General features: G+C 33.5%; 2 protein-coding genes and 2 pseudogenes across 2 annotated transcripts; 2 read left to right on the forward strand and 2 right to left on the reverse strand.

Moving 5' to 3' along the window:
* Positions 1-19,326: 19,326 nt before the first annotated feature.
* On the forward strand, positions 19,327-37,211 carry LOC125812266 (uncharacterized; annotated as a pseudogene).
* A 3,727-nt stretch (positions 37,212-40,938) lies between these two features.
* Positions 40,939-42,322, reverse strand: LOC125812267 (protein FAR1-RELATED SEQUENCE 5-like; annotated as a pseudogene).
* A 160-nt stretch (positions 42,323-42,482) lies between these two features.
* Positions 42,483-43,627, reverse strand: LOC125812268 (protein FAR1-RELATED SEQUENCE 5-like). Its single transcript, XM_049491782.1, has 2 exons — positions 42,593-43,627; positions 42,483-42,491 (listed from the first exon to the last, which is right to left on the reverse strand). Exons 1-2 carry the CDS (start codon positions 43,625-43,627, stop codon positions 42,483-42,485), a joined length of 1,044 nt encoding a protein of 347 aa, XP_049347739.1.
* Positions 43,628-45,268: 1,641 nt separating this feature from the next.
* LOC125812160 (F-box/kelch-repeat protein At3g18720-like) lies at positions 45,269-46,632 on the forward strand. Its single transcript, XM_049491650.1, has 2 exons — positions 45,269-45,374; positions 45,467-46,632. The coding sequence occupies exons 1-2, from the start codon at positions 45,269-45,271 to the stop codon at positions 46,630-46,632; spliced, it is 1,272 nt and encodes a 423-aa protein (XP_049347607.1).
* Positions 46,633-72,089: the final 25,457 nt, after the last annotated feature.

Consider the following 72,089-nt stretch of genomic DNA (forward strand, 5'->3'; position numbering starts at 1 on the left):
AAAAGCCCTATCACCATATTAGGATCACGGGTTTTGCCTAGGGTTGATGATTTCGATTGTAATCTGAGTAATTAGGCCTCGTTTATTGATCCTTGCATTAATTTGTTGTTTTTAGACTACGAATAAGAGGAAAGAATCCGAAAGGGACAATTTAAGTGCCTTAGGGGGATTCAAGCTTGGTTTCGAGGTAGGTGATGGTTTGATTTTATGTATCTGTGATGTGTGTTGGTAATTGCTCATTGTAATGCATGTATGTATGTGAATGAAGCATTGTTGATCAAACCTAATGAAATGAGTATGAACAAACAAATGTATGCTATGATTCAACACTCGATTGTATGATTATGAGTATGTACATTATGAGTGTGAATGTGATTATGGTTGTGTTGATTGGATCGGGTGTCACATTTCGACACATATATTGGATCGGGTGTCACGTTCTGGCACATATATATGATCGAGTGTCACGTTCCGGCACACTAATTGGGATTGGGTGTCACGTTTCGGCACACTAGCAGTTTGGATATGAGTTCTGTGAGAGGACAATTGAATTGTCATATTTAATTGTTATTGAACTGTGTATATATTCTGTACATGTCATGTTTACTATGTTGTGACTGCCTATATATGTTTCACTTACTGGAATAGCTGCGTGATCCTCCCAGTACACTCTGGTTGTGTATTGATACTACACTTGCTCGTTCTTTGTTGAGTTCTTTCAGGCTGGCATGGAGTCTTTTGTATTGTTTAGTCCATTTCCTTCGAACTTAGACTATTTAGATATTTCTTATGTTTGGTTGGGGTTGTACCCCTTTTTCTTAGACTTGTTGAATTTAGATGTTTTGGTACAATGACTTTCAGGTTCTAGGGGTTGAATTTCCGCATTAGTTATGTTCGTTATTTTGGTTGAACCCTTGGAGTTTATGGGAAATCTATTTTTATTTTTTATTTAAACCTGCTTCCGTATCTTTTATTTAAGTTGCTTAGTTGTGTTGTAGTAATGGTTCTCCCACCGGAGCGTTAGTGTGGATTTCAATCACGACGGTCTGGGTCATGACAAAGTTGGTATCAGAGCCCTAGGTTCGTTAATCTCATTGTCCCAAAATGAGTCTAGTTTAATCTTGCGAAACCAACAACGTTTTACATATAATAGCAGCAGAACCTATGAAAAGGGGAGTATACACGATCTTCTCTAGAAAAAGTGAAGTTTGGGCGGTATACAAAAAATGTAGTGCTCAACTGAAAGGTAATAATCTAGAAAATTTCGAATATGAGATTGTTGAAATTGTGGATGTTTTTAATAATTATTTAGACATGAAGTTCTTAGAGTGGGCTAAAGGCTTCAAGTCTGTCCACAAGGCTCGAGTTGAAGAAGAAGAAGAGGCTGACAGAGTAGTGAAAACATCTGTATCCTAGCATCTCAAGTTCTCTCATCGAATTCCTACTTTTCGCTAGATAGAAGAGAGAGTTGGCAGTTTGCAAGGTTTCTGGGAGCTGGATCCAGCATGAATACCTCTTTATTTACGGTGTTAAGATTGAACAGATCCCGCAGGAATACGTGAAGAAGCATCAAAGTTTTTTTAGTTCACTAATTACGTGGAAATAATTTCCAATTGAGTACTATTATAACTAATATGCAAATTGCAATTATAGTTCACAAAGGAAAAAATTGCTCTCATCATATGTACTTAACTGATCTTTATGCTCAGAAATAACTATTGAAGCTATCGTAATTCATGCTGTATTTTACCATTTAAAGTGAAAAGAATGTTCCAAATTGGGCAGTTTAAATTATTGTATGAGATAAATGCATTCAATTTCATACAAATTGAAGAATGTTTTTGAAATTTCTCCAATGTGGTTGTCATGTAAAAGATTTAAAACTTGTATGGCACTTAAGTTTCCAACCTTAATTAGAATTTAACCACTTAATTGATTAGATGAAAGATCAATTCCATACATGTGTAGAGTGGTATTATTTTAATAATTAAGAAAATATATTTTGGTTGGAATTCTATTAACAGAGTCTCTATTGGAAAGTCCTTCCTACTGTGGAAACTTAACTAACAAACTAGGAAACTAATAAAACAAACTCCTAAATTGGTGGATACATATCTAACAATCTATGCAGTAAAACACTAAGCCGTAACAACGTGTGTGGAGTGCATTAACAGTAATAATGTTCTAATACACCTCCCTCAAGCTAGATGGGGTGCAACAATACCTAGCTTTGCAAAATGGCAATAGAAGGAGCTCTTGGAAAGCGACTTAGAGAGAGTGTCAGCCAACTGATAGAAACTAGGAATGTGACTGAAGATAAGGCGCTTATTAGTAACCTATTGGTGAACGTAGTGAAAGTTAACAGTTATATGCTTCATGCGGTTGTGAAGATTGTTGTTCTCGCATAAGTAGGTGACACCAAGGTTTTCACAAATTATTGTAGGTGGCGTGGGTATATGAACATGGAGTTCCTTGAGAACATTTGTCACCCGAGTGGTCTCATCAACGACACTAGTAACAACTCGATACTCTGCTTTAGTACACAAGCTAGCAATGGTACATTGTTTTTTTGTTGACCAGCTAACTAGAGTAAGGCCAAGAAAAATAACATAACATGTTGTGGAACTTCTCTCAGTGAGGTCGCCAGCTCAGTCAGCATTAGAAAACACTAAGAGATTAAGACCAGTGCTTGGAGCAATTCGAAGGCTATTGAGATAAGAGGTGTTTAGCAGCCTTCCAGTGAGCTTCAGATGAAGCATGCATAAATAGAGACAATTTGTTCAATAAGTAAGAAACATCAGGCCTGCTAAAAGACAAATATTGCATTTTGTCACGCCCCGAGCCTATTCCCTGGACGTAAGTGGCACTCGAAAATCATTGCTAGTTCCCAAGCGAATCCTTGGTCTGGCTCACTACTCAACGGAATATATTACTCAAACAAAATGGAAACTCATGATACAAAAATAACTTTAAATTTTTTTAACTTAAAGTCAACTCTAATAATCGTCTGAAAATAATTTAACAAGTATTAGTTAAATGCCTTGTGAACTCAAAATCATTACAACAACAAGGAAAAAAAATATAGACTCCTCGACCCTTAAACTATCTATGAAGCCTCTACTATTACAGAAGGATTATCAGGAACAAGACCCACGATATCCTAACAAACTGAAAAAAAAGTAGAACCCTCCGGAAGCAAGGAGGCTCACCAAAGCTAACTGGAACTCTAAACGAAGCATCTGTTGATAACCCTGAATACCTGTATCTGCATCATAAAAAGATGCATGCCAAATGACATAAGTACCATGTAAGGAGAATTCTAAAGCATAAACATAAGCTTGAACTGATAGAAAAGAAACATACTTACCACCTCCCAAACTCACTTAACTCAACTCAAACTCCCCTCAAGGATAAGATACTCAACTCAAGGATAAGATACTCAACTCTAAGGTAAGATACTCAACTCGAAGATACTGGACTCAAGATACTCAACTCAAAGATACTCAACTCTAGATACTCAACTCAAGGTACTTAACTCAAGAAACTCAACTCAAAATACTGAAGGATAAAGCAACAATAAGATATGCAATATATAGAAAGCTTTTAAGACAGTAGATAATAACTCAATTGTATGTAAAAATACAATAATAACTCTTATTTGGGAGATTATCTAACCGACAACCATCACTATGAGCTACGTAATGATATAACGTCTCGCCCACGCTGCCAGAACTGTCCTATACCTTTCCAGAGTTTAAGACATCCTCAACTAAGTGGATCCACTAAGCTAAGCTAAAAAGCAATAAAGAATCATCTAAAAAGTATGAGCCATTACCCATGTTGGCATACATGGTTTATGAGGGTTGTGAGTTATTTGAACTCTCCCCATTTCGGTGATCAATACTAATATCAATAATATAACTCATGCTCATATGTTTTAAAAAATGTTCCTCATCCTCAAACTTTGAGATTATTACTTAAAAGGTTCTCTTAAAAGAGATAGTGCTCAAAACTCCTCATGAACTCTTTTGGAAATTAAAGTTTCCTCTCATTTTAAATGTAAAAACATTTACTCTTGGGAATACTTAGTTCCCTTATATTCATTTTGAAAAATGAAACTTGATTCTGCTCAGCAGTCAAGTCATCATGCCAACTCAACATGAATTAACAACTCATGAGGAAGATTTCAACAAAAAAATGAAGAGATCTCGAAAAGTTATGTTGTATTGGTATAGATTTAAAAGACCATCGACGATATATTTATTATGAGGTAGCACTTAATGCTATAAATGGTGACGAGGATCTTGAATTCAAATCTGTCATATAATATGGACAGATAAATGATTGGCCAAATAAAATGCACTATTCAAGTATACTCTGTTTCACTGAGAAAAGTGATGATTTTGAAAAAGTGATGCTTTTGAACTTATAGTTCATAGATAAAGATATAATGTCAGTGGGGTACAAAGGAATCATTGTGTGAAAGTATAACCGTAAAATATAAAGTATGGTTTGTGCCTCGGGGAATAAAGAGTTTTTGCAAAAGTTCTAACATTATTAAATAGAGATATATTTTCAGTGGTGGATGCAATGAAACTGTTTCAGTCTGGCAGTAGATGAAATACCTAAATATGTATAATTAATGATTATTATGTCTAACTAGATGATGGAGGTTATATGAAAATATTTGAAGGATTTTTAAGAGGTCTTAAAGAAATTCCATTGAGTACCCATTGGTTCTGAGATTGCTTAACACATAGAAATAATCTTTTCGATCTCATAAGAATGATTAGAAAATATCATGTATTAGTGCAATTGATGCACTTAAAGATTGATGGTTATGCAAATGCTAGAAGATTATTTGATCTACATAATGCCAAGAAACTAACAAAGCAAGTTACTCAACACATAAAAAATGTGTGATTTTCTTTGTGAACAAATGACGAGTTTCAATAAAATTGAAATGATCAATCTTTGAGTCATTTTTTTTTGATTATGTAAATGAAAAATATTTATTTGATCCACATAAATCTTGATCGTAAATGAGATATTTGTTTGCATGTGGAAGCACAACAATATCTTGGCATTCAAAGAATCAAACACTAGTAACCACTTCTTCAAAAATCTTGCAGAAATAATATTGATCTATGAAGTAAGTCGAGAGTGTGTTTGGTTGGAATCATGACCTGCCATATTAAGGAAATATGTGATTTTCCTTTGGAAAGGGATATTCCAGCCAACTTATATGAAAATAATGTATAGCACGATTGAAGGGAAGATACAATAAAAGGAGACCGGACCAAAACATATTTCACAGAAATTATTTTTCACACATGATCTTCAACAAAATGGTGAGATAGACGTTCAAAAGACTCATTCAAGCTATAATCTTTCATAATTATTCACTAAGGATTGTCAGCATCAATATTTTAGAAGTTGAGATATAAGATTGTAATGCATTGTCTCATAGATATCAAGTAATGTTTTCGTCAGAAGGAGTAAATACATGTTGCAATCTTTTTTACCTGGCTTAGGTTTTGTCCCAATAGGTTTTCCAGGCAAGGTTTTTAATGAGGCAACAACCAAAGCATATTACAAGATATACGTACTCTTTTTCCTTCACTAGAATTTTTCCCACATGGTTTTTCCTTATAGATTTTAATGAGGCATATTATCAGACATTCAAGAGAGAGTGTTGTAATATATTTATGTGAATGTCCATAACTTCAAGGTTTAATTACATCATAATGTATAGTAACTCCAAACCTCCATAACCTTCCCCCTTGATATTCCTCCATGACTTACATGGTTACTGTCTCCATAACTTTCATGGTTAATGTCATGTTTATAACTAACCTTTTGTATACCTCTATGTAATACTATAAATAGAGGCATTTGAGTTCATATTGGATACACTTGAAGATTTGGTTATCAATTGAATATTTGGAAGAATAAGAAAAGCTTTCTTGTCTTGTCTCCCTATTTCTATTGCTTTCATTTCTATATTTCTTGTCTTATCTTGCTTTAGTTTTATAATTTTTTTTTAAATTTTAGTCCTTGTGATACTTTTTAACCATTTGTTTGATGAGTAGTAGCTAAGAGAGTAAAATTAGAATTTTATTTAATTTAGTTTGATAAGTAGGAGTGTAGAGGGTGTATTTAAATTTAATTTATTAAGCAGGAACCAAGTAAATTTCAAATTTTAATTGTTGTGGTATTTTCTTAATCATTTCATATAGAAAGTAAGTTACATCTAGATTGTTTTTAAAAAATGACATTATTTTTAAATATGGATTATCAATACAAATTTAATATAATACATGACTAATTAAATTATTTAATAATTAATAAATTTTAAAAATTGTGAAATCTTCGTATTCAAAATATTACGAATGACTATTTCAATTAATTAAAAATTGAAGGTTCTTAATAAAATATTATAGGGATTAGTATCACAATTTTTTGATATTTCAGGATCTAAAAACAAATATAGTATATAACAATATAAAGTCAAAATGATTTAAAAAATATTTTTGTCTCTTATAAACACCTATTTTACTATGAATTCAAGAAGTTTGACCAAATTATGAATGTCCAAATTTGAAAGTCAACCCACTTATACAAAGGAAATCTTAGAAGAGATCCAAAATATTCTACTACCATTTATGGAAAACTAATAAGAAGAGATCCAAAATATTCTACTACCATTTATGAAAAATTATTTATTATACATGAGTTCATTCTTACCAAAAAATATGGTAAGTGATCACTATAAATATACTCGTGGTCTCAGTACTCTACATCATATTTTCTTACATTCATAAAGTAGAAGTTATTTCATGAAAAGAAAGATTAACGTCACTAACATAGATAGGATGCTGAAAACTCCCATTAAAAATATTTGAAGATTGTTGAGTTTTTACAACTGAGCGAGATTTTGGAGGCATGAAAGAAGTTGAAGATGTGTCGAAGCAACAAATAGAGCGTGTTATTGCATTTCCATATCAAATCCCTGTAAGTGCATTGACTCCTCTAGGGATGAGTAAAAATTTTCGTCAAGTTTCGATGTTGGACCAAATAGGTTTTATTAAATTTATCATTTTTATGATTTGATTTTACTTTTCAATATGTTTATCCTAATATGAAATGATATAAACTTATGTCATTTATTTAGTGTGTGATAATTTTTCAATATTTGAATGTCAATAAATGAAAAATTAACACATACTAAATAAAAGACATAAGTTTTATTTCATTTCATATAAGGATAAACATACTGAAATGTAAAATTCAACTCATAAATATGATAAATTTAATAAGACCTAGTTGGTTCAACATCGAAACTTGATGAAATTTTTTACTCCTCTTAGAAGGAGTCAATGCATTTTCAAGGATTTGATATGGAAATGCAACACCACGCTCCATTTGTTGCTGCACCACATCTTCAACTTCGTTCAATTTTGCCTTCACGATCTAGCTCAGTTGTTGAATCTTAACATTCTTCAATTTTTTTAACCAGAGTTTTTAGCATCTTTTCTATGTTAGTGACCTTGATTTTTTTTCCATGTCAAAACTTCTACATTGAGAATGTAAGAAAATATGATATAGAATATTGATACCATGAGTATAACTATAGTGATCAATTATCATGTTGTTTGGTAGAGTGAACTCATGCAGAATAAGTAATTTGACATTAATGGTAGTAAAATATTTTGGATCCCTCTTATTTGTTTTCAATTATGAAATTTAGGAATCATAGTCTAATTTTCCTTTTATATATAATATTTATTACATTTCTAGTTTAGATCTTTTGTATAAGTGATTTGACTTTCAAATCTGGACCTTCATAATTTTGGTTTTGAATTCACAGTAAGATAAGTATTTATAAGACTCAAAAATATTTTTAAATCATTTTGACTTTTTGTTGTTACATAGTATATTTGTTTTTAGCTGAAATATCAATAAATTGTGATGTTAATCCTTATAATATTTTATTAAGCACCTTTAATTTTTAAATAATTGAAATACTCATTTGTGATATTTTGCATGTGAAGATTTCACAAATTTTAAAATTTATTAATTATTTAATCATTTCATTATTCAAGTATAATATTAAATTTTGTATTGTTAATTCATAATATTTAAGAGAAATGTAATTTTAAAAGACTGTCTAGATAGAACGAAATTTCTATATAAAATGATTAAGAAAATATCACAAGAATTTAAAATTTGAAATTTATCTGATTCCTACTCATCAAATTAAATTAAATTAAATTTAAAATTCATTCTTATAGATCCTACTCATCAAATTAAATTAAATAAAACTCTAGATTTACTCTCTTGACTCCTACTCATCAAATTTAATGCTTAAGAAAATATTATAAGAACTAAAATTCAAAATTTAGAGCCAGAGCCGCTAAGTGAAGATGAAACCAAATGGCTATCTGAGGAATTTCTAGCTTCTTGTGCTAGGTTCAGACTAGGAAACTCAGAAGACATTGAAGATATTCCTATGTTCTCACATTTGGTATGTTCAATGAATGGAAACAACTGCTATGCAATAAAAATATTTCCATTGGAAGGAGAAACTTGACCCCTCTCTAAAGATTGGGATATGAACTAGTGTCCTCATCTTGGAAGCAATAAAAATTTCAACTATGATTTTATTGAGGTCTTGTCAAACTATGTTGATTCTATTGGCGTTTTTCGTTGAGCAGGTGATGTAGTTCCTGCAAAGGATATATTTAGATTCTCTCATAGAATTCCTTCTATGAAGATGACAGGGATGGAGAGGGATGATGTTCCTGTAGGATCCTTTGAGCTAGACCCTTCCTGTAGGCATTTCTGCTTCATCCATAGACCAAAGAGCGACAATTTATCTTATGGATTCTATAAATTTTGCAGAAAATTGTGTTGCATTAGTACCTAATCAGGTTCTTCCTTTGAGCTAGACCCTTCCTCTTTATTTACTGTGAACAGATCCAGCAGGAATACAAATTGAAGAATGTTTTTGAATTTTCTCCAATGAGGTTGTCATGTAAAAGATTTAAAACTTGTATGGTACTTAAGTTTCCAAACTTAAATAAGAATTTAACCACTTAATTGATTAGATGAAAGATCAATTCCATACATGTGTAGATTGTACGATATTATTTTCATAATTAAGACATGTGTATATTTTGTTGTGAATTCTAATTTCAAGTCGATCTTAAATTTTTTACCATTAGTATCAAGAGCAGGATAATCAAGATGATTTATCAAAGGAGAAAAATCCAATGATTCTCAACTATTTTGAGTTGAAAGAAACAATTTTGAAAACATTGATTACAATCAAGAATCAAGGAGGCAACAAGCGCTGAGGCCTTGCGTAAATGCTGAAACACTAGAAACTGTTCTGGCAGCATTTTAAGAGTTAGAAGAGTTAGCAAGACCGACAGAGATCAATCTTATGCAAAATATTGATAAGAAGCAATCCACGATTAATGTTCCTACAGGTTTTTGACAAGCACAGTAATGTCACACATCTACAATGATAATTACGAATAACTAAATGACTGTCAACAACATAGTAGACAGATATTTTGTCAAGGACGTCATTGCATGGCTAAAACGATATTTTGAATAATCAAGTGACTGCCGATGATGCATTACCACTTTGCATATATAAATAATGTGTACGTATGCATGATATGTGTGTGTATACCAACAGTTCAAACAAGATGCTTCACCTAGGACGTACTTCTGATAATGTATGTGTATGCATATTAATAGTTTAACAACATGCTATCACTAGCCAAAAAACAAGTTTCGACAATTTCTAAATTTGCATTCAAACAAAACTTTATACAAAATAGATAAAATATTGGGTCCATACGCGCATGGATAACCACTATATGCATCTAAGAGATGCGAGTTTAAAAGTTCAATTGTTTTAAATATAATCCGTATTTGCTTATACTTCTCTTATTAATGATTGTGAGTTGTTAATGCAACAAATGGGAACCCATAGATAATCCATATTAGTGTTTCCAAAAGGAAGAAGGGGAAGTTGATGTGTAAAATAGATTGAGAAAAAACTTTTGATCGAATTGAATGATCCTTTGTTTATTATACTTTGTGATTCTTTAAATTTTCTCTAAAAATTATTAATTGTATAACTAACAGTAACCTAGCTATCCCTTTCAATGGTACCCAAACAAATTATTTTGCAGCATTAAGGGGCATTCATTAAGGATTAAAATTATTGGCTTAACTTTCCTCTTGCTTGATTCAAATTTCTTCATTTCATTGATGTTGTGTGTTTCTTTTTGCATTGGTATAAAGCTCTTTTTTTATGGTGAACAATTAGAAAGAAGTTTATTTGATGATGAACAACATGCACACCACTTGGTGACCACATTCATCTTCATCAGCGATGGTGCCTGGCTCTTGGCTGAACCCCATAAACATATACATTCTATATAAAACAATTTATTTATTTTTGTAGATTTCTTGAGTCTAATTTTCTCTCGGCAATAGTAGTGAAGGAATATAATTGGTATACTAATTCTTTATAAATCTACTCATTAGTTACATTTTAAAATAGTTTGATCAAATCACAATATGATTTTGATATATTTTTGAGAAAGAGTTTTTAAAACATGATTAGTATAACAATCGAGTATGCCATCAATGTTTAAGCAGTATGGTGTCTAGTTATGCCATCAATATTTATGAAGTATGACTTCCCGAGTCATCAATGATCATATCACAATATGATTTTGATATATTTTTGAGAAAGAGTTTTTAATTATGAATTGAGCAAGAGTATAAAGGGAACTAAGTATTCCCAAATGTATGAGTTTTTACATTGAAAAAAAAAAGAAACTTTGATTTCTAAATGAGTTCAAAAGATATTTCAAGAGCAGTTACCTCTTTTAAGAGGGTAGTTTGACCAATTATGTCAAACCAGAGGAAGATTTATGCTTTTAAACATATGAGCATGAGTTAATTATATATATTATTGGGAGTAGTATTGAACACCGATATGGGGAAGAGTTCAGACAACTTAAATCCTCATAAACCATGTATGCCAACATGGGTAAAGGATCTTACTTTTTAGATGATTCCTTATTGATTTGAAGCATAACTTAGTGGATCCACTTAGTTGAGGTGTTCTATACCCTGGCAAGGTATAGGACAGTTCTGGCAGCGTGGGCGAGACGTTGTATCATCACGTAGCTCATAGTGATGGTTGTCAGTTAGAGAATCTCCCAATAGAGTTTAAGTGTATTTTATATACCACTTATTATGTTGAGTTCAGAGATGAGAAAGTATTTTATAAAGCTTTAAATGATTTAACTCCTTTATTTCTCTACATTCAACTTGAGTACATTGTTATCTATTGCAGTCCTTTCTTGCAGTTATTTGTTATTCAAATATATTACATAATCGTACATTCAATGTACATATATCATTCGACCTGCATCTTTTAATGATGGAGATACAGGTTCTTAGGATCCTAAACAAGAGTCCATTGAGATCACTTCATCCACTCGTCAGCTTTTGAGTGAGACCTCCTTGCTTTTGGAGGACTTTAATTTTATGACTGATTAGTAGAATTTTGAGTAGTTGTGAGTCTTGTCCCAACACTCATCTTTGTACAGTAGAAGCTTCATTGATAGACAATTTTAAATAGTCTTTTAGTTGTCAGATACTTTGTTTAAAATTTACGTTCATACTCAGTATATTCAACAAAGTTTTGAGATTATAATTTTTTTTTAAACATTTCTTTCAATTTGATGTTTATGTATGCTTGAGTTAGTCTTCCGCTTGTAGTCAGCCAGGATGAGGGTTCGCTTGAGGGCTAGCAATGGTTATCGAGTGCCGGCCACGTCCAGGGTGTATGCTCGGGTCGTGATACCTTTGGCGGTGTTTCTAGGTTAAATAACTCTGTTTGAACTTGAATGTTTTCTTGAAGTACAATTGCCTGTGCCTTCTTTCCACGACCTAGCGTTGCTTCTTCTGCCATTTGGGCCCTCAAAGTCGGTATGCGTTAAGTCTTCCCCATTGCCAGCACACATTAGTTAACATGCGCTGAGAGAGAATGCATAGAGAGAGAAGGTTGAACTATTGATTTATTATTTAACTATATTGGGATCCAAAATATTCTTTACCATTTATGAAAAATTACTTATTATACATGAGTTCATTCTTACCAAACAATATGATAATTGATTACTATAAATAAACTCGTGGTATCAATATTCTACGTACATAATATTTTCTTAAATTCTCAAAGTAGAAGTTTTGTCATGGAAAAACAGATCAAGATCACTAACATTGAAAGGATGCTTAAAACTCCCATTAAAAAAATGATCTAAAGTTGTAAATTTTTATGGAAATAAAAGAACCCCAAAACAAACAAAAACATAGAAAGATGACTCTTAGAATGATTGAAACAAACAAGAACTTGACTTTTATTTCTTTACGAAAAAAATTAGAGATTTGATGAAGTAACTTACATTGAAGTTGATAACTTGTTCGTTTGAGAATAGAAATGAAAGAGGATTGGAGGCAAAGGGAGAGTGAAGAAATTTTTGTGTATAGGAAAATTCTCAAGATTATGGTAATACATTATGTCTTGATGAGTAGGATCCGGGAGGATTAATAATTTTCCTTATTATTCACAAAAATTTATTTGATTTAATTTGATGATAGGAGTCAAAAATGATAAATTTGCTGTAAATATATATATGTGAATGTCCATAACTTCAACATGTAATGACATCATAATGTATAGTAACTCCCAAACCTCCATAACCTCCCCCCTTGATATTCCTCTATAACTTACATGGTTAATGTCTCCATTACATTCATGGTTAATATCATGTTTATGACAAACCTTTTGTATGCCTCTATGTAATATATAAATAGAGACATTAGAGTTCATATTGGATACATTTGAAGATTTAGTGAACACTTGAATACTTGGAAGAATAAGAAAAGCTTTCATCTCTTGTCTCCCAATTTCTATCGCTTTCAACTTCTATATTTCCTATCTTATTTTGCTTTAGTTTTATAACACATTATCAGCATGACTCTCTAATATTATTTTCGTGATTACTTTTAAGTTCTTCTAGTAAAAGAAGAAAATATAATATTTACTTTCATCTCCTGGGTACTGCTGTAAATAGTATCTCAAAGCTTAAGATGTTGTGCAGTGCAAATTACATGACATAAATCATGTATTATGTTTCAATTTTCCTCTTGTTGATTTATGATTTTTTTTGTCATCCCGTTTCATGTTAAAATTTATGGATAAATTATAGCTTTCAATTGATGATATGAATATTTGTTGTAAACTATAAATTTGAATTTCAAAATAAAATATTGGTGATAATGTTTTGAGGTACTCGTTAATAAAAGGAATAAATTGTAAAGGAATATAGTAATGACAAAGTTGATCACTAGTGAATTCATTTTGAAGTTGACAAATGTAATCAATTATTTTGTGTGTATGTTTGTCTACATTTAATCTATTTATTATTTATGGTGTGAACTGTTTAGCATCTTAGTGTGTCAATAAGTTGATGAATCAATAAAAAGGTTTGGTGCATTGAATATTATTTTTATTGAAGGATAATAATAGAATATAAATAGTTTGTTGCTCCTCTGATTCCTTGATTATATTTCATATGTTATTGAAATTTAATTGTGCAAATAATTACAACGTGGGGTAATATTTTAAAGGTTTGAAAGCGAGTTCAAGTACACTTGGTCTATTATATTATTGGTTAAGGATAAAACGATAGATTTAAATCTTATGGCACCAAAAGGGGTAAAAGATCGGATTCAAGTCTTGATATACCATGAGAACAAGATGTTGGGTTCATGTCCCATTAATTTGTGGTATAAGAATTTTTTATATGGGTAAGACATTGAGTTTTATGTCCTAATGCACCATAGTGATGATATGGGGATGACTAACACAAACAAACATATTTTTGACTAAAAGTCATGAAATCAGCCCAATAAATTTGCTCCATTCTCTTATGTGAATGTGGTAGCAGTGCATAATATGTTTGAAAGATGACAAGTGCTTGAATGTTTGAATATTAGTGTGGTCAAATGTTAATGGTCATCATTTTGGTAATTAAAAGGAAGAACAATATGGGTTCTTAAGATGGTCCTTCAAATGTGAAGGTAATTTTTAGTCGTCAAAGTGGAATGAAAGGTTATTGGGCACATTGTTGTTGGTGCAATCCAATTTGAAATTTTTTATAATTCCTCCATCAAAATAAAGGAATACAAAATGGTAGTACATTTAGTACATTTGACCTTTTAAAGTGATGTTGAGGCTTGTCACATAAATTTGGTAATGTCAAAGCATAACAATGAGATTCTAATAAAAACTTATGGAGAATGTATAAATGATTATGGTCCGTTTCTTGAAGAAAATGTGACTTGTGTTCACATGGATAAGGACATGTTCATGTATGGTTGGATGAATGTTACATCTCACCTATATGTGAGATTTGGGAGGATAAAAATAAAATAAAAAGTACTTCGACATAGATTTTTATTTGGTCACGTACTTTGTGTACATCATAAATATTGGGGTATATTTTATTATGAACTACCAAGGGATTAAAGAAAGAAATAATTTTTTTCTATAAAGGTTGTGGTCATGACCAAAATAAATATTGTTGTGTGGCAACACAAATTTATCGTTGGTTGTCAAGGAACAAGTCTTGCCCATAGTAATTTTAACTATGACAATAGTAATAATTTCCCCCTTGAAGGAGACGGTCACCATAAGAATGGTGTTGTAAAATTTGTGAGAGTACACAAAATTAATTGATAATTTTTAAACGGCTAATTTGTTACTATCAGGAGGAATAAAATTGTCCATAATATTGGGGCTATAGTAAGTCTCACAAGAATTTTTTTAAGTTTTGAAGGAATTGAAAAGAAAAAAATTATTATATTGAGACTATAAATTATGAGAAGATTTAATATCTTCAAATTACTACAACCGAAGAAGATTATAAATATTTATTTATTATATACAAATATAGACATGCTGATGGAATCACATGCAAAAGTAAACTAAAAGTTTACTAGAATACATATCGGTTGGCATAACCGGTTCAAATGTGATGCAAAAGAAATTGAGAATTCGCGCGACTTATGTTGAAGAAATAAAGATTCTTCAAAAATTCTCTTGTGCTGCTTCTTCTCATGGTAAAATGATTATTGTACTAGCTAAGGTTGGGATTGTATCCCCTGAACTTATTTGAAACATATAAAAAGGTGAACATGGGCCCGTTCACCTGCCATGTGGACCACTTACCATTATGACTTACTAGATGCATCTATAGTATGGTCACATGTGCATTTGTTATCAGCTTACAAGTTGGTTTTTGTATGGTTGTTTGCTCGAATTGTTAAATTAAAAGCACAGTTCCAAAGTATAAAATTATGTTGATAATGCTAGTTGGTTTAGCAGAAATTGTATGCCTCCATTTATAATTAGACCTTTGATTATGAGAACAAATCTAACAAATAAAATTTAATAAAAGATTGAGTTTATTTAACATATATGCATCAAGCCAACAAGGTTCTCCCATCACAGTTCGTTCAAGGTCAGGAACCAATAGTTTCCATATAAAAATTTGATGTGTGCACATCTGATTTTATTGTTCTACCATACACAAACATGAATCCCTAAGTGAGGTTGAGGTAAATGTTAGATTTTCTAACATTAGGGGGAGATATTTTTAGCAGCTGAAAATTATGTGTGGGGTGAATTATCTAGATCCTCGTTAAAAAATGTGAACTTGAAGTTCAAAAAATAATTTATTTACAAAATATTGCAAATAATTTGCCAGATGTATTTGCTGACCCAATATTGTAATTAAGCTGCAAATGTTCCAATATATTTATGTGGATGACCATAACTTCAAGGTGTAATTACATGATAATGTATTTCATAACTTTCTTGATTAATGTTATGTTTATAACTAATCTTTTGTATGCCTCTATGTAATACTATAAATAGAGGCATTAGAGTTCATCTTGGATACGGTTGACGATTTAATTACCAATTGAATACTTAGAAGAATAAGAAAAACTTTCTTCTCTTGTCTCCCTATTCCTATTGCTTTTATCTCTATATTTCTTTTGTTATTTTGTTTTAGTTTTATAACAAAATTTTAAATTTTAGTCATTGTGATACTTTTAACCATTTATTTGATGAATAGGAGCTAAGAGAGTAAAATTGGAATTTTATTTAATTTACTTTGATGAGTAGGAGCGTAGAGGGTGTATTTAAATTTAATTTAATTTATTGTGTAGGAACCAAGTAAATTTCAAATTTGAATTCTTGTGGTATTTTCTTAATCATTTCATATAGAAAGTAGGTTACATCTAGACTGTTTTTAAAAATGACATTATTCTTAAATATATATTATCAATACAAATTTAATATAATACATGAATAATTAAATAATTTAATAATTCATAAAATTTAAAATTTGTGAAATCTTCATATTCAAAATATCACGAATGACAATTTCAATTAATTAAAAATTGAAGGTGCTTAATAAAATATTATATGAATTAGTATCACGATATTTTGATATTTTAGGAGCTAAAAACAAATATAGTATGTAACAACATAAAGTCAAAATGATTTAAAAAATATATTTGACTCTTATAGATACTTATTTTACTATAAATTCAAGAAGTTTGACCAAAATATAAAAGTCCAAATTTGAAAGTCAAACCCCTTATATAAAGGATATCTAAGAAGAGATCCAAAATATTCTACTATCATTTATGGAAAACTAATAAGAAGAGATCCAAAATATTCTACTATCATTTATGGAAAATTATTTATTATACATGAGTTCATTCTTACCAAACAATATGATAATTGATCACTATAAATATACTCGAATTCTACATCATATTTTCTTACATTCATAAAGTAGAAGTTATTCCATGAAAATAAAGATTAAGGTCACTAACATATAAAGGATGCTGAAAACTCTCATTAAAAAATATTGAAGATTGTTGAGCTTCTACAACTGAGCAAGATCTTGGAGGCATGAAAGAAGTTGAAGATGTGGCGAAGCAACAAATGGAGCGTGTTATTGCATTTCCATATCAAAACCATGGAAGTGCATTTGCTCCTCTAGGTATGAGTAAAAATTTTCGTTAAGTTTCGATGTTGGACCGATATGTTTTATGAAAATTTTCATATTTATGATTTAATTTTACTTTTCAGTATGTTTATCCTAATATGAATTGATATAAAACTTATGTCATTTATTTAGTGTGTGATAATTTTTCATTTATTTCAATGTAAATAAATCAAAAATTAACACATTTTGAATAAAAGACATAAATTTTATTTCATTTCATATTAGGATAAACATACTGAAATGTAAAATTCAAATCATTAATATGGTAAATTTAATAAGACCTAGTTGGTCCAACATCGAAACTTGATGAATATTTTTACTCATCCTTAGAAGGAGCCAATGCATTTCCAAGGATTTGATATGAAAATGCAGCACCACGCTCCATTTGTTGCTTCGCCACATCTTCAACTTCATTCAATTTTGCCTTCACGATCTCGCTCAGTTGTTGAAGCTCAACATTCTTCAATTTCTTAATGGGAGTTTTTAGCATCCTTTCTATGTTAGTGACCTTGATCTTTATTTTCCATGTCAAAACTTCTACATTGAGAATGCAAGAAAATATGATGTAGACTATTGATACCATGAGTATAATTATAGTGGTAAATTATCATGTTGTTTGGTTGAGTGAACTCATGCACAGTAAGTAATTTGCCACTAATTGTAGGATAATATTTTGGATCCCTTCTTATTTGTTTTCAATTATGAAATTTAAGAATCATAGTCTAATTTTCCTTTTATATACAATAATTTATTACATTTCCAGTTTTGATCCTTTGTATAAGTGATTTGACTTTCAAATTTGGACCTTCATATTTTTGATTTTGAATTCACAGTAAAATAAGTATTTATAAGACTCAAAAATTATTTTTAAATCATTTTGACTTTATGTTGTTACATAGTATATTTGTTCTTAGCTCATGAAATATCAATAAATTGTGATATGAATCTTTATATTATTTTATTAAGAACCTTTAATTTTTAATTAATTGAAATACTCATTTGTGATATTTTTCATGTGAAGATTTCACAAATTTTAAAATTTATTAATTATTAAATAATTTCATTATTCAGGTATAATATTGAATTTTGTATTGTTAATTCATAATATTTAAGAGTAATATAATTTCTAAAAACTATCTAGATAGAACATAATTTCTATATAAAATGATTAAGAAAGTATCACAAGAATTTAAAATTTGAAATTTTCCTACTCATCAAATTAAATTAAATTAAATTTAAAATTCAGTCTTATGGATCCTACTCATCAAATTAAATTAAAGAAAACTCTAGATTTACTCTCTTGACTCCTACTCATCAAATTCAATGCTTAAGAAAACATTACAAGAACTAAAATTCAAAATTCAATCTCTTTGCTTCTACTCGTTAAATTAAATTAAATAAAATTCTAAATTACCCTCCTTGGTCCTGGCTTCTACTTATCAAGTTAAATACTTCAGAAAATATCACTAAAATTAAAATTTTACCTCTTGGCTCCTACTCATCAAATTAAATTAAATAAAAGTTTAAATTTACATGCCTTGGTCCTGACTCCTACTCATCAAATTAATTACTTGAGAAAATATCACTAAAATTAAAATTCAAAATTTACCCTCTTGGTCCTGGCTCCTACTAATCAAATTAAATTAAATAAAACTCCAAATTACTCTCCTAGCTCCTACTCATCAAATTAAATGCTTAACAAAATACAAGAACTTAACATCAAAATTTATCCTCTTGGCTCCTACTCATCAAATTAAATTAAACAAAATTCTAATTTCTCTCACATGCACCTACTCACCAAATTAAATGCTTAAAAAATATTAGAAGAACTAAAATTTGAAATTTATCCTTTTTGACTCCTACTCATTAAATTAAATCAATTAAAATGTTGTAAAGAATGAGAGAAACTACTAATCCTCATGTATCCTACTCATTAAGACATAATGTATTATCATAAGCTTGAGAATTTTCTATATTTACAAATTTCTTCACTTGAGAATTTTCCTCTTTAATTTGCATTCTCAAACAAACAAGTTATTATTTGTTTTGTGGGGTTCTTTTATCTTTGAAGTTTTATTTATGTATAACGTTGATCTTTATGGTGAATGATACATTTGGTTTTCATTGTAAAATAGTGATGGACTACAATAAAGAAGAAGCCATCATTGCTGAAGAGATGATGGGAAATAGAAAAAAGACATCAATAAAATCTACTGAAAATTGTGTAGTAAGTGCTTATCTACTTAGGCAGAATTTTCTGTGTCTCAATGAGGAAAACCAACCAAGATATACGTGGCATAGACATCGTGTCAATTATCTAAGTGATGAAGAAGAAGATGCTTCTAAGCGATTTAAGGGGGTTGGATATCCCTCTCCTACTAAGGAGTCCTCTGAGGTGAAACATTTGTCCTCTGAAGAGAGCTTGCAGAACACAAAGATGGAATTGAGACTGCAAAATGAAGTGTAGATCTTCCTTCAGATGTAGGGCCTTCTACTATGACTGAGTTGAAAACATTTGAATATGGTGATACAAATTTTAGCTATTTTGACAAGGACAAGGGCAAGTCCTGCTTTAAGGTTGGGCAAGTATGGGCTGCCTATGACACCCTGGATGTCATGCCTAGATTCTATGCAATCATTAGGAATATTTTATCTCCTGCATTTAAATTGTGCATAAGAGCCAGAGCCGCTGAGTGAAGATGAAACCAAATGGCTATTTGAGGAATTTCTAGCTTCTTGTTCTAGGTACAGACTTGGAACCTCAGAAGACATTGAAGATCTTCCTATGTTCTCACATTTGGCATGTTCAATGAATGGAAACAACTGCGATGCAATAAAGATATTTCCATTGGAAGGAGAAACTTGGCCCCTCTCTAAAGATTGGGATATGAGTTGCTGTCCTCATCTTGGGAGTAATAAAAATTTCAACTATGAGTTTATCGAGGTTTTGTCAAATTATGTTGATTCTATTGGCCTGCATGTTGCATACTTGGTTAAAGCAAAAGGCTTTACATGTCTTTTCCGTCGAGCAGGAGATCCATTTCTAATTCCTGCAAAGGATATGTTTAGATTCTCTCATAGAATTCCTTCTATGAAGATGATAGGGATGGTGAGGGATAATGTTCCTGAAGGATCCTTTGAGCTAGACCCTTCCTCCTTACCTACTGACCAAGTAGGAATTTCTTCTTCATCCATAGACCAAAGAGCGACAACTTATCTCATGGATTCTATAAATATTGCAGAAAACTGTGTTTTATCAGTACCTAATCAGGTTCGTCCTGAACCCGAGTTTTAGAGATTTGGTGCTGAAGGATCCTTTGAACTTGACCTTTCCTCCTTACCTATTTACCAAGTAGACATTTCTGCTTCATCCATAGACCAAAGAGAGCCATCTAATTTCATGGATTCTGTAAATTCTGCTGAAAACTAGATTGCATCAGTACCTAATAAGGTTCCTGAACCCGAGTTTTACAAATTTTCTGTTGAGAGATCACTGGAGAAGTTTCAATTTGGTCAATGTTGGGCGATATACAACAATGAAGATGTCTTTCCCCGTTACTATAGGCAGATAAAGAAGATAGATATTCTCCCTGAATTTGTATTGCATGTGGCATGGTTTTATGCCTGTCCACTCCCTTAAACTACAATACAGTGGCATGATAAAACAATGTCAATTGGTTGTGGATTGTTTAAGTTTCAAAACAGTAAGCCGAACAAATATAAAGTAACCAATAACTTTTCACATGTAATAGCAACAGAACCTATGAAGAGGGGAGTATACAAGATCTACTGTCACGATCCAGACCATCGTGATTGGCACCCACACGAACCCTTCGGTGGGAGAACCATTACCACAACCCAAACAAACAAATTTTATGATAACTAAGACATTTAAAGATACGGAAGCAAGTTTAACAACAACAACAACAACAACATACCCAGTGAAATCTCACAAAGTGGGGTCCGGGGGGGTAAATTGTACGCAGACCTTACCACTACCTCGTGGAGGTAGAGAGGCTGTTTCCGGAAGACCCTCGGCTCAAGTACATCCAAACCAAGTAAAAGAAGAGGAAACAATATATAAAACATAACATCCAATAAGAAAAATAGTGCATAATCAACAATGGAGACAATAACATCAAGAAAATACTGTAAGAGGTGACTATAAAAATGAAGTTCCCATAAACTTTAAGGTTTTAACAAACAACTAACCAAACTAATGCGGAAGAACAACCCTTAGAACCTGAAAGTCAATGTACTAGAACTCTACTAATGATAAGTCTAAGAACAAAGGGTACAATCCCGAAACTAAACAAACACCTTAAAAAAATAGTCTGAGTCCGAAAAGAGTGGACTTAAACAAAAAAGATCCATGGCAGCCTGAAAGAACTGGTTCACCCTTGAATCTGAACACGCTCAATAGTCACCTAGCTGGAATTATCAATAGCCGCCTGAAGATGCCATGTACTCAACAAAGAACAAGCAAGTGCAGTATCAGTACACAACCACAGTATACTGGAAGGATCACACGGCTATCCCAATAAGTTAAACGCATGCAAGTAACCACAACATTATAAAACAAGCATATATCTAACATATACAATATTTGTCATATTTTCAGGATTAATGTAGTATTCCACGTTCTCAGTAATACACATTGGTTATCAATTTAGAGCAACATACAGTCTTTTAATATCAATCATCATTAGATATGAACATAATCATCACAAGTAGTTACACAACATAATTCAATGGTCCTCTCATGGAACCCACACCCAAACTGTTAGCATACCAGAACGTTGTACCCGATCCAATATTTATGCCGAAACGTGGCAACCGATCCCATGTTTATGCCGGAATGCGGTAACCGATCCTATGTTTATGCTGGAACATGTCAACCGATCCATGTTAGTGTGTCGGAACGCAACACCCGAACCATTCAACAAACCACAATCACAATGTATATTCTCACAATCATACAACAAGAGGTGATTCATGGCATTCAATTATCCTCATTTACGATTATGGTGATCAATAATACAACATTCGCATACATACATGCATTATAATGAGCAATTACAAACAGATATCACAACAACATGAAATCACAACCATCACCTACCCCGAATCCAAACATGAATCCCCTAAGGCACTTGAATCTTCCCTTTCCGGATTCTTCTCGCTTGTTCGTGGTCTAAAAACATACAATTAATGCAAGGATCAATAAACGACGCCTAATTACCTAGATTATAATCAACATTATCAACCCTAGGCCAACCCAAGATCCCAATACCCAAATTAGGGCTTCTTCTACCATAAATCACATATCAAAACCCTCCCCCATTGATAATTACCCAAGAAACTACGTTCTACTGATCAAAAAATGGATTCGAGGAATTAAAACCTTACCTTTAGCCTCAAGAATGGTGAAAACGGACAAGAACTCGTCTAGGGTCGTTCCTTATCTCTCAAAGCTGAAAAGTGCAGAATAAAGAAGTTTTGGGGTTTATTTATGACCTTAAGTCGCGTCTAGCCCGCCACAGCGACACCCACCCCGCTACAGCGGCCCCGCCCTAGCGGCAGAAATCCCGCCCCAGCAGCTTGCACGGAGCCAGTGAGCAATTTTAATAATTCCAAGACCCCGATTTCACAACACACCTTTATTCAACGACGCTAAAAAAATACGGTTCACACTAAGATCGATTTTGGGAGTTCTACTCACCCGAATTCAATTTTGTAAAGTCATACAGATTCCTTAACGACTTATCTAACCACTCATGTAATCAAAATCATAAATAAGTCACTCGATTGTTACCAGATTTCCTTACATCTTAACGACTCTGATTTTGTCCAAATTTGGACTAGGTTGGGAAATCCAAAGTTACTACTCAAAAGTTTTCTGACCTCAATTCTTTCCTCATCAGCTTTTCTATAACGACGGGAATAGGTCGTTACAATAGATACCAATTTACCCACCATTCGTTCCCGAGTGACAACTAGAAGAAAAGGGCTAAAGAAAGAATTGAGTAGTATCTAAATCGCCGAATAACTCGGTTTACTTGTCCCATATATTTTTTTGTTGACTCTGGGTTGCTATAAGCTTAGATTGGATACTTCTCACCTTACCCTGAACGTCTTTCACCAAATCAACTCTCAAAGGTTTCACGTCTTCAACCTCAAACCAACCAATTGAACACCTACACATCCTCCCATACAATGCCTCAATGAAGTCATCTCAACACTCGAGTGATAAATATTGTTCTATGTAAACTTAACTAATCAACAAAATGATTCCCAACAGCCACTAAAGTTGATCATACACACGTCTGCCACATGTTATCAAGGATCTTGACACAATCATCAAGACTAATGCTTTCTCACATAAGCATGATAACATTCTAAATCAATACTCGCTACAATTAGAAGTGAACCTGAACCAACCAACACACACTCATAATACCCAACAATCATAGTTCTCAACAACATCTCCATCCCACAACATAAATTCCCATGAGCTTAAGTTATAACTAATTTGATCTTTAGAAATCAGATACTCTTCGAGGGATATGTCCAAGCATACAACCCCTCCAACAATATTATCGAAATGCTAGATTTAGTAATTATAGATTACCTCTTAAGAACAATTGGACCCAATGATCCCCACATTCAACCACACATAATCGATACATGACATCGACGACTAGAGGGATATTAAGATTGCCGGACAACCGCAAATATGCATGATAGCTCTTTTATAAATTCTCATAATAAGCAAGGTGGTACATATAGAACCACTAAAATATTTTAACAACTCCAAGACAACACCAATTATGTTATTCGAAATAACCAAATCTTCCCAATCTTCCTGCTCAACCAAGAGAACATCGTAGGATTTGGTACCCCTGATCCACCACTAGGGATCCACCCACAAAAGTGAAAACACACTAGAGCATAGCTATTGAATCATATTCAAAATACTAACAACCATCATACACACTTCGACCATTTACCTTATTATAAACCAACACTTTAAAAATGAAACCTTTCTTAGGTACTTAACAATCAATAGTAGTAAACTTACGACTCAACCCAAGTGTAAGTCCTTTCAAATGCTCAATATCAGATACAATTGATCATTTCTCACCTTGCCAATTCATACCTTGACAAAATACATCACCACGAATGTAGACTCACAATGAAAAATCTGAATTGTAATTTCCACCATTCCTTTCTCTATCAACATTAGCTTGTACCTTGAAGATTTTTATGAATTCATGGATCTCCGTTTATCATTGATCGCATCTCCATCGATCTTACCATATATTTCGTGAAAATTTTAATTATACTCATTACTAGACTAAAAAACAAACCCAAGCACTTATCATCACGCTCAAGCTAATGTCTGCAGAATCCTTTCTCATGTCTTTTTCAATAGTTTTTAACCCATTCGATGGACTTGTGACACTATTACCATAGCCACAACAAAATAAATGAAATCACGAGTCTCTGAACCCAATTATCTACCCCTCTGAAGATACCTCTTTAGCCTTAAGAATCAAATAAGATATTCTTGTTCTCGCCTCTCTCTAAAGGTTGTACTATATCCTACTATTTTTCTTCATCATGACCCTAGCTCTTTTAAATTCTATTCGAGTGGTGTCCCACCATCTCTTAAAACTTTCCATATAACCACGTTACTCACCAAATATTAGAAAACCACAACCTTAGATACTCGCAAGTCGTAATTACTGTACAAATTTCGCTTAACCAATAACCTTATTATATATTTGCATCCCGTCATAATCCATCACAAACTCTTATTACCATTACGCTCAGTCAGCCTTGACTATCACTACGAAGTCAACCTCTTCATCAACACGACCCCTCAAACTCAGGTAAATTCATCAAATTCAAAGGACTAACCCAATTTATACGCACTTTCTTACTAACATCTTTACTTTCCTTCGCCCAAGTACACTCAATGGGACTTTCTTTATGCATAAGTTTGTCATCCCGGTATTAATCCACTCCCTTATGGATTAAGATAAAATCATCAGTCATCATACTACCCTCCTTCTTCTTAACAAACAAGACAGGAGCACCCCACTTGGAAACACTAGGACAGATGAAACCTTTATAAAAAAGCTCTTGGATTTGAGCCTTAAGATCTCTTAATCTTAAGCTCTCTTAATTCTGCTGGAGCCATACGATACGGAGGGATGGAAATGGGGCAAGCGCCAGATTCCAAGTCAATGCAGAAATGTATACATACCAGGCACATCCATAGAAAACACTTCCTTAAACTCATACACCACATGAACAGACTTAATAGAGGGAGACTCAACCTCAATATCCCAAACATGAGCCAAATAAGCCAAACAACCCTGCCCTACCAGTTTCTTAGCTCGAATGGAGGATATGATCTTAGCTAGGTTAGGCTTGTACACCTCTTCCCACTCTAATATTTCCCTACCGAGAATTTCTAGTGTTACCAACTTAGTATTACAATTAAGCCCAATATAATAGGGGGACTACCAAGTCATGCCTAAGATTATATCTAGTCAATTACATCCAGCATAACCAAATCAAACTAAATCTAAAAAACCATAACCACAACAAGATAACACGATACACATGGGTGACTATGACTGACTCTTCAAGTGGGGTAGAAACATGGATGGGGGCATAAGTATATCACAAACCACATCAAATCCCAAGGTCATTGAACTGACACATATGAATAAGTAGAACCTGGATCAAACAAAACAATAGCCATTCGGGCACAGACAAGAGTAACACTTGTGACCACTGCATCGTACCCTCAAACTTGGTCTTGCCCGGAAAAGCATATAACTGAGCCATGTCGTCTTGACGGGCAACCTCCTTGCCTGGCTGCACTACTGTTCTGTAACACCCTAGAAATTTTTTTGAGCCAAGACTCGAACTTTTCATTGTGAGTAGGATTTTACCAAGGATTTTAAAACTTATTAAGTATTAAGGTCAGGTCAATAGATGTAGGGTCTGGCGCCCCGCGCCCCAACAACTTCTCTGAATGTTAGGGGCTGGCTCCTCGCGCCACTCAGAGTGCCAGGGTCGCCTGCCCCCACATGTTCTTCATCATTTTGTCCGTTTGAGTTATTTCAAAGAGTACCTTTACTCCTCTTTGATTCTAAACACTCTAAACTACTTCTAAACACCTAGAAATCATTCATAACATGATCATAACCTTGAGTTCATAATTCAAATTCAAGGTAGAGTTAAGAGTTAAGTTTTGAGAATTCTTTCGAACATTCTAAGAAAATCCCTTTGAGTTATTTTGTGGAATCTTCTACAACTTCTAGTAACTTGTTTCAAGACTCGAGTAAGTGAGCATGAGAGTTAGGAGATTGTATTCATGAGTCTATTTTGTCATCATGAGATCTTTCATATCATGAACCATAACTCTTGAATTCATAATTCACATTCAAGAAAGAGTTAAAAGTAGAGTTCAAGAAAGCCTTTGAGTTCAATTGTGAATCCTTTGAGATCAACTATCGATTTGAACTAAGTTTTGAGAAAGTAAGTTAGAGAATAAGAAGTGTCGTACACATGAGTTCCATATAGTTATGTAGACCATCGAGTTGAGTTGTTTCATGCACATAATTTCGTATGAACTTCGTAAGTTGAGCATCTTTCAGAAAAGTGGTATCTTCAAGTTCTAAGCCTTTAAGTGTTGAGTTCCTAATCCTTTTTGAGAAGCATCTTTGATTAGTTGAGTTGAATATTTCATGCCCATAATTCCGCATGAACACAATAAGTCAAAAAATCTTGAAATGAGTAGTATCATTGAAGTTCTTGACTTCCAATTATTGAGTTCTATCTATGGTTATTGAAAACCTTGCATTGAGTCGTTCATGTCCATCATTCAGCATGAACCATATTTTAAGAAGTCTTCTACAAATGTTTAAACATTGTTTTAAGACTTAAGCTTTGAAGTTGAGTAAAAGTAAGAGTAAAGATCATTTTCTTTAAAATGATATATGGGAACTAAGTATTCCCAAGAGTAATTGTTTTCACATTTAAGATGAGAGGAAACTGAGATTTCCAAAAGATTTTTTAGCAAGAAAAGGGAACATCGATTCTAAGAGAGCTTTTAAGCTAAGTTTGAGTAATTATCTCAAATCAGAGAAGAAGTTGTTTTAAAAATAGATGAGCTAAGTACATTCTGGTAGTATTATTGAGAACCGATGTTGGGATGCGAGTTTCATATTAACTCAAGTCTCCATGAAAACCATGTAGCCATCATGGGTAGAAAAGGGTCATACTTTTTAGACGAATCCTTTTAGCATAGACTAGTGGATCCACTAAGTTCAGTTAGGTCCTACACTAATGGGAAGGTATAAGATGGTCCTTGGCAGCGTGAGGTAAAGTGTTGTTTCATCAGTATAGCTCTTAAGTGATGATTTTTGGTTTGAGAAACTCCCACATAAACTATATTACTTTATTATATAAGTAAAGTTGAGTTTGTTATTGCATTTTATTTAACGAACTAAGTTGTTTTACTGTTTTATAAGGGTTTCCATATATTGCATGTGTATTGTTGCTTTATATTGAGTTGAGTATCCAGAGTTGAGTACCCAGAGTGGAATATCATATCTTTGAGTTGAGCATCTAATCTTTAAGTTGAGTATCTTATCTTTGAATACTTCTGAGTTGAGTAAGTTGAGTAGTTTTTAGTATCTTTGAGTATTCCTTGAGTTGAGTAAGTTTGAGAAGAGGTAAGCATGTTTCCTTTGTATCAAGGTTCAAGCTTATGTTATGCTTTAGAATTCTTCTTACATGCTCGTACATTCCACGTACTGAGCCATTTGGCCTGCATCCTTTCATGATGCAGACACATGTATTCAATATCATCAACAGAAGATTCGTTGATACATCGAGAGTTTGAGTTAGCTATGGTGAGCCTCCTTATTATTCGGAGGATTTCATTTACTTTTCAGTTTAGTCAGGATGTCGTGGGTCTTGTCCCGACTTCCATCTTTATCAGTTAGAGGCTTCATAGATAGTCAGTATAGTTAAGAAGTCTGTATTATTTATTTATTATTAAATCTTTTAAAGACTTAAGTGCTTATTTTATGGCGAGTTGAATATATTATGTTTATTCTAAGTTGTTCATTTGAGATAAAGTTTTGAAAAGTTGAGTTTAATTGAATTTTATTCAGTTTTAAGCTTTTGCATGCTGAAGTTAGTCTTCCGCTTGTAGTCAGCCAGGATGAGGGTTCGCTTGGGGACCATCAATGGTTCTTAAGTGCCGGTCACGTCTAGGGTGTTGACTCGGGTCGTGACAAACTTGGTATCAGAGCACATAGTTCAAGTGTCCTCGAGTGTCTGTGAAGCCGTGTCAGTAGGATCTCATTTATGGTTGTGAGGGCCCCACTTCTATATACGAGGGACTACAGACATTTAAGAAAGGTTTCCCTTCTTTCATACTCTTAATCGTACAATAGAGTTATGTTATAGAGATTTATTCTAACTCGTGTGTTCTCCTATCCCTTCGACTACCCATCATACTAGAGGTGGTTGAAAAACACAGTCAGTTCTTTGTCGATGAGTTGTTCTTAGCAAGAGTTTTTGTGGAAGTCATGAGACTTCAGAGGGGCTTGAGAGAAGCCCAATAGTAAGTTAAGTGTTTAGTTTTAGAGGAATGCACCCATATTCATATGAATCGTGCGTTTGAGCTAAAAACGAGTTGTACTCTTTTCCTTAAGCCTTGTTTCAGCTGAGATCCTTTTTAAGAAGTATGATTAGAGCTTGGGTAAGATTTTCATCCAAAAAGGTAGCATGAATTAAGAGATCATGAGGAATAGTAGTGAAAGAGCCCAGAGTTAGTATGCATAGGTTTAGTAATCTAAGAAAAGGAGATGGTGTTTTGACAAGCTATGTTACTATAGTCATGCACCTAGCAAGTTATTAATGAGGAGTTTTCCCTTATGGGTAGACTAAGAAGTGATGAGTTGTGAAGATTCCATCATAGGAGGTAGAGTGTGTTTTAGCTAGAAAGGAGTTTGTGATGAAGTGTCATTGTGTAGGTAATGACCAAGGGTAAGTGTTGAATAGAAGAGAAAACGTATTCATAAGGTGATAGATCTAATCTAGGCTTATGATGTATTTGAGAGGGTCATGATGCTCATAAGGTTATAGAACTGATCAAGGAATGAGGTATAGTATAGTAGGCGAGCAATCATATTGATATTGGGGTTTAGTAATGAATATTATGCTTGAATTCGAGATGAGTGTCATGATAAGAAGAAGGGCAAAATGAGGGTGATGATGTGAGTCTTGAGATTTTATATGGTAGACTTGACATAGAGTAGGTGAGGATTTGATATGGTTGTTGCAATGAATGTGAGTAGTACAAGTGAGAGACCCTAACTTGTAGATAAGGGTAGTGAAGAGTGGCTAAGTCACAAGAGTAACAAGAGCATTAAGAGGTGTACTAAGGTGGTATGTAATCAGAAGAGGTTAAGAGAAACACCTTAGAAAGTGGTCTTAGTACCTGCTTACGGAGATTTCGGTAGCCATGAGACAAGCTTCTCCCGAGTGTTAGAGTAAAAGAGGATGTACACCAGTTAGAGATGATGGGATATGTCCATAGCTTTCAAGTGTTAGCTTTAGACCTAAGGGGAGATGACGAGATAAGAAATCAAGTCAAGTGTTTGAGAATAAGATAGTAATGAGTTCCAAAGAGTATGAGAGATATCTTTTCAGAGGTCCTGTTAGTAATGGAGTTGTTAGAGTACTAAGCTTGAATGTGGTGTTGTTAAACATTAGGTGGTTCTTGATATGAGCCAAATGTGGTGGTAAAGAGTAATAGTCTTGGGATGAGATTTCCTATAGAGAGGTATAGAACCCGAACCTAAGGATTTGGGCTAAGCTTGAATATAGTAAGATCATACCAGTAGACGCAAACCTTAGTAAGAGTAACCCATTTCATACCCAGTCCAGTTGTCATTCGAGGACGAATGATCCCAAGGGGGAGATATTGTAACACCCCAAATTTTTTTTTGAGCTATGACTCAAACTTTTCGTTGTGAGTAGGATTTTACCAAGGAATTTAAAATTTCTTAAGTATTAAGGTTAGGTCACTAGATGTAGCACCTTGAGTTCCAAAAATAATTAAATTGGAAATAGCAAAATCTGAAATTTTGCAAGTTAAGCTAAGTATGAGTTTTGGGTCGACTTCAAATGACCATAACATCTAGCTCAAGATGAGTTAGGTTTGATACCAGATACCGTAGGTAATATCTTTGAATTATCTTTCCAACGCCACTAAGTTTGCTCAGTTTTGAGTTCGTATGAGGGAGATATATCTATTCAAAGTTGGGTTGTCTAGATAAGGAAAGGCAAAACCGGAATTTAGAGGGGTATTTTGGTCTTTTTCTTACCCAATCAGATTTAATTCATTTTTAGTAATATTTTAGGGGTATAATCTGATTAGGTTCAATTTTATAATCCTAGTTTACGCCTAGGGTTTTAGGTGAGAGTTCAAGAATAGAAAAGAAGAAGAGAGAGGAGGAGAAAAGAGAAAGGATGAAGGTGTTCATCGACGTTTTTGAGAGTTGTTGCGGTTTGTTGCCATGGGTTTGATCCCTAATAGGTATGTAAGCTTCCATAGTGTTGGGTTTGTTCAACCACATGCCAATCATATTATTTTCAGCGAAATTTCATTCTTGAAGTTGAAAGATAGAGTTCTTGATGAGTTATAATTGATAGGTGTTCCTGAAGTTCATTCTAAATCTTGTTGTGTTGGGGTTTTGATGATTTCTTGAGATGAAATTTAGTAATTTGAGTGTTGTTTTGAGTATATTAGAGTGTAATTATGTTAAGTAATCCAATCCAAGTGATTGGGGAAGAAACCGTTCGATTCTAGGTGAGTTAGGGTGAGAAAACGAGCAAATAGAGTCGTCGAAGTTTTCTGGGTTGGGGCCTGGCATGTCACGCCAGCCAGAGCGCCCCAACCACTTCTCTGAATGTTAGGGCCTGGCACCCTGCGCCACTCAGAGCGCCAGGGTCGCTTGCCCCCAGCCGTTCTTCATCATTTCGTCCGTTTGAGTTCTTTCAAAGGGTACCTTTACTCCCCTTTGATTCTAAACATTCTAAACTACTTCTAAACACCTAGAAATCATTCATAACATGATCATAACCTTGAATTCATAATTCAAATTCAAGGTAGAGTTAAGAGTTAAGTTTTGAGAATTCTTTCGAACATTCTAAGAAAATCTCTTTGAGTCATTTTGTGGAGTCTTTTACAACTTCTAGTAACTTGTTTCAAGACTCGAGTAAGTGAGCATGAGAGTGAGGAGATTGTATTCATGAGTCTATTTTGTCATCATGAGATCTTTCATATCATGAACCATAACTCTTGAATTCATAATTCACATTCAAGAGAGAGTTAAAAGTAGAGTTCAAGAAAGCCTTTGAGTTCAATTGCGAATCCTTTGAGATCAACTATCGATTTGAACTAAGTTTTGAGAAAGTAAGTTAGAGAATAAGAAGAGTCGTACACATGAGTTCCATATAGTTATGTAGAACATCGAGTCGAGTTGTTTCATGACCATAATTTAACATGAACTTCGTAAGTTGAGCATCTTTCAGAGAAATGGTATCTTCAAGTTCTAAGCCTTTAAGTGTTGAGTTCCTAATCCCTTTTGAGAAGCATCTTTGAGTACTTGAGTTGAATATTTCATGCCCATAATTCCGCATGAACATTATAAGTCGAAAAATCTTGAGATGAGTAGTATCATTGAAGTTCTTGAGTTCCAATTATTGAGTTCTATCTATGGTTATTGAAAACCTTGCATTGAGTCGTTCATGTCCATCATTCGGATTGAACCATATTTTAAGAAGTCTTTTACAAATGTTTAAACTTTGTTTTAAGACTTAAGCTTTGAAGTTGAGTAAAGAGTAAGATTAAAGTTCATTTTCTTTAAAATGATATATGGGAACTAAATATTCCCAAGAGTAAATGTTTTCACATTTAAGATAAGAGGAAACTGAAATTTCCAAAAGAGTTTTGAGCAAGAAAAGGGAACATCGATTCCAAGAGAGCTTTTAAGCTAAGTTTGAGTAATTATCTCAAATCAGAGAAGAAGTTGTTTTAAAAACAGAAGAGTTTAGTACATTTTGGGAGTATTATTGAGCACCGACGTGGGGATGCGAGTTTCATATTAACTCAAGTCTCCATGAAAACCATGTTGCCATCATGGGTAGAAAAGGGTCATACTTTTTAGATGAATCCTTTTCGCATAGACTAGTGGATCCACTAAATTCAATTAGGTCCTATACTGATGGCAAGATATAGGATGTTCCTTGGCAGCGTGAGGTAAAGTGTTGTATCATCAGTATAGCTCTTAAGTGATGGTTATCGGTTAGAGAAATTCCCATAGAAACTATATTACTTTATTTTATAAGTAAAGTGGAGTTTGTTTTTGCATTTTGTTTAACGAACTAAGTTGTTTTACTGTTTTATAAAGCTTTCCATATATTGCATATGTATTATTGCTTTATCTTGAGTTGAGTATCCAGAGTTGAGTACCCAGAGTCGAATATCATATCTTTGAGTTGAGTATCTAATCTCTGAGTTGAGTATCTTATCCTTGAATACTTCTGAGTTGAGTAAGTTGAGTAGTTTTGAGTATCCTTGAGTATTTCTTGAGTTGAGTAAGTTTGAGAAGAGGTAAGTATGTTTCCTTTGTATCAAGTTTCAAGCTTATGTTATGCTTTAGAATTCCTCTTACATCCTTGTACATTCCACGTACTGAGCCATTTGGCCTGCATCTTTTCATGATGCAGACACACGTATTCAGGATCATCAACAAGAGCTTCGTTGATATCTTTGAGAGTTCAAGTTAGCTATGGTGAGACTCCTTATTTTTCGGAGGATTTCATTTATTTTTAAGTTTAGTCAGGATGTCGTAGGTCTTGTCCCGACTTCCATCTTTATCAGTTAGAGGCATCATAGATAGTCAGTATAGTTGTGAAGTCTGTATTATTCATTTAATTTATTAAATGTTTTAAGGACTTAAGTGCCTTTTTTATGGCGAGTTGAATTATTCTAAGTTGTTCATTTGATTTAAAGTTTTGAAAAGTTGAGTTTAATTGAATTTTATTCAGTTTTAAGCTTTTGCATGCTTAAGTTAGTCTTCCGTTTGTAGTCAGCCAGGATGAGGGTTTGCTTGGGGACCAACAATGGTTCTTAAGTGCCGGCCACGTCCAGGGTGTAGACTCGGGTCGTGACATGCTCTACATGGTTCTTAAGTGCCGGCCACATCCATTTCCCCGGCCTCCACGGCCTCGCTGATTTCCTCCTCATATGCTAAGTTCTCCTTAATTTTAACACACCTATAACTCATATTCGATTGATGAACACTGAATTAGATCGCAGGGGTTAATTCGGGTATGATTCGGGGTCCATATTTGTGACTAGGGGAAAACAGGGGAGACAGGGCTGATATTCTGTCTCGTCCTATCCCTCTCTGGAGGGAGAAATCAACATTGGCGCTCTCACAGTGGCGGGGAAAATCCCACCCCAGCGGCCCTGACGGAAACAGAACCCCTGCCAGCAATTTCTGGTGTTCCTCTCTTTTCTATATTTCCCCTCGATTTCTTGGCTATTACTAGGCATTAAAGAAAATCCCTTTAGTTAGGACAATCATTGTCTACACCCCGATCAACCCAACGAAGTATGCACTTTAGAATCCCTTTACATCTTTTCAACACTACAACACACATATCCCCAGGATACACCCAGACTCTCACACGGTTAACAATTGGTCGCAACGCACGTCCATATTTCTCGCTTATGAACCACATCGCAATTTATCTAGACCCTTACACCTGATCTCGTGATGACTTTCTTTTCTCAACAAATTTTACGACACTTAAGCAGTTACAACTTGCTGACAAGTCCAAATTCTTAATTAGTTCGTTCCATATATGACCATTACTGATCATCTATGCCTTATACAACCCCTAAGGCCAGATACCTATTGGAACCTTCTCAGTTCCAATTAACTTTCTTGTGTCCCTTCAGCCCGGACTACGACGTCTAGTTCACTTCGTTGAGATACCAATTGGACTCAACTCATACCGCAAGAGACAATAGTAGCTAGCGAGCCCCACAAAACTGCTAATTTTAATCATAGAACTTGGTCGAACCCAATTCTTAACCGCCTCAACCGTTAACTGATGGTAACCAGACATTAAATCAATCTTAGAGAAAATCGATGCACCTTGCAATTGGTAAAAAAGGTCATCTATCCGAGGCAATGAATACTTGTTTTGAATGGTGACCCTATTCAACTATCGGTAGTCTATACACATCCTATCTTGCTAGTGATGGTGTTACCACTTTTGTTGCTCTAGTTCGGACCATAGAGTGAAGGAGGAAATATACCAATTTGTATCACTCAGATACCAATTGGATTCAAGTCATAGCACGAAGGAGTAGAAAAAACTGAGTTTTTCCTATAGTCCTATAGCCTCTCGAAGAAAAGTACGGACGTCATTGTACCATTCTGCAAGACTATACTAGACTCGTTTTGGTACAATGAGATCAACGAACCTAGGGCTCTAATACCAACTCTGTCACGACCCAGACCGCCGTGATTGGCACCCACACGAACCCTCCGGTGGGAGAACCATTACTACAATCCAAACAAACAAATTTTATAAAAACTAAGGCATTTAAAGATACAAAAGCAGGTTTAAATGACTATAAAAATGGAGTCCCCATAAACTTCAAGGTTTTAACAAACAACTAACCAAACGAATGCGGAAGAACAACCCCTAGAATCTGAAAGTTAGCGTACCAAAACTCTATTAGTGACAAGTCTAAGAACAAGGGGTACAACCCCGAAACTAAACAAACACCTTAAACAAATAGTCTGAGTCCGAAAAGAGTAGACTTAAACAAGAAAGATCCATGGCAGCCTGAAAGAACTGGCTCACCCTTGAATCTGATAACACTCAACAGTCACCTAGCTGAGGTTTATCAATATCCGCCTAAAGATGCCCTGTACTCAACAAAGAACAAGCAAGTGCAATATCAATACACAATCATAGTGTACTGGTAGGATCACATGGCTATCCCAATAAGTGAAACACATGTAAGTACCCACAACATAATAAAACATGCATATATCGAACACATACAATATTAGTCATCTTTTCAGGATCAATGTAGCATTCAACGCTCTCAATAATACATATTGGTTATCAATTTAGAGCAACATACAATCTTCCAATATCAATCATTATTAGATATGAATGTAATAATCACAAGTAGAAACACAACAAACTTCAATGGTCCTCGCACGAAACCCAATTCAATGGTCCTCTCATGGAACCCACACCCAAACTGTTAGCATACCATAATGTGGTACCCAATCCAATGTTTATGCCAGAACGTGGAAACCGATCTCCTGTTTATGCCGAAACGTGGCAACTGATCCCATGTTTATGCTGGAACGTGGCAACCGATCCAAGTTAGTGTGTCGGAATGCAACACCCAATCCATTCAACAAACCACAATCACAATCACAATGTATATTCTCACAATCATACAACAAGAGGTGATTCATGACATGCAATTATTCAATTATCCTCATTCATGATTAGGGTGATCAATAATGCAACATTCACATACATATATGCATTATAATGAGCAATTACAAACATATATCACACCAACATGAAATCACAACCATCACCTACCTCGAATCCAAGCTTGAATCCCCTAAGGCACTCGAATCTTCCCTTTCTGTATTCTTCCCGCTTGTTCGTGGTCTAAAAACATACAATTAACGCAAGGATCAATAAACGAGGCCTAATTACCCGGATTATAATCAACATTATCAACCCTAGGCCAACCCAAGATCCCAATACCTAAATTAGGGCTTCTTCCACCATAAATCACAAATCAAAACCCTCACCCATTGATAATTATGAAGAAACTACTACGGATCGAAAAAGGGATTCGGGGAGTTAAAACCTTACCTTTAGCCTCAAGAATGGTGAAATATGGTCAAGAACTCGTCGAGGGTCGTTCCTTAGCACTCAAAGTCAAAAAGTACAGAATAAAGACGTTTTGGGGTTTATTTACAACCTTAAGTAGTGTTGCCTGCCACATCGGCACCTACCCCTCTACAATGGCCCCGCCCTGGCGGCAGAAATCCCGGCCCAGCGGCTTGCATAGGACTAGTGAGCTATTTTAATAATTCCAAGACCCCCATTTCACAACACACCTTTAACCAACGACGCTCAAAAAATACCATTCACGCTAAGATCGATTCCGGGAGTTGTACTCACCCGAATTCAATTCCGTAAAGTCGTACAGATTCCTTAACGACTTATCTAACCACTCATGTAATCAAAATCATAAATAAGTCACCCGATTATTACCAGATTTCCCTACACCTTAACGACTCTGATTTCGTCCAAATCTGCACTAGGTTGGGAAATACAAAGTTACTACTCAAAAGTTTTCTGACCCCAATTCTTTCCCCATTTGCTTTTCTATAACGACGGGAACAAGTTGGTACATCTTCTCTAGAAAAGGTGAAGTTTGGGCGGTATACAAAAAATGAAGTAGTGAGCTGAAAGGTAATTATCTAGAAGATTTCGAATTTGAGATTGTTGAAATTATGGATGTTTCTGATAATTATGTAGACGTGAAGTTCTTAGAGTGGGCTAAAGACTTCAAGTCTGTCCACAAGGCTCACATTGAAGAAGAAGAGGCTGACAGAGTAGTGAAAATATCTGTATCCCAGCATCTCAGGTTCTCTCATCGAATTTCTGCTGTTCTCTTGAATACCTCATGGAAGTTAGCGAGGTTTCTAGGAGCTGGATCCACCAGGAATACCTCTTTATTTACTGTGTACAGATCGAACAGATCCAACAGGATTACCTGAAGAAGCATTAAAGTTTTTTTTAGTTCATTATTTGAGTGGAAAGAATTTTCCAATTGAGTACTATTGTAAATAATATGCAAATTGCAATTATAATTCACAAAGGAAAAAGTTGCTTATTAAAATGTTCTATTACCATTTATGAAAAATTACTTATTATACATGAGTTCATTCTTACCAAACAATATGATACTTCCTCCGTCCACTTTTATTTGTCATGTTGCACTTTTCAAAAGTCAATTTGACTAATTTTGAAAGTTAAATTAGATTAGATAATTCGATATTTTAAACAAAAAAATTAGATATTCAAAAACTATACGAAAAATACTGTAAATTACAATTTCTTGCATATCAATATGATGAAAAAATACATCGTAAAATGTTAGTCAAAATTCTTATAGTTTGACTCTAAAAAAGGAAATCATGACAATTAAAAGTGGACGGAGGGAGTAATTGATTACTATAAATATACTTGTGGTATCAATATTCTACGTACATCATATTTTCTTAAATTCTCAAAGTAGAAGTTTTGTCATGGAAAAACAGATCAAGATCACTAACATAGAAAGGATGCTGAAACCTCCCATTAAAAGATTGATCTAAGAGTGTAAATTTTTATGGAAATAAATAGATAACATAAAAATAACCCCAAAACAAACAAAAACATAAAACGATGACTCTTAGAGTGATTCAAACAAACAAGAACTTGACTTTTATTTCTTTACAAAAAAAACTAGAGATTTGATGAAGTAACTTACAGAAAAGTTGATAACTTGTTCGTTTGAGAATAGAAATGAAAGAGGATTGGAGGCAAAGGAAGAGTGAAGAAATTTGTATGTATAGGAAAATTCTCAAGATTATGGTAATACATTATGTCTTGATGAGTAGGATCCGGGAGGATTAATAATTTTTCTCATTCTTCACAAAATTTTATTTGATGAATAGGAGTCAAAAATGATAAATTTGTTGTAAATATATTTATGTGGATGTCCATAACTTCAACGTGTAATGACATCATAATGTATAATAACTCCCAAAGCTTCATAACCTTCCCCCTTGATATTCCTCTATAACTTACATGGTTAATGTCTCCATTACATTCATGGTTAATATCATGTTTATGACAAACCTTTTGTATGCCTCTATGTAATATATAAATAAAGGCATTAGGGTTTATTGTGGATACATTTGAAGATTTAGTGAACACTTGAATACTTGGAAGAATAAGAAAAGCTTTCATCTCTTGTCTCCCAATTTCTATCGCTTTCAACTTCTATATTTCTTGTCTTATTTTGCTTTAGTTTTATAACATGTTATCAGTATGAGTCTCTAATATTATTTTCGTGATTACTTTTAAGTTCTTCCCGTAAAAGAAGAAAATATAATATTTACTGTCATCTCCTGGGTATTGCTGTGAATAGTATTTCAATGCTTAATATGTTGTGCAGTGCAAATTACATGACATAAATCATGTAGTATGTTTCAATTTTCCTCTTGTTGATTTATGATTTTATTTTGTCACCCCGTTTCATGTTAAAATTTATGGATAAATTATAACTTCCAATTGATGATATGAATATTTGTTGTAAGCTATAAATTTGAATTTCAAAATAAAATAATGGTGATAAATTTTTGAGGTACTCGTTAAAAAAAGGAATAAATTGTAAAGGAATATAGTAAATGACAAGAGTTTAAGTTTTGTGCACTGTCAGTGTAGTAAATTTCTACACCATCATGTAATTTTAATTTCTCCCTAATCTTTTTTTAAGAAATATAAAATTAAAATTAACTTTTTTTTCTCTCTCCTAGAAATTAAAATCCTGTCTTTATCCCTCTAAAATAGCTGATATTCAGCGGCAGTTACTCCTTCTTATACGCATTTGACCTACTTCCTCTTTATGCTTTTTTTTTCAATCTGCATATCACATTTGACCTACTTCCTCTTTATGTTTTCTTCCGATCTGCATATCTTGATATTCCAATTTTGTTTGTTTATTCGTACTCATGGAGGGTTATGATTTTGTTTTTATTTTATCATTTTTCACTCTAATTAACTAATGGTTATTTTATTGATTAGTATAAAGAAAGCATTTGCAGGTGAATTTGCAGAATCAAAGTGTCAAATTCAATAACCTATTTTGCTATGTGAGTACAGTAGATCTATGTTAGTGAAACTATTCTCTCTTTATTAATAATTTAATTTTAGAATTATTATGTGATTAATGTGTCTTATTTGCACAATCAATTTACTCTAATAGAATTTCATTGTTTATGAGTAATTCATTCAATCTTCCTATAGATGATGGTGCTCTTCATACCATTTATGTGGGCATAATTTATCAATACCCTGATCTAACAATAGATGGGAAGAGAAAATAGAATTAAGTTACTAATCCTATTTCTCTGTAATGCTTTCAACTTTAAGAGACATAATTTACCTAAATTATTTTTGGACAGATTGATCATATTCTGAATTAATTTTATTGTTATGAATGAGTTACTGATTCTCTTTCTGTAAATTTTCACGTAAGGAGTCTATTGAGTTTTGTTTTTTGGTTGGTTGGTGGCTCATGGAACATGATTTATCGATGCTCATGGAGCATATTTTTTCATCATCCCCGAGTGGCGTCAGAACACCAACAAGCTCCTCGAAAAGCCTTGCAGAAATACTTGCATTTGTGAACCCCTTTAGTTCTCAATATTGGGAATAATTGTGTTCTGTTCCACAGTGAGTTGAGCTCTCATGAACCATACTAATCAGCCAAATGAGCTAAGATCATTCATGTCGTCTGCTTTGACACGACTAGCAGGGATATGAAGATCAATAAAGCTATAGTCGTTCTGCTTCTGTATGCACGCCAAGGTAACCTCTTCTTTCCCATTGTTTCTGAACCAAGTCATCCGAAGATGCTCCTTCTAGCTCCTGCTGAGACATATTTCTATCTTCACAATGATCGATAACGATGCATATACAACTCCTCTTGTCCACCCCAAGCAACATATATACTATATGGGGTAAAAGGAATGGAAAATGCTTCGAAAAGAAAAGAGAGACGCTTTATAGTAAATGTATTTCACAATTTGTACTATTGTATGAAATTTAAGTTTCATTCTATGTATGACAAACTTGTTGGACTTGTTAGAATCTAAATTCTAATATAAGTTCAGATTCATGTATATCATTCTAATACTATTTATCAATAAAAATTTATCGAATAAGTGATTTTAATTATATTTATGATCTTTGACATATATATATCTCAAGTTTTACATCTTTGAAACTAAGCAATGAAGAGGAAACTCATAGACTCATGATGCTATTAACAGCTGGTTGGGGAGGAGGATGAGGTAAAAAGTTCAACCACATCTGGAGCATCATATAAGTTTGCATATCGTAAAGGAACAAGTTTTCTACACCACCAGAAAACTATTTGTATATAATTGTATTATGGCATAGCTAGTTTTTATTAAGGTTTTCGACAACACATGTTATAACATCAGCTATTTTTAGAGTAAAATTTGTTGATTTGTAGAGGAATCTTACATTTTACGCTCATTTTCGAATGATATAAAGTGCATCTATTTTCACACGTAACAAAAAATATAATTGATTTGACCCAAAAATAGAGGACAAACTGCAATACAAGCATATAATTTTATCCCATATACATGTCAAAATAAACAATGAAAGTACTATTCAAAAGTTAAAAATTTCAAAGAAAACTAATAAACTAAAATCTAAATAACTGCTTCCTCTTATTTCCTATATTCTCAAAGCTCCAAATCCTTCATCTTCTTACTCACTAACTAGGATGGTGTTGCTGGAATGGAGTTGAAGCTGCTTTCATCAACTCCTGAAAGGAAGAGTTATAATTCATCAACACACACTTTAGCATGTACATAATATATAAACGATAGAATAAAAAATGAATAGTTCTTACCGTAAATGATGTGGCATAAGCACAATCAGTGTTCTCAATAAATCCTTGATAATATTCTGGATATCGTTGAAACTGCTGACAAATTAAATGATAAAATTTGAAAGAATTCTGTTAGTTGAAGAAGAAGGTATATGAAAAGTAAGCCAACTGACATAAGCTAGTATACAAAAAATTACCATTGAATGAGCCTCGTTAGATATTGTTGTACCATTCTGCTCGACTTCGACATTATAATTTGAACTGCACATAAAATGTTAGAAGTTATAACAACAATAACTCGCAATAGAAATAATATTTATTGTGTAAAGTGAAATTACCTTGTTTCCTTTCTCTTAAATTTCATACTTTTCGTTTGCCTTTTTTGCTTCTGAGAAGTAACTTTTTTGGTCTTTTGAGTAACTTCCAAAGCACCTTTCATTCTCAAAGATCTTGGACGCCCTTTAGTTGCCGCTACTGGAGGGTCAAGCAGAGTAGTATCTTGACTTTGTTCACATGATATTATTTCACAATATTTTTCACTACCTGGACCACCTGATACAACACAATCTTCCTCTGATTCATAAGGAAGTTCATCAAGTTCTTCACACAATCGCAATAATCTTTGATGTGCAAATTGATAATGTTTTTCAGACTTTGTAGCTCGTTCAGATAGCCCAATAGAATGTATCATAATGTTATTAAACCATAAGGTAGAAGATTTCAAATTTTTTGTTTCATTTGGTGGATCATTAGCTCTTTCTTTGGTTGCATTTCTACTCTATCGATCTAATAAATAATATGTCGGAAGTGAGTGAATCTGCTTCTTTATAAATACCATTAGTACATGTCTACATAGAATTCCCATGAACTCAAATTTGTGGCATGAACAAACAGCTCTTTTCAATGCAAGATCCAAACTAACGATGTATGTCGGCTTTTGTCGTTGAAGTTAATGCACTTTATAGATGTTTCTTCCGTCCTTAACCTCAATCTTTTCAGAGATAAATTTTTGAGATTGAATTAGTTCTTCTTGAAAAATCTGAAATATCTTTCTTGTATATTCCTTCGCCACTTCATCCTCCATAGGATACAAAGTTTTCAAGATAGGCCTTGAATGTTTTGTCTTGTAATCCTTCTCTCTTACTTTATCATATCTAGCGTCAATAGCCTTATCATATTGCACCACAAGTATACTCATTGGAGTACTAGAATTCAAATAATCTTTAAAAAATTTGTTCATACTCTCACTTCTTTGACTTGTTGACATGCCTGCACAAAAAGTAGTACGCACATATGCTGGTATCCATTTTTCACGAATTGCATATATTCTCTGCAACCAACTATTTTCTCCTAAATTATACATCTCCATTATTTCTATCCACATTGTTTCAAATTCCTCAGGAGTGGTTGTACCATGAATACACCAACTAAACTTGCTACTAAAATCAACATACTGATGATAAACATGACTTAAATATTCTGGAATCTTCTTTGTTATGTGCCACATACAAAAATGGTGTTTAGTGTTAGGAAATACTGTTGCAACTGCATTTGTTATGGCAGAATCTTGATCTGTTATGATTGTATGAGGCGCAACTCCGAACATTGCCTCTTGCCAAGTACGAAGTAACCACTCAAAAGTGTCTTGAGTTTCATCCCAAAGTAGAGCACAACCAAACAAAATAGACTGATAATGATTGTTAACTCCAGTAAATGGAACAAAAGGCATCTTATATTTATTTGTCAGATATGTAGGATCAAAAACAACTACTTTCCCAAAATTCTTATAAGCAATCCTAGATCTAGCATCAACCCAAAAACAATTAGCTAAATGACCATCTACATCCATTTGAATTGCATAAAAGAAACCTGGATTTTCAGATTGACGCCTTTGGAAATATTGTAGCATTAATTGTGCATCTCCTTTTTCAAGATTTTTTTGTCTTCTAGTTTGCAAATAATTCTGGATATCTTGACTTGTTAAATTCAGTCGATCTATACCCCCAGCTTGATTCATCAACACTGATGCTATTTTACTTGGACGAACTCCAGAGTTATCAAGTAAATCAATAAGATTCTTTTGGGCATCAGATTTTTTTCTTTTTGATCGCAAGAATTTTTGACTATTTGGAGATGCAAGTTCATGATTGTGCTTAGCAACAAGCATACAAACAACCCAATTACCTTCTTCTTTCTTTGACATATATAACAACACTTTGCATCCTTCTCTGGTTTCATCTCGTGGTTTATTACTTTCTAAATTTTTCTTTGAACGAAATCCTTGCTTTGAACAGACAAACTCTTGACCAATTATTGACTTATCTTTTCTTGACTTAGTCATACGACCTCGACGTACACTAAAACCGCTACGATGAGCATATTCGAGATAAAATTTAAATGAATCATCAAGTGACTGAAACTCCTTACCGATATAGGGGTCTCTCGAATTTCCAACTCCTATTTCGGAAACAATCTGTCTTGTTTCTTCCCTATCACTTTCTTCTAATGAAACTTCAACTTCTGTATGTTGCTCATCTAAATTTGAGTTTTCCATTGATGCTGCAAAATACATTTATGAATGTTAGATAACTTAAAATTATGAATATGTCTATTTATTATTCAACACTTCCTTTGGAAAATATATTCAGTAGTGGAAGTTAAACTAATAAAATTTCTTCCCAATAACTTGGTGTAGAACAGAAGAATTAGAGACGATATGACAATACTTTAAATGCAATATTCACCTCTCTCGACGCTATATTCACCTATTTTTGGTACATTGAGTTATTTTGCTAATGAAGATTTGTTCAAAAGGAGTTTTTTCATGCTTATAAACAAGAAAATATAAGAAATTTGTTCTCGCGACATACCGTTGAGTAGAAGAAGCTTGTCAAGTTTTAGAATGTTTGAAGTTCTAAAAATTATTTCTTACTAGGTTCAGAAAGTATGATGTTTGAAGAATTACATGAGCGATGATCTTAAGGGAAAACCTACGATAAACCTAATTATTGTATTAATCTTGGAAAGAAAATAATTTAATTACGGAATTATATTTGGTTAGAATCCAAATAGGACTCAACTATTGATATTCTTCTTCTTCTCTTTTTAGTAAATGGTTGATATTATTTTCTTTTCTTTTTTATAATTATAATATTTTATTAAAGTAAGTTACCTGATGGTGTAGAAATTTACTACACTGACAGTGCACAAAACTTAATCTCAATATGTAATAGGAATCCTAATAAAAGTCAAAAAGTGCTTTATTTTTGTTTTTGTTTTTGGCTAAACATATATATGTTTGACATGAGCAAGGAATTAAAAAAAACATACGTTTCCCTAAAGCTAGTTGTACTGGGAAACAACTAGTATATGAATTGAGTTATTATATAAAGAGAGGGATGTATGAATTGGGTTGTTACTTCTGAATAAAGCAAGTCATACTATTCATCAATGTCATCTGTCAGGGCTCAAGAGATGGACAAAAAATATTTGTCATCAATCACTTCCAATGAACAAATTGATGTTAACAAGAAGGGCAGATATTGCTTGGCTCGTTGGGACGATTGGGGTTTTTGCATTGACGGGGTGGAATGTTTTGTTTGGCACTTCAAATGTCATACCAAAATCATGCTCCCTTATTTCCATCACTACGATTACTGGATAACAGAGGTGCTCAAGTGTGTTGTTTCCCCTTCAACACATGAATATTTTTCCTACCACGATGAATATTTATGCAACGTCTCCCTATTCTTTCGCGAAGAACCGTATTGTCTAATTTGTGGTCCTCCTTATTATAAAAAGTGGGTAAAGGTAAAACTTTATGATTATAGCAGGTTGGTCGACGCAGTCACATTTTGTAACGGTGAGAAAATATGCACTCTGTTCCAGGAAGGGAAACTAGGCATAATACAAATGATCCCCGAAATAACTACTTCTACTTGTCTGTCTCCTTTTACATTCAGGGCACCAACAGATGTCTCTGCTGTATATCGAAACAGACACTTGGTTTCGTGGCAAGATCAATTATTTCTAGTTCAACGAAAAGTCGGATCACCTTCCATCTTTGAGGTTTGGGAGGCCGATTTTGAAACTAAACAATTCAACAGAGTATTCAATTTGGACGGATTTATTATTTTTCTAAGTGGACAATTCTCTGCTGCAACTTCTTCATCTCTACCTCAAGAAAATAACAATGTCTATTTCACACAGTGCAATGATCACCGCACTTTATATGCCTTCCACGTTGGCGATCAAAGCTTGTCAACCACTAAACAATTTCGTATTTGTAGTTCTCACAATTCGTTTCCTCTATTCGACAGGTAATAATTTAGATACTTGTTTAATTTCGTCTTCTACATTAAATATTTGTAAATATTGTTAACATTTGATGTTGATGACTTCTTTAGGTCAGGAAGGGCCAAAATTCAACATAACACTAGTACTGCAGAAGACAAGTTGAAAAAGCGTCCATCCAGTATTAAAAGTAAGCCTGCGCCTGTAGACAGCAACATTTGCATCCGTCTTTCTCTAGATCTTCAAAGTGAAATTTCTCGTTGTCTAATTTCTCAAGAAGCATACATGAGTTTTCGCTTGGTGTGTAAATTATGGAGATCTGTTGCTCCTCCATTACGTTGGAAAGTGGTTGTTGATGGTGATGCAGCTCCTTCTTATGATCAAGACTCCATGTGGCTTCTATCTCTAAACCGAAAGGATGGTTTGTGCACCTTCTATAATCCCTTTAGAAATTTCAACTGTTATATGAGCAACAACGATTTAGTAGGCTGTGAAATTCGGTATGCAAAAGATGGATGGCTTCTTGTGTCTAAGGGAAAGTCTTTCTTCTTACTTGAGCCTTCGCCTTCTCGGAAGCAAATCATTCATCTCCCACAAAAAAGATACGACTATTTATGTGACATTATGTCATTCTCAGCTTCTCCAACTAATTCTTCTGGGTGGGTAATCTTTGGTATAGCTTTATTAAATGTGTTTCAAGTTAGGATTTCATATTTGAGACAAGGGGATGATAGATGGACTTGTATCACAAGGGACAGTGAGATGCCATTCCTACTTTCATCTTCTAGTCCGGTCTACTTTGGTGAAGAATTTTGTGTCATAGGCCAACACGGTGATGTTGGTGTATTTGGCTTTAAAGACGGAACCCCTTACTGGGTTATCCATAAACTTTTTCAACAATATTCACCTCGTATTTATGATGCTTGCCGTTTGTTTTTAGTTCAACAGGATCAAAATGTGCTACATTCCGTGGTTGTGACACCACAACATGATGTTCATGTTTATGAACTAGACTTTGGAAGCAACATAATAGTCAAATTAGTAAAAGAAGTCAAAAATTGGCTTTTTTTCACTAGCGAAGCCTCATCGGTTGCTGTTTGTGGCATGAACGTAAATGTGGATAATGCAGTTTTCTTCCCCACTTTCAACACTTGTAACGACTATACTTACTACTCTTTGGAAGATGTAGCATTCAAAGTATTGAAAGACAATTGTACGGATAAAACGTATCAGAAAGAGCTTTTAAATTGTGTTTGGATCCGCTGTGAACTGAGAGGGAATTGATCTTTCTATTCTCTGTCTCGCTGTATTTCTTATGTATTGTAGTAGTTTTCTTTCTTTTTTATTGAAGTTAATTAAAATTTAATAAAATATTATATTTTATTTATGAATATAAATAATTATAAAATTTATATATATAATTTCTACGTTCTCTTTGTTTATTTTTGCGATTCTTTTTAGTACAATCAAAACCAAACCAAATAGTGTCGGTTTTCAAAATTCAAAAGAAACATAACCAAATCAAATCAAATATCTATTTTCTTAATCGGTGTGATTCGGGTTGCGATTCAATTTAATTTTTTAACTAAAACCACGAACAACCCGACATCTATACATGGTACATATTCTCTTGACCGATACACATCTCAAAACCTCATATGAGATATATATATTTACAAAGAGATAAAATAATCAAATACTATCATTCTCAAAGCCATTTCGTTGTTCCTTACTTCTTAATTAGTGATCAAATACACCACAACATATAATATTCAAATCATCCTACGAGCAATACGCTACTAACAACCCTCGCAAATGTTCATCAAAACAATCACTTTCTTAGAAAATTTGTTGTAAAAACATGAACATCTAAGAAATTAAAATTCTAGCTAGAGAGATGCTGATGATGTTGGTGAATAATACAAGAAACAGCCGCCGTAATGATGGTCATAGTAATGTAGCTCAAGTCATCAAATATGGCTGAGAATCTCATCTCTTGCAATTCCCATAGTGTTGTTATGAATTGCTTCACTCCATCAATAACCACCATCAAATAGTACCACATCTTCATCAATCTTTTATTACTAGTATATACTAGAATTACTACTATAGCTAGAAAACACAGGCTTAATTAGGCTTCTACTACATTTTTTTCTTTATAGAGTTGAAACAAAAAGAGGGATTGGATAAGCTAGATAGGTTGTTGTTGTCCTTATATGCTTATGTAGGCTGAGGAAGATACTGCATGGCATGTACAACAAATATGTGTTGTTTCCGGGATGCTTCCTACTCTACGTCAAAATTAAGCCCGTGGGGTATGTCACACGCGGATCATGATTAGTTGGACAATAATAATCGAGTTTATAATTTAATATTACTAAAAATCTTTAGTCAGTTGCTTAGTTTATTGAACTTTTATCTTATTGATAAGGGGGTTTAATTTCCTATCTGGTAATCTACTCTATTTATTCTTTTCTCTTTCTCCTACACTAGCGACATACGAAAAAATAAAATATTAAGGACTATTAAGTTGCTTAAAGCCTAACGACATACTAATTCTTAAAAAATGGATAAACAGCCCTATGTTTTTTTTAAAAATAAAACATATGTCTTAGGCATCTAATTTGGAGGGGTGGGGGTGAGGAGGGGAGAACTCAAATTTTTATCAATAAAAATTATGTATTATTTATGATGAAAAGTATAATTTTTTAGTAAAAAAATATTATTTTATCCTCATTAAGCATATACAAATAGAAGAAACCAAGAAAATATTATTTTACTTTTTTGCATTTTATTCGCTAGCATTCTTATTAAATTATTCATTTTAACTCTACTCTTTTTCATCAAATTTTTGATAAGTCGGAGACTTAGAGTAAAACTGTATCAAAAATATGAATCAATAGTAAAAAAATATCCCCCTCCTAAATTGCAAGCCCTTAAATTTGTAAGCATCACAATAGGCATATTAAAATGGGTTATGTCAAGTAACTTTTTCTTCTTGAATTAAATTATATAATTTTAACTTTTATCTTTATCTAAAATTTATCAACTTATTACTTATAGAATTATGTTAACAATGCATATAATGATTGTATTGGTGAAACAATGTTTTCCAACATTTAATTAATAAAATATCACCAATCACTAATTACCAAAAACTAATAATTGAAAAATAAAAATAAAAATAGATATTAAATAATAATTACATTTAAAAAATAAAAAAATAAATTTATATATATATATATATATATATTTGCTTAGCATTTTCGAATTACAGTTGGCTTTAAGCCTTCAATCATGTTGCATGAACCAAAAAGATAATTTCTCCCACAAAGAGGGAAAGGAAAAAGAAGAAAACCAGAAATGCGCGGCAAAACGGCACGCTGGTTACAATTAAGAATAAAAATATAATAATTTAAAGAGTTCTAATTTTTTACTTAAGAAAATCTCTTCTTATTGCTAAGAACATTCTCCGAATCCGAGGTCCCAATAGGGCTGTGATTATTCACTTCAGGTTTGTTCATCTTCCTTAATATTTCAATAAGTTTTTCGAACTCATACTCTATTACAGCCAAATTGTTTGTTAATTTGTTTCGAAGTGTGACCTAATTGTTCGTGTTTGAGTGTTACTTCGCTGTATATGTATTTTGCTTACTACTCTTATTCTTCGGGGGGTAAAAGTAGTATTCTAGTAATTCCTCCTGTTCATTTTGTAGGATATGGAGTTTAAGGTGTTAATTTGACCCTTCAGAGTGACCTAGTGGGTTTGGGCTTGAGACTTCCATGTTGTAAAAGCAAGGGTTTGCCTTTTGGGTCGAGCTCGTCGCACCAGACTTGCCTAGTGTGGGTTACATCTCCTTTGCGAGATATTGCATAGGAACAAAGGTTTTTTATCATGTACATCCAAAGGATAGCGGTTGCGGTTTCCCTTGTCATAAAAAAAAAAAAAGGTGTCAATTTGACTTGGGGGTGACTAACACAAACCAATATATTTTTGACTAAAAGTCATGAAATCTGCCCAATAAATTTGCTCCATTCTCTTATGTGAATGTCGTAACAGTGCATAATATGTTTGAAAGTGTCACGCCCCGAGCCTACACCCTGGACGTGGCCGGCACTCGAAGACCATTTCTGGTCCCCAAGCGAACCCTCATCCTGGCTGACTCCAAGCGGAATACTAACTTAAGCATACAAGAGCTTAAAACTGAATAAGAGTTTATAAACTCAACTTTATAAATCTTTAACTCAAAAGAAAACTCTGTATAATAGAATATATATACAACTCGCCATAAAAGGCAACTTTAGTCTTCAAAACATTTAACAAAATAAATGAAGAGACTTCTGAAACTCTATTGTCTATCTATGAAGCCTCTAACTGATAAAGATGGAAGCCGGGACAAGACCCACGACCTCCTAACAACTGATACAACTGAAAGGTAAATGAAATCCTCCGGAAGCAAAGAGGCTTGTCATAGCTAACTGGAACTCCCGGATGTATCAACGAATCTCCTGTTGATGATCCTGAATACCTGTGTCTGCATCATAAAAAGATGCAGGCCAAATGGCTCAGTACGTGGAATGTACGAGTATGTAAGCTAGAAAGCTAAACAACATAGGCTAGAAGAAAAACTGGAATAAATTGAATAACTTACCTCTTTTCAAACTTTCTCAACTCAAGGAATACCCAAAACTACTCAAACTTACTCAACTCAGAAGATAGATACTGGACTCAGAGACAGATACTCAACTCAAAGATAGATACTCAACTCAAAGATAGATACTCAACTCAAGATAGATACTCAACTCAAGGATATATACTTAACTCAAGATATATACTTAACTCAAAGATACTTAACTCAAGGATACTCGACTCTTGAATAACTGAACTCAACCTGACTGACTTCTTTCAATATAAGGCAATTTAAAACAAGTGCGATATAAATAAAGACTGTTTAAAACATGCTATAAACTCTGAGTGTATACAAGGATACAATAAGCCTGAGATGTATATAGAAATACAATTGAACTGATGTATATAAAATACAATAATTTCTGTGTATGAAAATACAATAACTGCTGTGGGAGTTTCTCTAACCGACAACCATCACATAAGAGCTATAGTGATGATACAGCGATCGACCTCACGCTGCCAGAGCATCTTATACCCGGCCAAAGGTATAAGACCTGAACTGCCTAATGGATCCACTAGTCTAATCTGAAAAGGATTCATCTAAAAAGTATGATCCTTTTCTACCCATGGTGGCTAACATGGTTCTATGGGGGCTGTGGGTTCTTTGAACGCTCCCCCAATTCGGTGCTCGATACTACTCCCAAAAATGTACTGGCTCTTATGTTTTTAAAACATATTTATTCCTGCTGATATGAGATAATTACTCAAAAACTAGCCCGAAGGCTCTTTTGGAAATCTCAGTTTCCAACCTTGTTTAAATGTAAAAACATTTCTTTAAAACTTCTTTGGGAATACATAGTTCCCTAATAACTTTGAGAAATGAACTCAACTCTTTACTCTTTACTTTACTTGAAACTCGATACTTTGACTCAACTTGAAACTCTTTACTCAACTTGAAACTCTTAACTTGGAACTCTTCATTCTTTACTTAACTTGAGCCTTAAAATGAAGTTAAAACGATCAATGAAGACTCTTGGAAAACCTTAAAGACTTGTTTTGACTTACTTACTTCTAAGCTTGACTTCACTTGACTTGGAAACTAACTTCACTTGACTTTGAAACTAACTTCACTTGACTTGGAAACTAACTTCATTTGACTTTGAAACTAACTTCACTTGACTTGGAAACTAACTTCACTTGATTTGGAAACTAACTTCACTTGACTTTGAAACTAACTTCACTTGACTTGGAAACTAACTTCACTTGACTTTGAAACTAACTTCACTTGACTTGGAAACTAACTTCACTTGACTTGTAGTTTTACTTGACTTTTGGAAGTACCTTGGAGTGTTGGAAACAACTAGGAAACATAGGTATAATACCTAGGAACATGTATAAAAAAAGAAATGGTGAATGAAAGGGAAGGATTGGTGTCCTTGGCACTAGGAGAGGTGCAACAGCCCAGCCCCTTTTTCCCCAAAAATCCGACTTTTTCCCCTTGTTTCTTTCCAATTCTAAACCCTCTCAACCTCAAGGTTTCAGCAGCAACACTTAGAATCATAAAGACCCTTATTATACAATAGATTCAACTCAAAAATCACAGCCAGAAATCTGTACTAAATCAGCAAGAACTTCAACACAACACCACTACAACTTCAACAACCAATAAATCTTCTCTTGGAATTAAAAACGAGTTGGTGTGTGGGGGTATGAACCAACCAACACTAAGGATCATAAAATCCCTCAATATACAATAGGTCACAACTCAAATACACAGCCCAATCCTGTCCCACAACCAACAATAACTTCAACAACACAACTAACAACATCAACAACAACTAACAACTTCAACAACAAATCCAATCTCTTCTCAAATCATAAAAACGAGCTTGGTATGTGGGGGGAAAGGATAAACCCACACTAAAGACTCACATACCTGATTAGGGATCACCCCCGACAAAAATCCACGACGATCCTTAGCTTCTTCTTCTCTTTCTCCTCTTCTTTTCCTCTTCTTTCTCTCTTATCTTCCAAGCCCTAACTCTCACTCTTACTCTCACTCTTTAAAATGGGACAAAAATGATCCAAACATCAGTCTAACACCTCAATATAACCCAAAGAAAAGATTAGGGAAAAGACCAAAATACCCTTAAAATTTTCGGACTAAACAAACTGCACTGTGCGACTGTGCGACTGTGCCAACAACCCAACTTCCAAAGGGCATAAGTCACTCATACGAACTCGGAATCAAGCAAACTCGGCGGCGTTGGAAAGATCATTCCAAGGGCTTTCCAGACATAACTGGAAATTCGCCTAAATCATTTTGAGCTAGGAGATACGACTGCTCAAAGTTGACCAAAAACTCACCTTTTTTCCATAGCCAAATTTTCCAGATTCTTTCCAAAATGACTATTTCCAATTCAACTCTTCTTGGAACTCAATGTGCTACACCTAGGGACCTTAACTTAACACTCAAGAAATTTTTTATTCCTCGGTAAAATCCCACTCCACATGAAGGATGGCTCGAGTCTTAGTTCGAAAATTCTCTGGGGTGTTACAGAAAGATGACAAGTGATTGAATGTATGAATAATAGAGTGGTCAAATGTTAATGGTCATCATCGTGGTAATTAAAAGGAAGAACACTATGGGTTCTTAAGACGGTCCTTCAAATGTGAAGGTAATTTTTAGTCGTCAAAGTGGTATGAAAGGCTATTGGGCACATTGTTGTTGGTGCAATCCAATTTGAAATTTTTTGTAATTCCTCCATCAAAATAAAGGAATACAAAATAGTAGTACATCTAGTACATTTGACCTTTTAAAGTGATTTTGAGGCTAGTCACATAAATTTGGTAATGTCAAAGCATAACAATGAGTTTCTAATAAAAATTTATGGAGAATGTACAAATGGTTATGGTCCATTTCTTGAAGAAAAAGTGACTTGTGTTCGTATGGATAAGGACATGCTCATGTATGGTTGGATAAATTTCACATCTCACCTCTACGTGTGATTTGAGAGAATATAAAGAAAATAAAAAATACTTCGACATAAATGATTATTTGGTCACGTACTTTGTGTACATCACAAATATTATGGTATATTTATTATGAACTACCAAAGGACAAGAGAAATAAATAATTCTTTGTTATACAGGTTGTGGCCATGACCAAAATAAATATTGTTGTGTAGCAACACAAATTTGTCGTTGGTTTTCAAGAAACAAGTCTTGCCCGTAGTAATTTTAACTATGACAATAGTAATAATTTCCCCTCTTGAAGGAGATGGTCACCATAAGAATGGTGTTGTAAAATTTGTGGGAGTTCACAAAATTAATTGAGAGTTTTGAAAGGGCTAATTTGTTACTATCCTAAGAAATGAAATTGTCCATAATATTGGGGTTATAGTAAGTCTCAAAAGAAACTTTTTATGTTTCGAAGAAATTGAAAAGAAAAAAATTATTATATTGAGACTATAAATCATGAGAAGATTATCTTCAGATTACTACAATCGAAGAGGATTATAAATTTGTTGTATACAAATATAAGCATGATGATGGAATCACATGCAAAAGTAAACTAAAAGTTTACTAGAATACATATCGGTTGGCATAACCGGTTGGTCATTTCGGTTCAAATATGATGTAAAAGAAATTGAGAATTCACGTGTGGCTTTTGTTGAAGAATAAAGATTCTTCAAGAATTCTCTTGTGCTGCTTCTTCTCATGGTAAAATGATCACTGTACCAACTAAGGTTGGGATTGTATCCCCTGAAATTATTTGGAACATATAAAAAGGTGAAAATGGATCCGTTCACCTGTCATATGGACCACTTACTATTATGATTTAATAGATGAATCTATGATATGGTCACATGTGCATTTGTTATCAACTTACAAGTTGTTTTTTGTATGGTTGTTTGCTCAAATTGTTAAATTGAGAGCATAGTTCCAAAGTATAAAATTATGTTGATAATGTTGGTTGGTTTAGAAGAAATTGTATGCATCCAATTATAACTAGAACATTGATTATGAGAACAAATCTAACAAATAAAAGTTGGTAAAAGATGAGTTTATTTAACATGTATGCATCAAGCCAACAAGGTTCTCCCATCACAATTGGTTCAGGGTCAGGAACCAAATAGGTTCCATCTAAAAATTTGATGTGTGCACTTCTGATTTTATTGCTCTACCATGCACAAAGATGAACCCTCAAATGAGGTTGGGGGTAAATGTTAGATTAGCATCTGAAAATTATGTGTGGAGTGAATTATCTAGATCCTCGTTAAAAGATGTGAACTTGAAGTTCAATAAATAATTTATTTGTAAAATATTGCAAATAATTTGCCAAATGTATCTGCAGACCCAATATTGTAATTAGGCTGCAAATGTTTCAATAAATGGTCTTTGAAGGATAGAGTCTATGGTATACCAAAAGCGTGATAGATCAACCAATTCCAAACATAAAAGTCTTTAAGGAAGGAGAGGAGCAAATTATCAAAATGATCATGATAAAGAGACAATTTTAAAAAAAAAGCACAGCGACATAACACTTCGTAATACCTTGAAAAAGTTTCAGGTACCTGAAAATAATGAAAAATATTGACGTTAGCAGCTAAAGAAAAACATACATCAGTAGAAGAAAAAAGAGAGAGTATTTTATGAAGCTGAAGGAAGTAATATTTAAATAGAAGGAACTCCTAATAATCTGTAGTAAATAATGCAGTAATTGAAAAATAGAATCTTCCTAATAGCTAGGAACTAAGTCTACCAACAAATACATGCCTAAAGACTAGGAAACTCACAACTGAAAAACTAAACAGACGATATCTTTCTTTCGAAAACAAAAAACACATCAGCAGTCATCATGCCAACTCAACATGAATTAACAACTCATGAGGAAGATTTCAACAAAAAATGAAGAGATCTCGATAAGTAATGTCATATTGGAATAGAGTCAAATGACCGTTGACAATATCTTTATTATGAAGTAGCACTTAATGCTATAAATGGTGACGATGATCTTGAATTTAAATCTGTCATATAATATGGACAGATAAATTATTGGCCAAATAAAATGCACTATTCAAGTATAATTTGTTTCACAGAGAAAAGTGATGTTTTTGAAAAAGTGATGCTTTTGAACTTATAGTTCATAAATAAAGATATAATGTCAGTAGGGTACAAATGAATCATTGTGTGAAAGTATAACCGTAAAATATAAAGTATGATTTGTGCCTCGGGGCATAAAGAGTTTTCGCAAAAGTTCTAACATTATTAAATAGAGATATAATCTCCAGTGATGAATGCAATGAAACTTGTTTCAGTCTGGCAATAGATGAAATACTTAATATGTATAATGAATGATTATTATGTCTAACTAGTCGATGAAGGTCATATGAAAATATTTGAAGGATTTAAAAGGTCTTAAAGAAATTCCATTGAGTACCCATTGGTTCTGAGATTGCTTAACACGTAGAATGAATCTTTTCGATCTCATAAGAATGATTATAAAATATCATGTATTAGTGCAATTGGTGCACTTAAAGATTGTTGGTTATGCAACTTCTAGAAGATTTTTTTATCTACATAACGAAAGTTATGTGAAGAGATCATCATATTATCATTCAAGATACACCAAGAAACTAACAAAGAAAGTGACTCAACACATAGAAGATGCATGATTTTCTTTGAGAACAAAGGACCAGTTTCAATAAAATTGAAATGATCAATCTCCAATTTTTTTATTATGTAAATGCAGAATATTTATTTGATCCACATAAAGCTTGATTGTAAATGAGATATTAGTTTACATGTGAAAGCACAACAATATCTTGGCATTCAAAGAATCAAACACTAGTAACCACTTCTTCAAAATCATGCAGAAATAATATTGATCTATGAAGTAAGTCGGGAATGTGTTTAATTGGAATCATGACCTGCCATATTAAGGAAATATGTGATTTCCTTTGGAAAAAAGGGATATTCCAACCACCATATACGAAAATAATGAATAGCTCGATTGAAGAAATGATACAATAAAAGGAGACCGGACAAAACATATTTCCCATAAATTATTTTTCACACATGATCTTAAACAAAATGGTGAGATAGACGTTCAAAAGATCCGTTCAAGCTATAATATTGTAAAATTATTCACTAAGAATTGGCAACATCAATATTTGAGAAATCGAGATATAAGATTGTAATGCATTGTCTTCGAGATGTCAAGTAATGTTTTCATCAGAGGGAGTAAATACATGCTGCACTCTTTTTTCCTTGGCTTAGGTTTTGCCCCAATGGATTTTCCAGGCAAGGTTTTTAATGAGGCAACAACCAACACATATTACAAGATATATGTACTCTTTTTCCTTCACTAGAATTTTTGTCACATGGTTTTTCCTGATAAGGTTTTAATGAGACATATTATCATACGTTCAAGGGAGAGTGTTGTAATATATTTATGTGGATGTCCATAACTTCAAGGTGTAATTACATTATAATGTGTAGTAACTCCCAAACCTCCACAACCTTCCCCTTGATATTCCTCCATAACTTACATGGTTACTGTCTCCATAACTTTCATGGTTAATGTCATGTTTATAACTAACCTTTTGTATGACTCTATGTAATACTATAAATATAGGCATTAGAGTTCATATTGGATACACTTGAAGATTTAATCACCAATTGAATACTTAGAAGAATAAGAAAAGTTTTCTTTTCTTGTCTCCCTATTTCTATTGCTTCCATCTCTATATTTCTTGTCTTATTTTGCTTTAGTTTTATAACAAGAATACTTGGAAGAATAAGAAAAACTTTCTTCTCTTGTCTCTCTATTTCTATAGCTTTCATATCTATATTTCTTGTCTTATTTTGCTTTAGTTTTATAACAAAATTTTAAATTTTAGTCCTTGTGATACTTTTAACCATTTATTTGATGAATAGGAGCTAAGAGAGTAAAATTAGAATTTTATTTGATTTACTTTGATGAGTAGGAGCGTACAGGGTGTATTTAAATTTAATTTAATTTAATTTATTGTGTAGGAACCAAGTAAATTTCAAATTTTAATTCTTGTGGTATTTTCTTAATCATTTAATATAGAAAGTAGATTACATCTAGACTGTTTTTAAAAATGTTATTATTCTTAAATATATATTATCAATATAAATTTAATATAATATATGAATAATTAAATAATTTAATAATTAATAAATTTTAAAATTTGTGAAATCTTCATATTCAAAATATCACGAATGCCTATTTCAATTAATTAAAAATAGAAGGTGCTTAATAAACTATTTTAGGGATTAGTATCATGATATTTTAGGAGCTAAAAAAAAAATAGTATGTAACAACATAAAGTCAAAATGATTTTAAAAAAATATATTTGACTCTTATAAATACCTATTTTACTATGAATTCAAGAAGTTTGACCAGAATATGAAGGTCCAAATTTGAAAGTCAAACCACTTATATAAAGGATATCTAAGAAGAGATCCAAAATATTCTACTATCATTTATGGAAAACTAATAAGAAGAGATCCAAAATATTCTACTACCATTTATGGAAAATTATTTATTATACATGAGTTCATTCTTATCAAACAATACGATAATTGATCACTATAAATATACTCGTGATCTCAGTATTCTACATCATATTTTCTTACATTCATAAAATAGAAGTTATTCAATGAAAAGAAAGATTAAGGTCACTAACATAGAAAGGATACTGAAAACTCTCATTAAAAAATATTGAAGATTGTTGAGCTTCTACAACTGAGCAAGATCTTGGAGGCATGAAAGAAGTTGAAGATGTGGCGAAGCAACAAATGGAGCGTGTTATTGCCTTTCCATATCAAATACTCGGAAGTGCATTTGCTCCTCTAGGTATGAGTAAAAATTTTCGTCAAGTTTCGATGTTGGACCAAATTGGTTTTATGAAATTTTTCATATTTATGATATGATTTTACTTTTCATTATGTTTACCCTAATATGAATTGATATAAAACTTATCTCATTTATTTAGTGTGTGATAATTTTTCATTTATTTCAATGTCAATAAATGAAAAATTAACACATATTGAATAAAAGACATAAATTTTATTTCATTTCATATTAGGATAAACATACTGAAATGTAAAATTCAAATCATAAATATGGTAAATTTAATAAGACCTAGTTGGTCCAACATCGAAACTTGATGAAGATTTTTACTCATCCTTAGAAGGAGCCAATGCATTTCCAAGGATTTTATATGGAAATGCAACACCACGCTCCATTTGTTGCTTCGCCACATCTTCAACTTCATTCAATTTTGCCTTCACGATCTCGTTTAGTTGTTGAAGCTCAACATTCTTCAATTTCTTAATGGGAGTTTTTAGCATCCTTTCTATGTTAGTGACCTTGATCTTTATTTTCCATGTCAAAACTTCAACATTGAGAATATAAGAAAATATGAGGTAGAATATTGATACCATGAGTATAATTATAGTGATAAATTATCATGTTGTTTGGTAGAGTGAACTCATGCACAATAAGTAATTTGCCACTAATTGTAGTATAATATTTTGGATCCCTTCTTATTTGTTTACAAATATGAATTTAAGAATCATAGTCTAATTTTCCTTTTATATACAATAACTTACATGGTTAATGTCTCCATTACATTCATGATTAATATCATGTTTGTGACAAACCTTTTGTATACCTCTATGTAATATATAAATAGAGACATTAGAGTTCATATTGGATACATTTGAAGATTTGGTGAACACTTGAATACTTGGAAGAATAAGAAAAGCTTTCATCTATTGTCTCCCAATTTCTATCGCTTTCAACTTCTATATTTCTTGTCTTATTTTGCTTTAGTTTTATAACACGTTATCAACATCAGTCTCTAATATTATTTTCGTGATTACTTTTAAGTTTTTCTCGTAAAAGAAGAAAATATAATATTTACTTTGATCTCCTGGGTACAACTGTAAATAGTATCTCAAAGCTTAAGATGTTGTGCAGTGCAAATTACATGACATAAATCATGTAGTATGTTTCAATTTTCCACTTGTTGATTTATGCTTTTTTTTGTCATCCCGTTTCATGTTAAAATTTATGGATAAATTATATCTTTCAATTGATGACATGAATATTTGTTGTAAACTATAAATTTGAATTTCAAAAAAAACTACTGGTGATAAATTTTTGAGGTACTCGTTAAAAAAAGGAATAAATTGTAAAGGAATATAGTAATGACAAAGTTGATGACTAGTGAATTCATTTTAGAGTTGACAAATGTAATCAATTATTTTGTGTGTATGTTTTTCTACATTTAATCTATTTATTATTTATGGTGAAAACTGTTTAGCATCTTAGTGTGTCAATAAGTTGATGAATCAATAAAAAGGTTTGGTGCATTGACTATTATATTTTTTTGGAGGATAATAATAGAATATAAATAGTTTGTTGCTCCTCTGATTCTTTGATTATATTTCATAGGTTATTGAAATTAAATTGCGCAAATAATTACAAAGTGGGGTAATATTTTAAAGTTTTGAAAGCGAGTTCAAGTACACTTGGTCTATTATATTATTGGATAAAGATAAGGCGATAGATTTAAATCTTATTGCAATAAAAAAGGATAAAAGATCGGATTCAAGTCTTGATATACCATGAGAACAAGATGTTGGGTTCATGTCCCATTAATTTATGGTATAAGAATTCTTTATATGGGCAAGACATTGAGTTTTATGTCCTAATGCACCATAGTGATGATATGGGGATGATTAACTGTTGGGTATATAGCAAGAGTTAATGGGAAATTGAGGGAAGATGAAAAGAGAGAAACTTGAAAAGTTCCCTTGTGCTTTAGTAAAAAGGCATTTCTCCCTCATTGGTGGTGGAAAGAAAAATAGAAGAGATTAAATAGAGAAACACTTCTATTAGTTGTTAAAAGGGTTGGAAAGAGGGACCCCCCTCGCGCCGTCACCGTCGCTCGGCTACGGCTACGGCTACGGTTACGACTTTATTTTGTGTGTATGTTTGTCTACATTTAATCTATTTATTATTTATGGTGAAAACTGTTTAGAATCTTAGTGAGTCAATAAGTTGATGAATCAGTAAAAAGGTTTGGTGCATTGAATATTATTTTTATTGGAGGATAATAATAGAATATAAATAGTTTGTTGCTCCTCTGATTCCCTCGATTATATTTCATATGTTATTGAAATTAAATTGTGTAAATAATTACAAAGTGGGGTAATATTTTAAAGTTTTGAAAGCGAGTTCAAGTACACTTGGTCTATTATATTATTGGTTAAGGATAAGATGATAGATTTAAATCTTATCGCACTAAAAAGGGGTAAAAGATCGGATTCAAGTCTTGATATACCATGAGAACATGATGTTGTGTTCATGTCCCATTAATTTATGGTATAAGATTACTTTATATGGGTAAGACATTGAGTTTTATGTCCTAATGCACCATAGTGATGATATGGGGATGACTAACTGTTGGGTATATAGCAAGAGTTAATGGGAAATTGAGGGAAGATGAAAAGAGAGGAACTTGAAAAGTTCTCTTATGCTTTAGTAAAAATACATTTCTCCCTCATTGGTGGTGGAAAGAAAAATAGAAGTGATTAAATAGAGAAACACTTCTATTAGTTGTTAAAAGGGTTGGAAAGAGGGACCCTCCTTGCACCGTAGTCGTCACTCGGCTACGGCTACAACTTTATTTTGTGTGTATGTTTGTCTACATTTAATCTATTTATTATTTATGGTGAAAACTGTTTAGCATCTTAGTGTGTCAATAAGTTGATTAATCAACAAAAAGGTTTGGTGCATTGAATATTATTTTTATTAGAGGATAATAATAGAATATTAATAGTTTGTTGCTCCTCTGATTCCTTGATTATATTTCATATGTTATTGAAATTAAATTGTGCAAATAATTACAAAGTGGGGTAATTTTTTAAAGGTTTGAAAGTGAGTTCAAGTACACTTGGTCTATTATATTATTGGTCAAGGATAAGATGATAGATTTAAATCTTATCACCCTAAAAAGGGGGTAAAAGATCAGATTCAAGTCTTGATATACCATGAGAACAAGATGTTGGGTTCATGTCCCATTAATTTATGGTGTAAGAATTATTTATATGGGTAAGACATTGAGTTTTATGTCCTAATGCACAATAGTGATGATATGGGGATGACTAACTGTTGGGTATATATCGAGATTTAATGGGAAATGGAGGGAAGATGAAAAGAGAGGAATTTGAAAAGTTCTCTTATGCTTTAGTAAAAAGGCATGTCTCCCTCATTGCTGGTGGAAAGAAAAATAGAAGTGTTTAAATAGAGAAACACTTCTATTAGTTGTTAAAAGAGTTGGAAAGAGGGACCCCCCTCGCGCCGTCGTCGTCGCTCGGCTCGGCTACGGCTACGACTTTGGCTTTGGCTTAGGAAAATGATCGAGAGATTATTTTTTTTGACAAAGTTTGTTTTAATTATTTATTGAATTAATTAAATTAAATGGCCAAAACGTTTCAATTATTTAGTTAATTAACCGAAATGTTCCGACCCGACTCGGATCCGCTCGACCCGTTTATTTAAAATAATTTCCCATTATAATTTGAATTTCCCGCCATTGGAGATGACTGTTTGTGAAAGGTTTCACTTTCTGGAATGGTCGTGTGGTTTCTGAAAGTTTACAACCTTTCGGAACCAGTGCTTCTTGGCTATAAATACCACTGATTCTTCAAACTTTTTACTTACGAAAAATTCTGATTTCTTCTTCTTCTTCTGCACAAATATTTTTCGTGTACTTTACTGCCATTGAGTGGCTCGCTGACACCAGAGTTTTGGGTATCAATACACTGGTGATTGAGATCATTCTATCTTCGGAGGACATATTCCAAATCAAACCTCGGATATTAGAGGGGAATAATTTCCTTAAAGGGACACTGGGCATTCAGTGGGCTTGATCTTCTTCCTATTCTATTTTTTCATATTCTGGTACATTTTACGGATTTTAGTTTTGTTAATTAATTTATGTTCTTCACTGGTTCATTGGAAACTTTGGTAACTTCGTGTTTCTACAAAGTTTCTGGTAATCAGTGCTACTGGTTTAAACACATATTTGCAACAATCTTAAGAAATTATTATTTGTTTTTTAATTCGTGTTTATGGTGGAGACAAAAATCTTTGTGGTTATATTATTAAGTTTTCAATTTAAGTTATTACTTACTAAGTTTGTATCGATTTTTGTTTATCAGAAATGACAAACAATAATGTTACGGTGGCTGTTGCTGCACCAACCCGAACTTTTGTACCACCAACATAGAAATCGGGAAAATTCTCTGGTGTGAATTTCAAAGGATGACATCAACGGGTATTTTTTTGGCTTACCACTCTTGGTCTGCAGAAATTTACCAGTGAAGAAACTCCGGTGCCTGCTGCTGAAATGCCAGACAGAGAAAAAATCATGATTATTGAAGCATGGAAACATGGAGACTACCTATGTAAGGGCTACATTCTGAGTGCTTTAGAGGAGGACTTATATAATGTCTATAGTGCAATGACAACTTTGAAAGAATTGTGGGATGCACTTGAGAAGAAATATATGACAGAAGATGCATGCTTGAAAAAGTTTGTGGCCGTAAAGTTTTTAGACTATAAAATGTCAGATAGTAAAACTGTTAGATTACAAGTGCAGGAACTTCAACTTATTTTCCATGATCTGATTGATGAGGATATGGTAGTAAATGAAGCTTTTCAAGTGGCTGCAATGATCGAGAAGTTACCTCCTTCGTGGAACGACTTCAAAAGTTATCTAAAGCACAAACGTAAGGAAATGAAGCTCAAAGATCTTGTGATTCGGCTCAAGATTGAGGAAGATAACAATACCACCGAAAAGAAGTCTCGTAAGAGTTCGACAATAATTGGAGTTAATATTGTTCAAGAAGCTCCTACCAAAGGCAAGAAGAGAAAGAAGTCCAACGGACATAAGTCAAAACAGACCAAGAAGAAATTCAAGGGCAACTATTACAATTATGGTAAGGCTTGTCATAAGTCTTCTGACTGTTGTGCTCCAAAAAAAAACAAAGACAAAGAGAAAGACAAAAGACAAGCAAACATCGAGGAAGAAATGGAATATGCAGATGGCCTCTGTGCAATGATCTCGGAGTGCAACTTAGTTGGAAATCCCAAGGAGTGGTTTCTCAACTCAGGTGCCACTCGACATATTTGCTCTGCGAAAGAAGTCTATGCAACGTACACTCCTGGTGATTTCGATGAAGATTTGTTCAAGGGGAACACATCAACAACAAGGATTGCAGGAACTAGAATGTAATGTTGAAAATGACATCTGGTAAGGTGTTGACTTTCAACAACATTCTGCATGTTCCTACTATTAGGAAGAATTTAGTTTCTGTCGCACTGCTCGTTAAGAACGGGTTTAAGTGTGTCCTAGTTAGTGACAAAGCTGTAATAAGTAAGAATGAGATGTTCTTAGGAAAGGGCTACCTCAATGAGGGCCTCTTCAAACTGAATGTAATGGTCATTGACAGTATTAACAAGAATTCTACTTTTGTTTACTTATTGGAGTCAAATGATTTATGCATGTCCATTTGGGACATGTAAATTACAAAACCTTGTGAAAATTTATTACTTTAGAAGTATTGGCTGATTTCAAATGCGATAAATCGAAATGCGAAATTTGTGTGGAAAGTAAGTTTGTTAAACATCCTTACAGGTCTATTGACAAGAATTCAAAACCTTTAGACTTAATTCACACAAATATATGCGATATGAAGTCGACACCATCTCTTGGTGGGAAAAAGTATTTTATAACTTTTATTGACGATTGCACTCAATTTTGTTATGTATATTTGCTTAATAGTAAGGATGAAGCAATTGATGCATTTAAGTAATACTTAAATGACGTGGAGAATCAATTGAATCTAAGGATAAAAATGATTCGGAGTGATAGAAGTGGAGAATACTAATCTCTTTCTGCAGAGATATGTTTGGAACATGGTATTATTCATCAAACTACTGCACTATATACACCACAATCAATGGTTTGGCGGAACGGAAGAACAGAACATTAAAGTAAATGATGAATGCCTTGATAATCAGTTCTGGTTCACCACGAAACTTGTGGGGGGAAGCCATCCTTACGGCTAACAAGATACTCAATAGGGTACCCCGTAGCAAATCACAATCGATTCCATATAAGTTATGGAATGGAAGGAAACCCAACTTGAAATATTTCAAAGTGTGGGGTGTCTAGCCAAGATAGAGGTTCCTTTACCCAAAAGGGTGAAAATTGGACCCAAAATAGTGGATTGTGTATTTATCGGATATGCTGTGAACAGTAAGGTCTGTCGGTTTTTGGTTCACAAATCCGATAATCCTGAAATTAATGTGAATACGGTAATTGAGTCAGATAACACTGAGTTCTTTGAACATATTTATCCGTACAAAACTGAATGTGAGTCGACAAGTGAAAGACCTAAACGACCACAGGAAGAATCAACAGAAAATACACTATGTAATGATGATCCTAGGCGTAGTAATCGCCAACGGAAATCCACTTCTTTCGGACTAGATTTTGTGGCATTCTTGCTTGAAAATGAGCCTCCAACATTTAATACAACTATGTTTTCGTCTAAGTCAATCTATTGGAAAGAAGCAATCAATAGTGAGATCGATTCAATTTTAAGTAATCATACTTGGGAATCGGTTGATCTTCCTCCAGGAAATAAACCTTTAGGATCAAAGTGGATCTTTAAAAGGAAAATGAAAACCGATGGGACTATTGACAAATATAAGGCTAGACTTGTAGTCAAAGGATACAGATAAAAGGAAGGCCTGGACTACTTTGATACATACTCTCCCGTAACAAGGATAACATTAATTATGATGTTAATAGCACTAGCGGCAGTGTATGATCTTAAAATCTACTAGATGGATGTAAAGACGGCCTTCTTAAATGGAGAGTTGGAGGAAGAAATTTACATGTAACAACTTGAAGGGTTTGTGGTTCCTAGTAAAGAAGAGAAAGTGTGCGGACTTGTGAAGTCGCTTTATGGGCTCAAACAAGCACCCACACAATGGCATGCTAAAATTGACCAAACAATGATGGCAAATGGATTCAAGATTAACGAATGTAATAAGTGTGTTTACATTAAAAACGTTCTGAATCATAAAGTCATTGTTTGTCTGTATGTTGATGACATGTTAATAATGAGTAAAGATATTGACGCTATAAATGCTACTAAGCGCATGCTGTCCATCAAGTTTGATATGAAGGACTTAGGAGTTGCTGATTTTATCTTAGGGATCAGGATTCTCAAAACTCCTCAGGGACTAGCATTATCTCAATCTCATTATATTGAAATAGTATTGGATAAGTTCACGTACTTGAATTTCAATGTTGTCAAAATTTCCTAGAAGATATTCTATTCTGGCCCAAACCTATAGGACCTGTTTGCATACATTGTGATAGTCAAGCAGCAATAGGTAGCGCAGGGAGCGTCATGTAAAATGGAAAGTCTCGTCATATACGATGGAGACATAACACCGTAAGACAACTGCTCTCTAGTGGAATGATCACAATTGACTATGTGAAGTCAAGCGATAATGTATCAGATCCACTAACGAAAGGCCTAGTGAGAGAATGGGTTTACGGCTTAGGACAAGTCAGCATGGCGGTAACTCTATCTAGCAGACTGGAGAACCCAAGAGCTAGATTCAAGGAGAAAAACAAAGTTGTGACTGACGGTTCGACATTGTCAATCAACTCAATCCATTCTCATAATGAAGACAATGTACATGAACAAGGTTAAGACCTTAAGGCTTGTTAATGAGTTAATAAAGCTTAAATGTTTTAATGATTTGCTAAGTTTGGTAGATTTGACCAAATAGTGTATCTACGCGATGACACGATTAGAAATCAGCTATGTGAGTGTGAATTGTAAGCCGGTTCAAAGAGAATTTTTTGTCAAAAGCCTATTCTCTATACACTCATGAAACCAGGAAGTGTTCAAAGCTTAAACGAACATAATCGTAAGAACCATAAACGGTAAAGTGTTAATTGTGTGACTTATGATTGTCTAGGTATACACCAAATCTCGATGGTTCAAAGATATCGCATCTACCGATTGACTGAGTATATCCGACATATGTTCACTATGGAAAGTCTAAGGGGAAATCTACTTAACTAGATGCAATTGATCCTTGCTTGTAAAGTACACACTCGTCCGTGCATTCCTTATGTTATAACCATTCTCCATTCATGTGGGGGATTGTTGGGTATATAGCAAGAGTTAATGGGAAATGGAGGGAAGATGAAAAGAGAGGAACTGGAAAAGTTCTCTTATGCTTTAGTAAAAAGACATTTCTCCCTCATTGGTGGTGGAAAGAAAAATAGAAGTGTTTAAATAGAGAAACACTTCTATTAGTTGTTAAAAGGGTTGGAAAGAGGGACCTCCCTCGCGCCGTCGTCGTCATCGCTCGCTCAACTCGGCTTCGGCTACGGCTTGGGCTTTAGCTTCCAGAACAGCCATGACCATGTAACATCTCGCAAGTTGAAATAGCTAGGAAGAAGTTAATAGTTGGAAATAGTCATTTTTGGAAAGAATGAAAAATTTGGAAAATTGTTTAAGTTAGGAAAAGTGAGTTGTTGGTCAACTTCAAAAGACCATAACTCCTATCTCAGGATTATTTAGGTGTAGATCAAGATATGTATGGAAATCTCTTGGAATGATCTTTCCAATGCCGCCAAGTTTGCGCAATTCCGAGTTTGTATGAGTAAGTTATCCCCTTTGGAAGTAGGATTGTTGGATTAAGGAAATGTCCAAACCGGATTTTTAAAGGGTATTTTAGTCTTTTCATGACCCTATTATTTTAATCCGTTTTTAGGAGTTTAATATGGATCAAATCAGATTTTAGTCAGTTTTAGAATTTGGAATTTCACGCTAGGGCTAAGGAGAAGAGAAAAGAAGAAGAAGAAAGGGCAAGAATCGATCGATCAAGATAGTTGGGATTTTTGCCAAGGATTTATTCCTACTAGGTATGTGAGGCTTCCATAACATTGGGATCATTCTCCCACGTGCCAAGCATATTTATTTCAGTTGGATTCTTCCTAAAGGAGTTTGAATATTGATGATCTTGATACCTATGCTTGAATTCATATATTGTTCTTTAATTTGACTGAGTTGGGAAGTTTCTGAAATTGTGACGTCGTATTATAGAGTCATTTTGAGTTAGGTTCTTAGGTACATTTGCTGAGTATCTGTATCTAAAAGTAATTTAAGAAAAAGAACCGAGTTTGGGTGAATTGGCGCTGGAAAACGAAGAAGAAATTTCGTCGAACGAAATCTAGCAGTGGTGGCGTGTCGTGGAGCTGGTTCCCAGAATTGGGAATTTTCGTTTCGCGTCGCTGAGCCGTCACGGAGTCTTCTACCTCAAAAGTCATTTTCAAAACTAAATTTTAAAAGCTCCTCCGCATCGCAGACCCACCCTCAAATATTGATTTTCGGTTTTTTCTCATGTTTAGCTATCTAAAATCATTCCTAAACATCATGAGATCTTTCCAATCACAAATCACAATCCTTGAATCGATAATTCAATTCAAGGACTAGTTAAGAGTCAAGTCAAGAGCAGTTAAGATCAAAGTCAAGAGTTAAGGGAAGTCCTTCAAAGTTTTCAAAAGTCTTTTATAAATGCTTTAACTTTGTTTTAAGACTTAAAGTTCAAGTTGAGTAAAAAGTAAAGTTTGAAGTCCATTTGTTCAAAAGTATATGGGGACTATGTATTCCCAAAGGGTTTAAATGTTTTCACATTTAAACAAGAAAGGAAACCTCGATTTCCAAAGGGCTTCCGGCAAGTTTTCAGAAAAGAGAAATCGCTTTCGAAATGAAACAAGAGGGGAAACTTTGATTTCCAAGATAGCCTTTGAGCTAAGTTTTTGAGAACTAATCTCAAATCATAGAAGAAGTATGTTTTTAAACATAAAGAGCTAGTATCATATTTTGGGAGTAGTATTGAGCACCGATATGGGGCAGAATTCAGAGAACCCATAGCCTCCATAAACCATGTAGCCATCATGGGTAGAAAAGGGTCATACATTTTAGATGAATGCTTTTCACATAGACTAATGGATCCACTTAGTAGTTCAAGTCTTATACTTGTGGCAGGTATAGGATGCGCTGGTAGCGTGAGGAAGATTGTTGTATCATTGCTATAGCTCTTAAGTGATGGTTGTCGGTTAGAGAAAATCCCACAAAATTTATTTGTGTTCTTATACACATAGTTATCTGTATTTTTACATATATTTCAGAGTTTTAGTGTATCTTTGCATACGCCCAGAGTTGACATCATGTTTTAAACTACTTTTCTTTATATTGCACTTGTTTTAAAACTACTTTATATTGAAATGAGTTCAGTTATGTTGAGTTGAGTTGAGCCAGGTAAGTTCTTCAGTTTCTTTTCAAGCTTAAGTTGTGTTTACCATTCCAACTCGCATACTCGTATATTTAATGTATTGATGCCAGTTGGCCTGCATCTTATTATAATGTAGACGCAGGTAACTTGGATCGACATCCGACACATCATTGATCCAGTGAGCAGTTCAGAGTCTGTTGGTGAGCATGTTTGCATTCCAGAGGACTCCTTTTCATTGCTTTCAATTTTAGTATTAGTTCATTGGAATGTCGTGGGACTGTCCCGACATCCATCTCAGTTGTTTAGAGGCTTCATAGACATACATGCAGTCAGTTAGTTAATTCAGTTGTCTTTACTTTTCATTCCATATGTTAAAGACTTGAGTTTGCCTTAATGGACAGTTGAATGTTCCTTTATAACATTCTAGTTACTTCATAAATGTGTATGTGATGAGTTAAGTCTTCCGCTGAGCTAGTAAGCTAGGCCAAGGGTTCGCTTGAGGCCAGGAATGGTCTTCGAGTGCCAGCCACATCCAAGGTGTAGGCTCGGGGCGTGACAGACCATTTGAAAGGTTGCAAACTTTCTGGAATGGTCGTGTGGTTTCTGAAAGGTTGCAACCTTTCGGAACCAGTGCTTCTTGGCTATAAATACCACTGATTCTTCAGCCTTCTTACTTACGAAAAATTCTGATTTCTTCTTCTTCTTCTACACAAATATTTCGTGTACTTTACTGTCGTTGAGTAGCTCGTTGACACCAGAGTTTTGGGTATCAACACACTAGTGATTGAGATCATTCTATCCTGGGAGGACATATTCCAAATCAAACCTTAGATACTGGAGGGGAATAATTTCCTTAAGGGGACACTCTGCATTCAGTGGGCTTGATCTTCTTCCTATTCTTCTTTTCCAGATTCTTTTACGTTTTTACAGATTTTAGGTTTGTTAATTATTATTTTTTTCACTGGTTCATTGGAAACTTTGGTAACTTCGTGTTTCTGCAAAGTTTCTGGTAATCAGTGCTACTGGTTTAAACACAGATTGGCAACACTAACACAATCCAACATATTTTTTTACTAAAAGTCATGAAATCTACCCAATAAATTTGCTCCATTCTCTTATGTGAATGTGGTAGCAGTGCATAATATGTTTGAAAGATGAGAAGTGATTGAATGTTTGAATATTAGTGTGGTCAAATGTTAATGGTCATCATTGTGGTAATTAAAAGGAAGAACAATATGGGTTCTTAAGATGGTCCTTCAAATGTGAAGGTAATTTTTAGTCATCAAAGTGGTATGGAAGGTTATTGGGCACATTGTTGTTGGTGCAATCCAATTTGATTTTTTTTGTAATTCCACCTTCAAAATAAAGAAATAAAAAATGGTAGTACATTTAGTACATTTGACCTTTTAAAGTGATGTTGAGGCGAGTCACATAAATTTGGTAATGTCAAAGCATAACAATGAGTTTCTAATAAAAACTTATGGAGAATGTATAAATGGCTATGGTCCATTTCTTGAAGAAAATGTGACTTGTGTTCGCATGGCTAAGGACATGTTCATGTATGGTTGGATAAATGTCACATCTCACCTGTACGTTAGGTTTGAGAGAATAAAAAGAAAATAAAAAGTACTTCAACATAAATGGTTATTTGGTCACGTACTTTGTGTACATCATAAATATTGTGGTATATTTTATTATGAACTACCAAAGGACAAAAGAAAGAAATAATTTTTGCTATAAAGGTTGTGGGCATGACCAAAATAAATATTGTTGTGTGGAAACACAAATTTGTCGTTGGTTGTCAAGAAACAAGTCTTGCCCATAGTAATTTTAACTATGACAATAGTAATAATTTCCCCCCTTGAAGGAGACGGTCACCATAAGAATGGTGTTGTAAAATTTGTGAGAGTACACAAAATTAGTTGAGAATTTTGAAAGGGCTAATTTGTTACTATCAGGAGGAATAAAATTGTCTATAATATTGGGGTTATATTAAGTCTCAAAAGATTTTTTTCAAGTTTTGAAGGAATTGAAAAGAAAAAAATTATTATATTGAGACTATAAATTATGAGAAGATTTAATATCTTCAGATTACTACAACTGAAAAGGATTATAAATATTTATTTATTGTATACAAATATAGGCATGATGATGGAATCACATGCAAAAGTAAACTAAAAGTTTACTAGAATGCATATCGGTTGGTCATTCCGGTTCAAATGTGATGCAAAAGAAATTGAGAATTCGTGTGACATATGTTGAAGAAGTAAAGATTCTTCAAAATTCTCTTGTGCTGCTTCTTCTCATGGTAAAATGATCATTGTACTAGCTAAGGTTGGGATTGTATCCCTTGAACTTATTTGAAACACATAAAAAGGTGAACATGGGTCCGTTCACTTGCCATATGGACCACTTACTATTATGACTTAATAGATGCATCTATGGTATGGTCAGATTTGCATTTGTTATCAACTTACAAGTTAGTTTTTGTAAGGTTGTTTGCTCAAATTGTTAAATTAAAAGCACAGTTTCAAAGTATAAAATTATGTTGATAATGCTGGTTGGTTTAGCAGAAATTGTATGCCTCCAATTATAACTAGACAATTGATTATGAGAACAAATCTAACAAATAAAATTTAGTAAAGAGAAAAGACATAAAAGCACAACTGAAGTTGTTTCGAATTTTCAAAAAGACACCTTAACTTTGAGGATGTCCTATCACCCCACAAAAGTATTGAATATTTTTGTAAAAGGACCATTTTGACCCATTTTCTCATTATGTTTGTGAACACGCGCATGATGCGCGTGAAGGTCCGTTTTTAATGCCAAAAACCAATTAAAAGCTGCTACATTTAAGTTATTTTCTTTGTTAATTATTTACTCCATTCAAATTCATCATCTTCCCCAACAAAAGAGTCATAGGTACTCTATGATGAACTGTTGAAATCAACTCAATAAGGTAGGAATTCGTTTTAATTTCCAATTGAAAAAGCTAATTTAAAGTTGTCAGAGGTTTCATTTCTTCTTAATTTCATTTAGTTTTGAGAACCCAAAATCAAACCAAACTCTCAAATCAGTTACTTTTTCGAGAGGATCAACATCGAAGCTCGGGTTTTATCAATCCATGGTTTGAAAACAAGCCTAATCACCAGCCACTCAAAAGACATGGCTCCAAATACCACTACTATGATTGAAGAAAATGATGAGAAAAACTAAGAAATGAAAAATAGAGAACAAGAGTTTTCTTTTTTGAAACGATTTGGGTCGGGTCCGGTTGGATTTGAAGAAATTAATTTAAATTAATTTAATAAAAAAAGTGAGCACCACGCGCCTGTTCACACAGTAGAGAAAATGGGTCAAAATGGTCCTTTTACAAAGATATTCAATACTTTTGTGGGGTAATAGGACGCCCTCTGAGTTAAGGTGTCTTTATGAAAATTCGAAACAACTTCAGTTGTGCTTTTATGTCTTTTCTCTTTAGTAAAAGATAAGTTCATTTAACGTATATGCATCAAGCCAACAAAGTTCTCCCATCACAATTGGTTCAAGGTCGGGAACCAATAATTTCCATCTAAAAATTTGATGTGTGCACATCTGATTTTATTGTTCTACCATGCACAAATATGAATCCCCAAATGAGGTTGGGGTAAATGTTAGATTTCCTAACAT

Source organism: Solanum verrucosum, unplaced genomic scaffold (assembly GCF_900185275.1).
Source record: "Solanum verrucosum unplaced genomic scaffold, falcon-dt-bn FXZP01000115.1, whole genome shotgun sequence".
Taxonomy (NCBI): domain Eukaryota; kingdom Viridiplantae; phylum Streptophyta; class Magnoliopsida; order Solanales; family Solanaceae; genus Solanum; species Solanum verrucosum.

Coding starts and splice junctions, on each gene's coding strand:
- LOC125812268 (XM_049491782.1), bottom strand. CDS start 43,627: ATGTATTTTGCAGCATCAATGGAAAACTCAAATTTAGATGAGCAACAT.
- LOC125812160 (XM_049491650.1), top strand. CDS start 45,269: ATGATCACCGCACTTTATATGCCTTCCACGTTGGCGATCAAAGCTTGT. Junction 45,375..45,466: donor TCGTTTCCTCTATTCGACAG/GTAATAATTTAG, acceptor TCTTTAGGTCAG/GAAGGGCCAAAATTCAACAT.